This window comes from Chlorocebus sabaeus, chromosome 14 (assembly GCF_047675955.1).
Source record: "Chlorocebus sabaeus isolate Y175 chromosome 14, mChlSab1.0.hap1, whole genome shotgun sequence".
Taxonomy (NCBI): Eukaryota; Metazoa; Chordata; class Mammalia; order Primates; family Cercopithecidae; genus Chlorocebus; species Chlorocebus sabaeus.
Window position 1 is genome coordinate 9,888,208 of NC_132917.1, and position 71,225 is coordinate 9,959,432.

General features: G+C 45.8%; 1 protein-coding gene across 3 annotated transcripts; it reads left to right on the top strand.

Moving 5' to 3' along the window:
• The first annotated feature begins 334 nt into the window (after nt 1-334).
• Nucleotides 335-51,376, top strand: GRHL1 (grainyhead like transcription factor 1). Of its 3 annotated transcripts, none has more exons than XM_038006563.2 (16): nt 336-522; nt 3,587-3,773; nt 7,515-7,585; nt 9,773-10,163; nt 11,199-11,275; nt 12,638-12,794; nt 12,988-13,099; nt 14,046-14,140; nt 36,016-36,174; nt 40,496-40,583; nt 41,802-41,941; nt 42,999-43,036; nt 45,630-45,721; nt 46,067-46,152; nt 48,076-48,140; nt 49,694-51,376. In XM_038006563.2, the coding sequence occupies exons 1-16, from the start codon at nt 503-505 to the stop codon at nt 49,806-49,808; spliced, it is 1,893 nt and encodes a 630-aa protein (XP_037862491.1). In that variant the 5' UTR covers nt 336-502; the 3' UTR covers nt 49,809-51,376. The 3 variants fall into 3 exon arrangements, 2 of the variants coding, with proteins under 2 accessions (XP_037862491.1, XP_037862493.1); XM_038006565.2 differs by having other exon boundaries at nt 40,496-40,547; XR_012095198.1 differs by lacking the exons at nt 46,067-46,152; nt 48,076-48,140; nt 49,694-51,376 and having other exon boundaries at nt 335-522; nt 41,802-43,036; nt 45,630-45,706.
• Nucleotides 51,377-71,225: the final 19,849 nt, after the last annotated feature.

Sequence of the window (71,225 nt, forward strand, 5' to 3'; positions counted from 1 at the left end):
TGTCGCGGAGGGGATGGCCGGGGACGCCGGGGGCGGCGGCCCGGCGCGAGCGGGAGCGCTCTCGGTGCGCGCGGAGGTCGGCGGGTGCGCGCCACAGCCGCCGCGCTCCCTCTCCAGTCAGGGCAGGCGCGTAAGACCGCGAGCCGGGCGCGCAGTCCCGGGCGCAACCTCGGGGAACGCGCGGCCCTTGCCCCCAGCCCGCGCTGCTCGACCCCGTCAGCCCCGCCCCAGCGCCCCCTCGCTGACCAGTCAGGAGGCGCGGCCGGCCTCCCAGCCCCGAGGCCCCACCCCCAGCCGGCGCATCGCCAGCCAATGAGCGGCCGAGCCCGGCGCCCAGTGCGCGCAGCCCGCGCGGAGCCGGCTCAGAGCGAGAAAAGCGAACCCAACCCGTCGGGGCCGCCGCTCCGGACCCGCAGCCACCGCCGCCTCCTCCCCCCGGATCGGGTGTACTGTCCCAACCCGAAAGTCCAGTTCTGCGGCCCGGCAGCGGCGAGCGGGCGCGATGACACAGGAGTACGACAAGTGAGTGAGGCGCGGGAGTCCGGCCGCCGCGGGGGGGCCGCGCTGAGGGGCCGCACCTGCAGCGAGCGAGCCGGGCGCAGACCCGAGGCCTCGCGGGCGGGCGGGCGCCAGGCACGGGCCGGGGGCCGGGGGCCGGGGGCCGCTGTCCACTCCACGCCGCCACGGCCTCTGCCCCTTAGCCCTGCCCGGCTCTTTGTTCGGTCGGAGCCTCGGGAGGAGAGACCCCGTCCTCGGGGAAACTCGACACCGGAGGGGCCACCCTCCTCCCCTCCTCCCCGGCCAGGTGGGGCCCACTCGGGCGCGCACCTTGGGCTCGGGGTCCCCGGCGCGGTCAGGTGCGGCGCGAGGTCGGGGCGCCGCCAACGCCCCCGGGCCTCCCCGCCCCAGTCTCCTGCCCGGTCGGCCTCGGGAGCCCGGTGGGGAGCTCGCCGCGTCGGGACAGGTGGACTTCTCCAGGTAATCTGTGGTCTCAGGCTCGTCACTCGGCGACCTGCTGGAACTTCCAAAACAGAAATGTAGGGGAAGGTTGAAGTGCCCCGATGCCCGGGCGTTTACTTTTCACTGGCTGGCGGTATGAGTGGGAAAACGGCTGTGGGAGTTATTTTGCCACTTGCATCATTGATGGTAATTACAGATTACCGTGTTTTTAGTGCTCGAGAGAATCAGGAGGATGAAACTTTGAAATCCGGGTGTTAAACGAGAAAGTACTGTACAAGCTAATATGCCTTTTAGAGTTTGTGATTTAAACGCATATTTCGACAAATATGAGGTGGTAATGTAATAAAGCATGGGGGATTAACTGGGCGAGGGATATTTCTGTATTTGCAGCTTTTCTGAAAATATAAAATTGTTCTAAAATTTTTTAAAAACTTACTAAAGAAAAAAAAAAAAAGGGAAATCGCACCAAGTCAGTCAGTATATTTCAGATCAGTAAGTTTAAGGCAGATAGGTTCCCCTGCCAGTTTCTTAGTTATTTGTGAAGGATCGGTTTTTGTCAGTGTGTTCTTTTTCTGGATGAGATAGATATTTTGTATGCAGTATCTTAAATGGATTACTCTTGTGTTGTAGATTATGCAGTTAAATTATTGCCTGAAACATATTTCAGAAGTCTGAGAGATCGCTGACGCAAGGTTTAAGGCTCACCTGAAAGTAATGATGAGCCTTCAGCGACTGAAGCCTCCTTCCTGACTGTCATGAGGAAGTAGACAAAGGCAACTGGTTTTGTGTTTATTTCTTGACGTATAGTTTAGATAAGGCAAAATTTCCAAAGCTAACATTTTGACCTTAGGCAGGCTTTGGAAATATGAAACAGCTTCAGGGTGATTCCAAACATAAAGCCATTTCTCTATTTTCTATTGCTTGTACAAATTTGGGATGTGGGTGGGAGAAGAAGGAAGTTGAAAACTAGCATTAAGGGAATTGAACAGCCAAGTGCTGTCATAGTCTTCTGGAGGTAGCTATTACGCTATTAATTATAGCTTAGCAATACACCAGTAAATCAGTCCATGGCACCACCCGTTCAGTAGCTGTTGTACTCTGGTACTGATGGCTCAGGGAATGCCACTTGGTATATTTCTTTATTTTCTTAAAAGTTGAGATTTGCGTAAGCAATCTCCGTTTTTAGACAAATGATCTGCTCGCTTTGAACAGCCTTTTATGCTTGTTTTGTGTTAAAATAGTATACCACCTCAAGACTTCCTTACCAAATGTAAGATTTATGCCATGAGTGAGTAAAAACATTGGCTTTCAAATAACACTTCATTTTGACTGAGGACACTTTGTTGGATTTTTCCCCCTTTTTTGAAGATGTTCTCCTTTTTCTAAATCTATCTGTTTTTAAAGGCCTTGGGTGATTCCCAAACCCTAACCTTTGTTGATTACTTGAAAAGATAATCAGTCTTTCTACATTCACTTTTAAAATAGGTAGGTCACCTTTAGGCCATTTACATATTTCATTTGTGTGTTGCAATGAGAGCCAGTCCTTCAATTTGCTTGTTAGAATAGTAATAATTCAGAGGAGTTCCAAATATTTAAAATTTATTTTTCTCCTTGAAAATAAACTGCTTTGTTTTGCTAGAGTCAGTGTTCCATTTTTTCTCTTTATTGACTTATTAAATAGTACCAACTGAACAGTTGTTGAGACTGTTTACATTTCAGGTTTTTGGAATTAGTAATGTTTGCTTTAATCTTTTAAGTTAAATCTTCTATAAAGTTTCACTAAGATCGCCATTGATTTTTTTGGATTTTTCCCACCAAACTACAGTGTTAAAATGAAACAGTTCTTGTGCAGTGTGGAAAACTAGTAAAGACTTTTTAAAAGCCAGATTTTCCCACCTATTTTTTTTTTTAAATCTTTTTGTTCAGTGGCTTCATTTATTGTTGGAGATTCTTAAGTGTTTATCTCTAAGATAAACAGTTAACTCCCATGCCAGAAAATTGTGCCTCTTTATTGATTTACAGTCCCCTTTGGCCACATTCCATGCTCAATCTGCTGGTAATCAGTAGAATATTCTGGCTTTCTCATATACCCCGGAGGATTGCGTGAAGTATCCCTTTTCCTTTCTACTGCTTCTCCCCTCCCCACTGTGTTCAGGTAGGAATTTTTAAGGCATGGCAGCCACAGTAGAAAGAGGGAATAATGTAGCAGTGTGATGAACAGCACACGCTCTTCTCAAGAGGGGACAGTCCTGATTGTTGTTGGAAGAGAACAGATATTCTCTTTTCCTTACTGTGTCCTCCTGTTTGTTTATGGAAAGTATTTGAATAGCGTGGCATTTTCTCAGGGATGGTTTTGTTTTGCTTTTTTGCCAAATTGTGTATCCTGGGTTCCATGTGTAAGTGAACTGCCAGTTCTCTGGCTGCCTAGACACTTTATGTCTTACTGTGGGATCCACTGGTCTGCACTTAGGTGCTTTGTCTTCTGGTCTTGTCTTAATTTGACTTCCTAGGGTCGTTGATGAAACAATAGGCTGTTTTATAGGAATGTCAAGGAATTGGTAGCTTATGATGCCTTGCAGTAGAAAAGTATGTGTTTTTTGTTTTTGTTTTTTTAATTTCTCTGAAGCAAACGGCCAGTGTTGGTTCTTCAGAATGAAGCACTTTATCCACAGCGGCGGTCCTACACTAGTGAGGATGAGGCCTGGAAATCCTTCCTGGAAAACCCTCTCACTGCAGCCACCAAAGCGATGATGAGCATCAATGGAGACGAAGACAGCGCTGCTGCGCTGGGCCTGCTCTATGACTACTACAAGGTGGGTTTACCTGCCTTTAAAACCCTTAACAGCAGTCTCCAATGCACTTGATTCAGCAGCATATAAAACAGTCATTTGCTGGTAGAATGCCATGCAAGTTGCTTCTGTAGTGACTATAAATAGTTTAATGAGTACTTTGACTTACTGTGGTTCAAAGCTAAAAATCTGTGATTGTAGAATCAAAGGGTTGTTTTTAAAACATGCAAAGCAGTCAGCTGCTGTGGCTGTATCCAGAAGGTGAAACCACCATAAAAGAGGATGCTAGATGTGCCTTCTTGGGTTTGAGCATCTCACTGAAGGTGGTTCTTAGTGCCATGGAAAGTGGGCAGGGCTCATTTACCTTTCACCTTTATTCCTGTGTAGTCAAGATGATTTCCTTTCCCGAAATGATACTACAGAGCCTTTGAAACCATATTCTCTAGTCTAGGACTGTATAGTTCCAAGCTCAGGATATGTTTTGTTGCCTGTTTCTAGAGATTTGGACTAGTCTTAATTAAATATAATCTATACTGTGCATGGAATTTTACATGGTTTTCATTATCTGGAAATGACACTACTGATCTGTGTCATCATCCTGATAACACTAGCTGTCACTGTTACGCTAGACATGTTACCAGCCTGTGTGTGACTTCTCACTCAGAGGTCATAGCTAGGATGTGTGCATCTGGGGCCCTAGTCTGGTTCATGGCCGAGGCCACTGTCTTTCTAATGCAGGGTGCATACCGCTTTTCTTCTGGATTCATCTCTCCATTCTTCCTTCTGACCAGGAACACACATTTGGGGGTGGCTGCGTCTTTAGGGTGCTACTTAAAACAGCAGACTACATTGAAGCACAGCTTTGCCATGGGGCCTTTGTCTCATTGTCACTCTGTATGACTAACTTGTGTAATCATTGTGTTGTCATCAGTACCTGTATGAAAACAGGATCTGTTTGGGATTACCAGAAGTTTCTGAATGACAAGCGTCTTCTCATGAATATAGTGTATATTTTTTACAGTTTATTTTTGCTATATTTTTGTTTTAAAAACTTTCAAACCTACATAAAACTTAAGAGGACAATTAATTCCCAAATGCCTTTACCCAGAATCGCCAGTTGCTGGCCATTGGCTACATTCTGGCACTGTATTCTTTCCTTAATATAAGAAATACAGAGGTGAAAGAAGCCTAGGAGATAGTTTTATTATTAAAATTAGGGTGATTAGCCTGAGCAACATGACGAGACCCTGTCTCTACCCAAAAATAAATAAATAAATACATACAGAAATTCGCTGGTTAATACACGCATGCCTGTAGTCTCAGCTACTTAGGAGACTGAGGTGGGAGGGTCACTTAAGCCTGGGAGTTGGAGGCTACAGTGAGCTGAGATCATGCCATATCCCTACACTCCAGCGTGGGTGACAGAGACAGACCCTATCTCAAAAAAAAAAAAAAAAATAGGGTGATTATTTCCTAGTATGAGGCCATGTGTCTAACTAAGTTGGGGCTAGAGATTGAGGTAAGCTCTTTTTTCTTTGAATATGAACAGAAACTTGTGTAATAACTAATGATGCTAGAAGAAACCTTTACCAGGGAAACATAGCCATGAAGAGTTCCTTTGAAGTGGAAATTATTATATATCTGTTCTTATAGCTTGTTTTATTGACTTACTATAAATTAAGTTTCTAAAACATTTATTTTGAAGTTACACATTTTTAACTGCAACTTTTGAGAATGGGAGAAACTTGTTGGTACAAGTTTCGTGCCAGAAAGACCAGTGTAATAACACTAGGTATACTACTCCTGTGTCTCGTAAGCAAGTAAATCCTCACATCTGTCTGTGAAGGGTGACAATTTTAGTGGTACTTATTTGTCAGACTTCTTGTGATAGGTGTAAATTTATTTTCTCTTCTTCTTCTTCTTTTTAATTTTTCATTTAGTAGTAGTAGTATTTTTAGCAGCAGAATCTCACTCTTACCCAGGCTGGAGTGTAGTGGTGCAGTCATAGCTCGCTGCAACCTCAACCTCCTGAGGTTGAATGATTCTCCTGCCTCAGCTTCTTGAGTAACTAGGACTACAGGTCCTGCCTGGCTAATTTTAAAATTTTTTGTAGAGATAGAGTCTCACTATGTTGCCCAGGCTGGTCTCAAATTCCTGGCCTCAGGTAATCTTCCTGCCTTAGCCTCCCAAAGTGTTAGGATTACAGATGTGAGCCACTGTGCCTGGCCTATTTTCTTTTTTAAATAAACTGAATTGTTTGTTTCAGGTCTTTGGTTGTACGCATCAGCCATTATTACATAATAATTTTGATAAAGCTTGAAAAGCATATTGTTAATACATGAAGCAGTGGGGTTTTTTTGTGTTTTTTTTTTTGTTTTTTATTTTTATTTTATTTTATTTTTTTATATGGAGTCTCGCTCTGTCGCCCAGGCTGGAGTACAGTGGCACAATCTCAACTCACTGCAACCTCCGCCTCCTGGGTTCAAGCGATTCTCTTGCCTCAGCCTCCTGCCTACAGGAGGCTGTAGCTGGGACTACAGGCATGCGCCACCATGCCCAGCTAATTTTTTGTATTTTTAGTAGAGACGGGGTTTCACCGTGTTGGCCAGGATGGTCTTGATCTCTTGACCTCGTGTTCTGCCCGCCTCGGCCTCCCAAAGTGCTGGGAAATGTGTGAGCCACCGCGCCCGGCCAGCAGTGTTTTTTCTTTAATGGTGAAAACAAGGATGCAGAAATAGAATTTTCACGCTGAAAGCCATTTTTAAGCACCTTAGCCATTTTGGAGCGTGCAGTGGTGTAAAATCTCAGTTGAGTTATTTCTACAGGACACTCACTAACGTTTGCCTACTTTTCACTTCCCTTGCAAAGAAAAGAACCAAAAAAGGACTAGAACACTGAGTTAGACTTGTCCTTTGGGTGATAGACATATGAATCCCAGCATATCTAAAGACGGATCATATGAAGCCCTCATTTGGATCTTAGAAGAAATGAACGGTTAACATGGCTGTTCCTTCTGCTTTTGCATTTGATCTGAATGGAGAGTAGTAAGAAAGAGCACTGAGAAAGTTGGAAGAGCTCTGTTGTGTTTTCAGTAGCTTCTTCTCTAATGTTGTATAGATAAACCAGTAAAACCAGGGCAGAGGTATTTCTTTTTTTCTTTTTGTTTTTGAGTCAGGAAGGGTCTTGCTCTGTCGCCCAGGCTGGAGTGCAGTGGCGCAATCTCTGCTCTCTGTAACCTCTGCCTCCGGGCTGAAGCGATCTCCTCACCACAGTCTCTCTTGTGTAGCTGAGACTGTAGGCACATGCCACCATGCCCGGCTAACTCTTAATTTTTTTTTGTAGAAGTGAGTTTCACTATATTACCCAGGCTGGTCTCAAACTCCTGGGCTCAAACAGTCCTCCCACCTTGGCCTCCCGAAGTGGCTGGGATTGTAGACATGAGCCACCAGCTTCGGCCAGTGGAGGTATTTCTTTTAAGAGATGAGACCCAAACTCCATGACAGAATAAATGTATCATGCCCTGAGTTTATTTGGCAACTCAATAACAGTTACTTTTTACATATCAACCAGATGGGTGACTAGATTTTAAGCTCATTGAGGGCAGATGCCATCTTTTTCTTCGTGTGTCCCCATAGCCTGGTGTTTGTTAGGCAACCAGTAGATAAATGAATGATTGAATTGACTGAAAAATAAAAGGCTGTATCTTTGGGTAAACTGCACTTCACTGAATAAGAGCTAAATTATTTTCATGTGTGCTAATATCAGGTTCCAAGAGAGAGAAGGTCATCAACAGCAAAGCCAGAGGTGGAGCACCCCGAACCAGATCACAGCAAAAGGTAACATTCAGTGCATAACAGCATAAAGAGTGCAGGGGGAAATGCCACGTTTCTGTAACAGCAAAATGGAAGTTTGTTTAAATGAACAAGAACTAGTGGAAGAGATAGGTAAGCTGGACTCTTACTATCTAAATTCAGATGTCATCACTGATTTGCCTCTGTTGCTCTGAAAAGTTCCTTTTTTCTTTGGGCACAGTAGTTGCCTTTTCTAGGATGATGAAAGCACTAACTTTCTCCTCCTCCAAAGGGATAGTTTTAGTAATAACTTAAGTATTTGCTTATTTGTTTTTGAGGTTTTCTTTAGGAGATGTGGCAGTGGTCCATTAAAAAAATTAAGTACCAATTGACTCTTGAACAGCTGCCTAAGTAAAATTGAATAAAGCAAGTTAAATTGTATTCAGATTCCTGTTGAAATTATTTGTGAAATATTTTAGATTAAAACTTTCAGAAAATTTAATTAACGTTTGTCTTTGTCGCCATGAAAAACTTTAAAAAGACACCTGTTAAATTGCCCTGTGTTTTATTATCAATCAAGGAATAAAACATATTTAAAGGAAGAATGATCATCACCCAGTATCCCATTATCCTGATGATTGCTATATTTTGTTTTGGTGTGCATGCAAATTTTATGTAGCTGTGGTTTTGTTCACAGATAGGATTTGGTGGTATACTTTCTTCTTCTTAGTTTGTTTCATAAACATGTTCTCTGTGTTTTAATCTTCATAATTATCCTTTGGAAGAGGACTTGTGGCTTTTTTACTTTTCATTATGGGCATTTTCAAACATAATAAAAATAGAGAAATAGTGTAAGCCCACATGTATCCTTGACCAGCTTCAACAGTTATCAACACAGTTCCTCGTTTGATGTATTCTTCCCTCTTCTTCAACTTTGAGATTAATTCATGTTTTTATTTTATTTATTTTTGCTGGAACATTCTGAAGCAAACTCTAAATATCCGTATAATTGCCGCTAAACCTAGTTTTCACTATTTTGAAGCCTTAAGGAGCAACTTTCTAGATTTTTTTCCATTTTAGGATAAATTCCTGGGAGTGAATTTATGGTTCAGGGTTCAAACAGTTTTATTGATCTTGAAATGTACAGAATTCCCCATTTGCCTGTTTCTTAAAGCTTCAGCCTGTAAGATTTCTGGGGGCTTTGAAAATCATTCATTTTACCCACTGGAAATCATCTTGTATTGCTCAAATTATTTATCAAACCAAAATTTAATTTTATAAAAAGCAGATGTATCTACTGATATAATGTAACAATAGGTTTTCTTGGGTGAAAGAGAAAGCCAGGCCGGGTGCGGTGGCTCACGCCTATAATCCCAGCACTTTGGGAGGCTGAGGCAGGTGGATCACCTTAGGTCAGGAGTTCGAGACCAGCCTCGCCAACATGGTGAAACCTAGTCTCTACTAAAAATACAAAAATGAGCCGAATGTGGTGGCACGTGCCTGTAATCCCAGCTACTTGCGAGGCTGAGGCAGAAGAACTGCTTGAACCTGGGAGGTGGAGGTTGTAGTGAGCCAAAATCATGCCATTGCACACCAGCCTGGGCCACAAGGGCAAGACTCTGTCTCAAAAAGAAAGAAAAAAAAATAAGGAGAAAGCCAAATATCATAGGTGGTTGGAAAAGTGGTGACCAAGTAATAATGGCTCATACTTCTTGAAGACTGTGTGTCAGGCCTTATTATACACATTTTAGTGTATCATCTCATCTCAACCTGATGAGAATGCACGCCATTATTGTCCCCATTTTACAGATGAGGATTCAGTTACTAAAAGATGAAGTAACTTGCTCAGGTGACACAGAACTTGAACCCAGGCAATTAGACCCTGGCGTCTATGCTGTAACCCCAGTTGATCAGATCACATAGCTTCAGGTTTCTAGTAAAACATAGTAATTTTTTTTTAGGATTATGGAAAGTAAAGCTTGTTAGAGGAGAGCTCTGAGTACTTAGTATTTCAAATGAAATTTTACTTAATATGTTGGATTTTATTTGACCGATAACCAGAAAGCCTTTTCCCCTGTATCTAGTAATGGGTAGTTTTGATGTTTTCTGTTTATTCCCTGTCAAGTGTATTGTTATTGCACAGGACCCAACAGCCCAGTGCCATTAGGAAAATAAAAATTGTCAAAGAACTACATCAACATCGAGTTTGAAAGCAGTTTTCTTTTCTTAAAGAAACAGCATACCAATTGTGACAGAGCAGCCCCTCATTGCTGCTGGAGAAAACAGAGTGCAAGTACTGAAAAACGTGCCGTTTAACATTGTCCTTCCCCATGGCAACCAGCTGGGCATTGATAAGAGAGGCCATCTGACAGCTCCAGATACGACAGTCACTGTCTCCATAGCAACGATGCCTACCCACTCCATCAAGACAGAAACCCAGCCGCATGGCTTTGCTGTGGGAATCCCCCCAGCAGTGTATCATCCTGAGCCCACTGAGCGGGTGGTGGTTTTCGATCGGAATCTCAGTACTGACCAGTTCAGCTCTGGTGCTCAAGCCCCAAATGCTCAAAGGCGAACTCCAGACTCGACCTTCTCAGAGACCTTCAAGGAAGGCGTTCAGGAGGTACAGGAAACAAACATCTTCCTAAGACGTCTGTGTGTTTGTATAAGTATTGGGTTCCACCTTTTCCTTGTTATGTAAGCGTGAAACTCGGCCTGAAATGAATGGATTAGGAATAAAAGATTTTTTTTTTTTTTTTTAAGAGAAAAGGCCGATGGGTATAATTTGGAAGCTAAACCTATAAAACCAGAAGTTGTTATCAAGGGTGCGTGGCTAATCTTACCAGCAGCTGAGTTAACAATTATGATTTCAGCTAAGTGATTTGCTGGAGAAAGAGAAAGAGAACCCCATACATAATCTTCTGTTGACCACAGGTAGATTCTCATAGTCTGTTTTCAGCACTTCTCCCAGCGCCAAACAAGCTCCCTGGAACTGGTCTTAATATAAAATGAGTTATTATGTCTTTGCTTGATGTTTCTTGGTTGGTAATATAGTCAGGGAGAGCACAAATGCATTGTGTGAAGTTTACAGATTAATTCCAAATAGTTCTGGGGGTTCTATGGTGATGAATACCTCACTCAGCTAAAAGTTAGGGACTGAAGGTGTTAGAAACCATACTTAATGACTCGGTGAGGTCAAGAGCATCCATCTCTGCATGTGGAGTTGGGGCAGAATGTTAGCCTTTCCCGAGAAAATGCACCACGTCTCTTCAGCTGTGGTGTGAACTTGATGCTGTGTCTTAACTTGATATAATGATAGGGTGACTCTTTAAAGTCATGACATTTTGGTTGCAGATCCTAGTGTTTGAACAGAGTTGGGATGTGTGTGAAAGACAGAAAAGGGGGTCGTGAGTCAGAAGCACTTAGTGGGGATACCTACACAGCTTGTTGTCATTTACTTGAGTGGCATATAAAAGTGGATATTTTCTCTGTTTTAATTTTTTTAATATTTGTAGCTTCAAAATTTTTATTCAAAAATAAATATGGAAAGGATAGTGGGTTGCTATAAGCCACATACTTTTATGCGGTACCAGAGCTTGGTCTTTAGTAACCATGATAACCAGTTAAATAGTTGTGGCTTATCACATTGATATTTCAGGTTTTCTTCCCCTCGGATCTCAGTCTGCGGATGCCTGGCATGAATTCAGAGGACTATGTTTTTGACAGTGTTTCTGGGTAATAGATGTCTTTTAATTTGATTTTTAATTTGCAGCTTTTATAACTTACTCCTTTCACATTAACTTGATAAATCAAAGGTGGCTTTAGCAGGCTTTCCCCTTATCTTACTACTTTTACTGTGGTATAGTCTTGGGTAGAGGACATCTGCTTCAGTGCTTTTAATTTTGAACTCTTTAAACTATGTTTCAAGTTTCCTTAATTCTTGGTGTTGGTGCTTTTTCTTTCTTTTGGTTTCTTTATGTGATGGTAGTAGAATGGAATCTAATAGGAGAGATGACGGGATTAAATTAGGTCTCTGAGGTCCTTTCTGTTGCCAAAAATATATAATTAGGTGAGAATTTAGGAAGAATATCAAGTGATAAAAAAGTGATAAAAGCCTGTTTTTTTAAATCAGCCTCACTAACGATAAAATAAATGAAGTCAACTTTTTTCTGAGCTGACAACTTTCTTTTGACCTCACAAAATCATATCTCTGGCAATATGAATATTTTCCAAGTTAATTAGGAACTCATATTTTGTTTTATGTGTTTTTTGCATGTGTTATATTTTATGGTTTTAAAAGTGTCTAAGATTTTATGGGAATTGAGACTTCCCTTAAAGATCTGCCTCAAGATGCAGGAGTCCCAAACGGAAATACCTTTAGGGTTTGGGATAGGGGTCAGCTAACTTTTTCTGTAAAGAGTCAGAGAGTAAATATTTCAGGCTTTGTGGGCCATACAACCTCTGTATGTTTTCGCAACTACCCTGGTCTGCTGCTGTGCAAAAGCAGCCATAGGTAATATGTAAACAAATGATGTGGCTATGTGCTAATAAAACTTTAGTTACAAAAATAGGTGTAATCTGCTGAGCCGTGGCCTGGGAAGGTTCTTAAATAACTTTAGGGGCACATATGAGTGGTAGTGTTAGGTAATAGGTAATGTGGAGAATTGGGGAGTGCCTGCTGTTAAAGACATTTAAATTACAAGTAGAAACAACAAAAAAGTGCTATATAGGCCAAAAGGAATTTAGTCAGAGGAACACCAGCTACCTGTCTGAAACCTCTGCTGGAGAAATACCAGATTGGCAGCATGTCTTGTGAGAAGTTCCTTCCAAAGTCCTTTCCACCTATTAGTATCTTTAATATCTCGAGCCCTCAAACTCAGGATGTCCGATTGCTAACATCCATCACATCATAGAATTTTTAATCGGCAACAATTTGTGCTTCCACATCTGAGAGACTTGAGAATTTTCAGCTGCTGAGTACTTTTGTTTCAGATTTTCTTTATCATGAAAAAGATAGCAAACGTTATTTATAATATGATGTATAGCAAACTTCCACAAGAGTAGATTTAGAGACCTGTGACTTTTTTTGTCCTTTAGGAACAACTTTGAATATACCCTAGAAGCTTCAAAATCACTTCGACAGAAGCCGGGAGATAGTACCATGACGTACCTGAACAAAGGCCAGTTCTATCCTATCACCTTAAAGGAGGTGAGCAGCAATGAAGGAATCCATCATCCCATCAGCAAAGTTCGAGTAAGTTCTGATCTTAGTCCTGTTCTCTAGGAAAGCTAGTCAGAGTCTAACATTTCCAGGTCTGAAACAGCTCTGAATGACCGCCTGAAATTGCAGCTTTAAGCCTTCACTGTAAAATATAATATTAAATACGTTTTCCAAGACGATACTCACCCTTCAGTGTCTTTATGTTGTAACGCATTCTCTTTCACAGAGTGTGATCATGGTGGTTTTTGCTGAAGACAAAAGCAGAGAAGATCAGTTAAGGCATTGGAAGTACTGGCACTCCCGGCAGCACACTGCTAAACAAAGATGCATTGACATAGGTAAGCAGCTCGAGAGCCCGCTCTTATTCCCAGAGGTACAGCCATCCAGTTTCTAAATCCAGTTATTTTTGGCAGTGATCAGCTTCCTGCCGAAAGCATTTGAATTTTTATGCCAGCTACTGATCTGTTCCAAACACTGTCCTCGGCCTCCTGGAACCAGTGCACTCACCATTCCTCCCATGCAGTAATGGGACATGTGCCCACATGGTGGCTTTCCACAGGACACTAGGGCCAGAAGCCATGTAGCTGGCTAACCTGAGAATGTCCCCACTTTTCAGTCTGCAATTGCTTTAAGGGGTAATATCTTCTTTAATAGATTCTGATTATTATTTGGACATCATGGAGATAGAGAAAAAAAACAAGTAAAAGAAAATAAGTAAAAAAGATACTGCTGTTGCGCAGTTGCCTAACAGTCTTCCCTAGTCATATGCTAAACTGTGTAACTAACCTATCTGTGAGCTGTAGTGGCAAACCTGTGCAAATTCGTACTTACTGAAGTAGCGTTACACAGACCTCTATCCTTGCCATGTATGTTACTTTCATGTAAAACCATTGTCTGTATCACAGATGGCTGTTAATATTAGTGTTACTTTTTTCCTTTACCTTTTGTAATGCTCTTGTTGCCTTTTCAGGAGAATGAGAACTCAGTTCTAATCTTGGTTCTACAGAGTAGTTTTGTGACCTTGGGACTGTTATTTAAACTTTTTAGACCTAAATTTCCTAATTGTGACATAATGAGATTGAATTAAATATGTCTAAGCTTGCCTCTATTACAAAAACTCTGTGATTCTTTTTCTTCATATTTTGAACTTCTTCTAACCAAACAAAATGTTAAGTTGTCAATAGGTGATAATGTTAAAAAATAGATCTTATTTTGAACTGCTGGGATCCCATGTTGAAACTAAAACTCATGAGTTTTCATTTTCTCTTCCCCTGCTTCCTATAGCTGACTATAAAGAAAGCTTCAACACTATCAGTAACATCGAGGAGATTGCGTATAACGCCATTTCCTTCACGTGGGACATCAATGATGAAGCAAAGGTGGGTGGTGAGGTCTGGGCGCCTTACGTCTAGCCATTTGAGAATGGGAGGAGTTTAATGATTTGACAACTGATTTTTTTTTTCCACAGTTTTATGTGTTTTCATTCTCAGGTGTTATGAAACTATCCTCTCCCCTTTCTATTCTCCCCTCCTCCAAAACAGATCATTTTTGTTGCCATCCTTTGCGTGGAGTCCAGTGTGTGAAACATTGCGATTAAGCTGCAGTCTGCCACTCCTGCCTGTTCAGCCTTGAGTCTGACTCCCCATTCGCTTTGCCTCATTTCCTCATTTGCACAGTGGAGGTGCTTTCTGTCTCCTCCCTCTATTCAAGGAAGTGTAAGGAGTAGTGAAACAATGCCCATCAAACTGTTGGAGTGTCTTTGAGAAAGGCTCTTAAATATAAGTGGTTATTAGTAGTACTCTGTTTCGTATGATCACTTTGTAAATATGATTCCGTGTTAAGATTCTTCTGTCTTGTGCTTTTCCCATTGAAGAATTGCCCCCAATTCAGATGGAGTAACTCTAATTGGCTAGATGGGGTTACTCTAATTGGCGAGAGTTACTCCATCTGGGTGACTCTAGTGAGACTTTTTTGTGCCCTTTAAGAAAAATGCATCATATTCTTAAGTCCCTTCTGCCTTTCCTCTGCCTTCTTCCCTGTGAGTGTGATCCTTCTCTTCACTCAATTATTAGAGTTCCTGTACTTCTTTCTTTCTTTGGATTACTTTAAAAACTGGGAACTCAAGAAACTGAATAGAGGCCAAAAGTGGTGGTTCACACCTGTAATCCCAGCACTTTGGGAGGCTGCGGCAGGTGGATCACTGAAGCCAAGAGTTTGGTGAAACTGGCCAACATGGTGAAACCCTGTCTCTTCTAAAACTACAAAAAGTTGCCAGGCATGGTGGCACACGCCTCTAATCCCAGCTACTCTAGAGATTGAGGCAGGAGAATCTTGAACCCGGGAGGCAGGGGTCACAGTGAGCTGAGATCACTCCACTGCTCTCCAGCCTAGGCAATAGAGTGAGACCCTGTCCCCCCCAAAAAAAAAAAGAGAAAAAAAAAAAAAAAAACTCAATAGAAACGTAGGTCATTTTTCAGACAGTTGTTAACAGAAGGCTGATCTTTAGTTTTCGTTACAATATTAGGTATAGCATTCTCTCAGAGACCTGGTAGAAAGAAGTTATGTTCATCTTCTTGTCCTTTTTAAATCTCTGTTTTTTACTTTTATGTTTTCAATAAGAATTTTAGTAACTTTAAGAATAAGATACTGTATTAGGCGCTGACTATTAGGGTTTCATTTTATCCTGCCCAAGAATGCTTTCGAAAATCACGTGACTGGGTCTTGAGAGTCACGTTAAGCTTGTATTATAATTGCTTTTCTTTCTTATCATTGTCATGTCCAAGACAAACATGTGCCTTTTAGACTGCAGACTCTAGGCAGTTGGGCCCACCAGGCAGTAAGGAAGCTTAGGTAATTGTAGCTTTAGATGGGTTTTCCTGCCAGCCACCTCAGTCACATACAATTGTCAGGTGGCTGCATAGTCCAGAGTTTGTTGCTTGGCTAAGCAATAAATAGATAAACTTTCCATTTTATATAATTGTTGTTACGGTTGTTTTGAAATTAAATATCATAATAGGTCTCAGCCCACTGGCTACTAAGAACAGCCTATAAAAAGTGTTGGCCTTGTGCCCCAGGATGCTTTTATTCTTAAAGCAAACTGGAGTGTTACTTGCTATTTGCCATTGGGGCCTCACTGAGAAATTGTGGAGGAGGTGATAAAGAGCCCATAAGTCCTGAGTTCCCTTTTCCAACTTATCTATGACCTTGGGTTAGTCCCTCAGCTCACTAGCTCAGTGCTTTCCCCTGGATCCCCCAGGAGAGTCACAAGGTTAGAGTGGCCAACTCTTCTTTATTGGGTGTTGTCAGGATTAATAAGCGCTTGTCAGAGGTGTGGAGATCTTGGCCGAAAAGCCCAGTGCATGGGCAGGGTGCTTTGTTTGTTTGATGTGTCACTCTTTGGGGTGGGAGTAATGAAAGCCAAGATGACGGGTAGGGATAATGGCTTGTTTTATTCTGAAGGCCTGCAGCATATTTGTATTAGAAATATTGTTGGAGGAGTGGCTTAAGTAGCCTTAATAGCATTGCTAATTGATGTAGGTAAACTCAGTTTCATTTCCCCTTTCAGACCCCCAGCACTGACGTGATTTGAAGCCTTTGCCTGCCGCCAGAAGGGTGTTGTGCCATTTCTTAATGAGGCTACCGGCTTTTGAAGCTAGTATCAGGCAGCAACTTCAAGCGCGTGTTCTAATTAAGTATCGAGGTTTTTTGCTTTCCCTGGCCGACTTGGTGTTTTCTGTTTTTATTCTTAAAGTAATTAATGCCTCAGGGCAGCAAGAGTGAACAAGTATACATGCAGAATCCTGTATAGTTGGTTTTTTTTGTTGTTGTTTTTACTATTTTCTGAAAATATCTACTTTCTTGTTCTCATTTAGGATACATTTGTTGATTTTTTTTAATTTTAAGATTTATACTTGGCACATAATAATTATACATATTTATGTGGTATTTGTTAATGTGACTTCCAGTTCTTTCTTCCTCACAAACATAAGGGTTTATTGGAGCTATGTAGCATTTCCTCCCCTCCCCTTTTAGTGATCTCTAATGTACTCTTTTGGCCATGCCAGGATGAGTAAAACTGAAAATCTGGCCCAGTGTCAACATCTGAATCTTACCTGTAGCTTCTGCTTCTCCATTTGGAAATGATGATAGTTTGAGGACGTTTTGGGTTGAATCGTGAATGCTTTGGTTTACATTCCACTTTGGGAAAAATGCTGACGAAGCCAGGACCCATCTCCACTGGCCCTGTGTGCACTCTGTTCATCACCATAAACACATGTCTACCATTGTCATGGAAACTTTTGGAAGTTTTGGAACTTGTGAAAATCTGTTCCTTTTCCAAGTGGTGGAAGAGAAGGAAGTTGCTTTTTGAGAAGCAGAAATGTCTCAGAAACAGGCCCTTAGTGGGATCTGTCTGTCGTGTAGGTGTATCTCATTCCTTCCATGGTCCTCCCACAAAATTAGATTTGTTTGGGCAGTTAAGAGTCAGAGGTCTCTGGACAGGTTAAAGGCCATCAGGCATTCACATTTCATTGTGAAATAATCAGTTTTCTTCCTGATGCACAGCTGAGATTAGCTGCTCGAGGTAATTTTTGCAGGGAGAAAAAGCAATTGCCTTTGAAGCATTAAAAGATGGAGCTCTGGTAAGATGCTGAAGTTTGGGACTTGTAGGACAAGGTGAGGGCACTGGTCTCCTGCAGAAGAGAGGCCTGTGAGCTGAGGGCAGGAGTGCATATACAGCGAAGTGGGAGAAAGATATACACAAACTCAGCTGGATCAACATTTTCTCTGGAGCCAGCGGTGCACCTTTGCAGGAATTCAGAACTGAGCCCAGCACTTATCCCAGAGCCTGCCGTGGACAAGGCGTGGGCTGGATCTAGGCTCCTGCCACTAGTTCCGCCAGCCAGGTAGATAGTGGCATAAGTTTGTGGGGACAGCCTGAGATCTTATATATGACATCATGTTTTCTTAGGAAAAATGTTTTTATGCCACTTTAAAAATGAACTTTGGGAATGCAGTTTATAAATTGGGGCTGTTTGTTCTGCAACAATTTCAGTATTTTCTAAACCAAGCGAGTTTAGAATAGGCTGAACTGAATGGGCTGTGCATCTTGGCCTAGAGTGTAATTTCTTGCCTGAGTTGTAAATCTTAAGAGTCTACAACAGCATTGAGATTTGCTGAATGATAAGAAGCAAGGGCCTCTCGAAGCCTGAAGATCTAAAATAAACAGAGGAAAAAGAAGTTAGGGAAAGAGCGTTAACTTCTTTGAGTGCCTGTTATATGCTGGGTGCTGTGCTAAGCTGCCTCACCTATGTTCATAGTTAGTGGGGCATGGCTGCCTGCCCAGCACCCATAAAAAGCACTCAGTACTTCATGCAATTATGTGCTTGGTGCTTGGTCATCCAAATGAGGTCTTCTGAGGAAGCTAAACTCTAGACCTTGAAATGAATAGAAAACGTTATTGACAGGGAAGATTACTTAAAAATGTAGGTATTATTATTAATAGAGCAACTTTATGGACTCACTAATATAAATGAGAGCACCTTTGCTAGTAAGAAATAATTTATGTTGGATTATATTATAACGTTTAAGTTGGATGAGTAACATTTAAGCACGGAAGATAAATTGTAAACTAAAAAGCTGCTGTATTGGAATCCAGTGAAAACGGGGCCAGCCAGCTCTGAGGGAGACTTGTGAGCCAGCAGGCACTAAAGAAGGGGATGTCTGGGGGTGGTGCAGGGACACCTTTGGTAGAGTCAGCTACCCAGCGTGGCAGATGGGAAAACAGCTGCGGTCAAAGGAAACTGCAGGATTTCTTTGATCATCTGTGCGTAGGTATGATCTTCATGAATAGTAAGCACACTTTTAAAGGATGTAATGAATCCTGGGAATACAAAATAAGAGGTTTTTCCAGTGGTAACACCTAAATCCTTACACTGTAAAGTGAATTATGTTGTAGTTTTCATTCACACATTTAATTTTAAAAGTACTAACAGCAAGAACTTTCTGCCAGACGTGCGCCAAGCTCCCGCTGGAGTAAGTGGCGTCAGAGAAGTAGATAGATGTAGAGGCTGACTTGGTTTTACTGTGTTGTGCGTTCCATGGTAAAACACCTGAAGATTTGGGCATTTCTCCTGAAGTGCTGTGTTTGGAACCTGGTTGCTTTGGAAAGTCTTTATCAAACCTTTGGAAGGAAGCTCTTTGTCCCGGTTTGTGAGCAGGTTGCTCGCAGACAGATGGAACTGCGTCTTTTTCTTGATGGCGTGATCTTATCTCTGGGTGTGCCAGAGCCAATTTCAACATACTTTTGTCTCTTCCCAGTTCAGTCCCTGTCTATTTTTTCCCTTCAGCGTGGTGTCTCAGCCTGTGGAGAAGGGGAAGGGGCAGTCAGAGACAGGACAAAATCAGAGAGCCTTGTTTCCTGGGCGAAGAAAACCCTGTCAAATCAGAGGACACTGTGCTTTTGCTTTTAATTATGATCTATCAACTCTAAGAAGGAACTCTGAGGCCTTTGGAAGGGTTGTCCTTCAGAGCCAAATGGTTTATGTCATGGAAAGACTCATGTTACAAAGGAAAGAGGATTAAAGTAGAATTTGGAGGCCAGCTAAGTACCAAGAAGCTTTTCTGTGAGGGAGCCTGTGTTTGGATGGGAAATCAGTATCTCTCTCTTTTGTCTCCTTGTCTCGGCAAAAGCCGATAGAGTTCTTGGAGAGGGATTATTGAGGCTTGTAGAGTCCATTCTGTAAAAGAGGGGTGTAACCATCCTGGTAACCTGAACGAAAGTCTTTCTGCCTGTGGGATGCAGGTTTATGAGTTTAGTAAGTTTGTTGTTTTGTCTAAGCATAATATTTGGAATTCATTGTGAGAGTAATTTTTAGTTTGTTTGGACTGAACATATTGCTTGCATTTAGAAGGATTCCATTCTAGTGAAGCACCCATCAAGTGTGCCATTAAAATAAGGTGTTGCCACGTTTGGTTCCATTAGGCAGGGACAGGTTTGGTTTGTTTCACAACTTTAAATTTCCAGTGTGATGGGAGGAAGGAGGGGGGAGAGAAGTGAGTCAAACATCCTACTTGCAATTGCAATTAAATGAAGACAGGAGATTTAAAACTAAAGGTGTACTCCCTGGCCTAAATAGAAAAAGATGTCAGGAAGCACTGTTACTTTTAAAATGAAGGAGAAGAGGCTTTTAGTGTCTAAGCAGATGACGAAGCTAGCTAGACTGAGCTGGATTATTCATGCATTTCTATCCTTAAACCCCAAGGAAAACCCAAGGTATAGCCGTGGAGGCTTCTGAATTGAGATTTGTTTGATCCCAGGGGTTTTCTCTTATGCAGTTTAACAATACATATCTATTAAAATAAAAAACGAAATGTTTTGTACCAGAGTCGGATAGTCACATTTCTTTATAGGGAATGAATAGTCTTTAGAGTTGTAGCTTGATCAGTATTGGAAATAACAAGAAAACTTCCTCAATTGGAAATTTGTAGAGAATGCCTTTAATTAGCTGATATAGAATAAAGTCTTTATTTAGCAATTGGACATTTTTCTTTGACGAAGCTACTGTTTTTGGGCTGATTGTGAGGATGATTTCTCCTAGAAACCTCTCATTTTTTTTAAAGCTAAGTCTGTTGGACTTTGGCTTGAAGACATGTTCCATGCAGATGTAAAATAAAGTCCACCGAACCACGGTAGAACTTGGAATCCACAGGTAACGAAGCGTACATTTGTCATCGCGCAGGCCGGGGGCTAAGGGCCAAGCGGAAGCTGTCTCTGGACCAGGGAGGGACTTGGCAGCTGAAGAAAGCTGTAGTTTGGTAGTGAAACTTGCGTCTTGTGAAACAGATTTCAAGCACCCATGTCTGTATAGCCTGCATCTGGGCTGCCACCTGAATTCCTTTTTCTTTTTTTTATTTTTGGTCAAATTTTCCCCCTTCCTCCACCCTGCCACTGTCAAGAAACAATTGACTCCTCTATAAAACTTTCTTTTTTGATAGCTTGTCACCTTAACCCTCCTTCTCCTAGGTCCTTCCCGGAAATTCTATCTGTGGTAGCTTTCTCAAGCTGTCTTTTCAACCAGTTTTGCTACTTGGAAACTAAAGCAGAGAGCTTGACTGTGACCTGACATCATTAGTAGTAACTGAACTTACCCAGCACAGCAGCATGGGGCCTTGGAGTTCAGATTTCTTTTATGTGGAGCTCTTCTACACACAAGACCCTCAATCCTTTAGTAAATACAGGGCACTCCCTACATTAACTTAGGGATTTTGTTTTTAGCTTTTCCGTGTAAATGAAAGAGAACTTCTGATTGGAAGGCAGCCTGCCTGCCAGCTCTTCCTTTCTGGCATTGCCTGCCCTGTTCCGTGCCTGGTGAGGATGGAATGTGGCCTGTGTGCCTTGTGTCACACCTGCATCCAGTTCTGCATATTTCAGAGCAAACATTGTACTTACCTGGGACAACAGGTGCCAAATCACTGTATATGCCAAGTGTCCTTAGGTTCACCAGGTCCTGCTTACGGGACCATGACACAGGGGAGAAGAGTGTACAGGTACCTCCACAGTGGTGGTGTTTTGTTTTGTTTTTGGTTTTGTTTTTCCTGTCTCTCTTTTTATCTCTGTGACTTTTTCCCTGGCTCCCTACACTCCACAGAAACCAAGCCCACATGTGGGCGGTGTGGGAAGCTGGTGCTGAGGCAACAGCCAGGCTGCTGACTCGTTCTTGTTTTTCTTCAGGGAAACGCCCCACATACATGTGGGAAGATTTCAAGTTAGTGCCTCTTTATTCCCACATCCCTGTCCTCCCTGCCCGCCTCCTGCCAATTCTTTTTCTTTTTCCTTGATAGTGATTGGATAGTCTGAGAAATAACACAAATGCTGGCTGCCACTGGAAGTCTTTTATTTCTTGGGGGTAGCATTCTGCCCTGGGATAGGCTGGTCTCCTCCCACCATCAGAGCAGGCGTGGTGGGGTTCTCTGAGTGGGACTGGGTTCTGCTTCTGAGTTTGTGACTCAGTCCCCAATATCTTCTTGGGCCTCATGAATTAATGGAGCCCGCACAGATGGAGGACTAGCAGGGACCACAAGGCCCAGACAGAAGGAAGGTCATCAGTGTTTGTTTGTTTATTTTGGGTTGGGGAAGGAATGCTATGATGATTATGTGTCTGCCATATCATACTTAGTAAAATGTTCCTGAACAATCCGACTTTGATTTGTTAAACTATTTCCCACTCTCCTGGCTTCAGTTGAATTTTATAACTATATATAAATGTCTTAGAAAATGGTGATTTCATTCTCTTTTAGTGCTGTTGGATTTGGGGTTAGAATAAACTACATTATGGACCTCACATTTTAATTTTGGTTGTTAGGTTTCTATGAACTGTCTTAGAGCAATCTTTTTCACTGATTTAGAGAATTAAAGTAGAAATTTCCCTAGAGTTTCTACATTCAATTTAGTAGGTAGGTTACTTTCTGAAATGATATTATGTCGGCATATGACTAAATTGAATTTAAATACTAGGATGGGTTAAAATGATAAAGACTCCCAGAGGCAACTGGGCCTGTGTCCACGACCGCTGCTGCTATCTCATGGAGCCACGTCACCAGCTAGACTCATGACTTATGTGAAGTCAAATAGGAAGTTTGGAACAGCCTAGCTCTGTGGTTCGAAATGCAGGACCTTTAATTTCATACCTCGTGACCAAAAAGCAACCTGCTCAGAACCATTTGGGGTTCGCCCTTTTCTCTACGTTCGTCTACTTCACCAAACAATTTTTCCACAAGGTACTTCTCTGGCTTTCTATTTGTCACTGTCGCAGTGTGGTTTTGAGAAAAGAGCCTTGAGGTTGGAGTCAGGAGACTTGGGTCCTGGCCTTGGCTTTGTCACCTGTTTAACTGTGTGTCTTTTGCCATCTATATCTTCAAAGCCTGAGGCTCAGTCACAGCTTGACACCGTCTCTTTTGAGTTTAAAGATACTGATAGCCAGAGACTGTGCGCTGTGTGATATTCTTGTGAAAGGTGAATGTTTTTAGGGTAGGCAGTGAGGATAAGTGCATTTTGGGAATGTAAAACTTTTTTTGGTGACCAACTTTCTGAAGCATCTTCTACAATTAAATCAACCTACATTACTTTTTTCTTTTCTGCCTTCTAACAGATATTTTCTTGATATATTTACCAGGCAGTTAGAACTCACTTGAAACTTTTAGTTGGGCGTGATGATACACACATGACAGCACGCCATACTGACGTGGGCCAGCAGGCACTCTCAGCTCTGCAGGCTGGTGCTTCCAGAAGCCTGCTGGGGATCATCCTCTGATTCACAAAAGCAAAACACTTCCTCAGAGTTTTTTTTTCTCTCTCTCTCTCTCTCATTATTGACCAATTAGACTGTTTTCTGACATCCAGGAAATTCTATACAAGGTGATCACTCTGTGGCACCTGTGGAAGAACTGACTTAGAAAATCATTTTGCAGGGAGTCAGCTTCCCGAACTGTACATTCATTCATTGAGCGAATTGTTTGTTGCACTTGTCTATGTAAGCACTGCGAAAGAATAAGAAAATGACTGAAGCATAAAACCTGTCCTCAGAGGAGATTACACTCTGTATTCTGGTCTATGTTGTAAGTAAAGGTAAAAACATGCTCTTAAGATTTCCAGGGAAATGGACTTTTAGCTGAGGGACTCCCCAAAGTCTTTGCTGGGGCTGCAGAATATTTTTGCAAAAGATGTTTGATTAGATCTTACTTATTTTTCCTTATCTTTCCCCTCATAGAGTTGCTGTTGTGAATGTAAGTGGAAAAGGGGCAGCTGGAACAGCTTAGTCTGAGGAGGTGCTTTCACCTTTTAAGGCCTGTGTAGTGCAGAGGCGACAGCTGCAGACTTGTCTTCTGCAGCTCTAGTCACAGAGGAGTCTGAAGTCACAGACATAACCACATCTGTAAATGCAACATGAAGGGATAAACCTGTATTTATCAAATAAAAATTGTTAGGTACCTGCAGCTTTTGTAACAGAAAGATAGTCACTGGAGATAGGAATTGAAAACTGAAAGTGAATACACACAGTAGAAAACCAGGTCATAGCCTGTGAGGTGGGTTTACCTCTACCCTGGCACTTACCTTGTATGTCTCAGTGTGTCTCAAGCAGTCTCTAAATACTATAATCTTTTCCAAAATAATTCAGGGGATATAAATAGTCAGTTAGTATTCAGCAAATATTTACTGTTCAGTATGTGTAAAAAACTGCTTGGCATTTTGGATTCTACCCAGATGACCTAGGAGTTAAGTCAGCTTAAAAGAAAGATATAAACACAGGCCGGGTGTGGTGGCTCATGCCTGTAATCCCAGCACTTTGGGAGGCCGAGACGGGTGGATCACCTGAGGTCAGGAGTTTGAGACTAGCCCACCAATGTGGTGAAACCCCGTCTCTAGTAAATACAAAAAAAAAAATTAGCCAGGTGTGGTGGTGCGTGCCTGTAATCTCAGCTACTTGGGAGGCTGAGGCAGGAAAATCGCTTGAACCCAGGGTTGGAGGTTGCAGTGAGCCAAGATTGCATTATTGCATTCCAGCCTGGGCAACAAGAATGAAAACTCTGTCTCAAAACAAAACAAAACAAAACAAAAAACAAAAAATATGTAAACACAAATAACTTGTGGATTTGGACAACAAGTTACCTAACCTCTAAGCCTTCGTTTCCTCATCTGTAAAATGGGGCCAAAATAGTACCAGTTTCATAGGTGTTTTTCAGGGTCAAAGAATGGTATAAATGTAGCCCAAATACCATAGCAGCATGTAGTTTTATTTGGCTGGAGTTTAGGAAAGTGGGTCATTCGTTCAGGAAACATATATTTCTTATTGGCCAGACACTGCCAAGATGCTCTTGGAATGGAAAGGCGAGTAATCCGTGACCCAAAACTCAGAACTCAGTAGGAGGATTCCACTCTAGTAAGTGTAGGGATGCAGGTGAGACAAAGGAAGGGAACCTTACTTGGAAGTTTTGTCACGCTTCTCAGGTGACCCCAGTGGGGTGGGGGGTTCCCAAAGGATAGTGGGAACCAGGCTGGCATGCAGAGCCCAGAATGAGCTGTGACCTTTGATGTCTTCTGAGCCAGGAGCGAGGGGGACTGCATAGGAAGGCCCTGGGGTGCCCTCACAAGGAGCTTGTCTCCAATCCGTGGGGTCTGTGGGCCAAGGGTCTTGGGGCTGGAGGTTCTTTGAGGCTGTGTAATGTTGTGTTTTCAAGTCAGTGATGAGACTTTTTAGTCAGAAGCATATCCTGCATGCCAGCAGAGCCAAATACTGCCAGGAGATACCAGTGCCGGGGTGTGTACTTAGGTTTGGGGTTGAAGCCAGATAAAGGCCACATGAGGTCTTGGGGTGCTGGGTGATCAGACATTTTGCAGTCGTTTGAATACAGTGGCATTTCTCAGACTCAGATCTGGGTGTATTTTTAAGGGTGAAACAACTTTCGCCTTTTAAAGAGGATATGTATAGTATTCACATTCGGGAAATACTGTTACAGGTGGTACAAAGTATGGCTGGAAAGGTGGATTGGAGTCACATAAATAGCTTGAATGCTAAGGAATGTAGTCTTTCACATAGACTGTGGTAAGCTACTGAAAATGTTTAGGAATACATGATTAAGATTCTGAAGTGACACTAATATTTGGCAATTGCCTAATATTAAGCAATCTGTCTCTTTCATTTAATGCCTGATTTGTAGCCATTTTATTGTTCAGAGGGTCCTCTACTAGAGGTTGGAAGAAAATGTTTGATTTCTGTAACTTTATATTAGCTCTTTTTATTGTTTGTGTTTATTTGGTGGGGGTACTGTTGTGTATTTAAAGTTTTATGAGGATTTGAAACTTGTTGAAATAAGATTTGGAGACAGTATGTAGATTTTTGTATGCTCATCATTTTTCTGTCTCTCATTACTAGTATTTAATACAGTACCACTTAATAATGGATAATAATTGGAAGAAATACAAAATATGTGCTAAACACTGGAAGAATTTTTTTTTTTTTTTTTTTCTTTGAGACGGAGTCTCGCTCTGTCACTCAGGCTGGCGTGCAGTGGCATGATCTCGACTCACTGCAACCTCCGCCTCCCGGGTTCAAGCAATTCTTATGCCTCAGCCTCCCGAGTAGCTGGGATTACAGGCTTGCGCCACCTCACTCAGCTAATGTTTTTATATTTTTGGTAGAAACAAGGTTTCACCATGTTGGCCAGGCTGGTCTCAAATTCCTGGCCTCAAGTGATCCGCCCCCCTCGGCCTCCCAAAGTGCTGGGATTAACAGGCATAAGCCACCACGCCCAGCTGGAAGAAATGTTTAAAATGAACAACATCCCTGCCTTCAAGGGACCTAGGGAGCTTACTGACTGCAGTGTTACAGGGACAGGAGTTAAACAGAGGTGAATGTTAAGATTCTTGCTCTGTCCTCTCTGTCCTTGATCGAGGTGATGACCTTTACTGAGGTGATGAGAGTATACAGAAGCGGCCGTTTCCCTGAAGAATCTCAGTCTGATGTATTAGTCCATTTTCATGCTGCTGATAAAGACATACCCAAGACTGGGTAATTTATAAAGAAAAAGAGGTTTAATGGACTCACAGTTCCATGTGCCTGGGGAGGCTTCACAGTCGTGGTGGAAGCTGAAAGCCACGTCCTACATGGCAGCAGGCAAGAGAGAATGAGAGCCAAGTAAAAGGGGAAACCGCTTATCAAACCGTTAGCTCTCATGGGACTTATTCACTACCACGAGAACAGTATGCGGGAAATCGCCCCCATGATTCAGTTATCTCCCACAGGGTCCCTCCCACAACACGTGGGAGTTATGGGAGCTACAATTCAAGAGGAGATTTGGGTGGGGACACAGCCAGACCGTATCATCTGGCCTCACAGGAAGTTTGAGGGAAGGAAAAAGCTACTTAGTCCAACTTGGTAAGTGGTAAAATGGAGCTGTACACAGAGCGCAATGGACACAGCTGAGAGCATGAGGGATTCCCCTTTGGGCAGATGAGGGGATGGTGATGAGAAAGGGTATATCCATTGGTGCTGAGTTTTTATCCATAAGGGAAATGTATGTCAGTAGACAATGGAGGAAACGGTATTTTAAAATTCAAGGGCAGAGAAAATGAAGATCCCCAAAGTTTGGAAGTGCCTGTAAAGGAGGTGTGAACGAGAATGGGCATTTGGATCTGGATTTTGGAAGGCCTTGAGAATTTGGATTTCTGCCACCGAACTGCAGAGAACCATTGAAGATTATTAGTAGTTTTTCCTAGCTAGGCACTTTCATTTTTCCAAGCACTGAGATGATGCTGCCTGGGATGAGCACCTGTGACATCTCACTTGGTCTTATGAACAGAGCACTTACTCTGTTTTAGTTTGAAAATCAGGTCTTTAAAAAGGAAACCGGCTGGGCATGGTGGCTTATGCCTGTAGTCCCAGCACTTTGGGAGGCTAAGGCAGGTGGGTCACCTGAGGTCAGGAGTTCGAGACCAGCCTGGCCAACATGGTGAAACCCCATCTCTACTAAAAATACAAAGATTAGCCAGGCATGGTGGCAAGCACCTGTAATCCCAGCTACTTGGAGGCTGAGGCAGGAGGTTCACTTGAACCCGGGAGTTGGAGGTTGCAGTGAGCCGAGATTGTGCCATTGCACTCCAGCCTAGGCAACAAGAGCGAAACTCCCTCTCAAGAAAAAAAGAAAAAAAAGCCAGATGTGGTGGTGCGTGCCTGTAATCCCAGCTACTTGGGAGGCTGAGGCATGAGAATCACTTGAATCTGGGTGGCAGAGGTTGTAGTGAGCCGAGATGGCGCCTCTGCATTCCAGCCTGGGCGACAGGGCAAGACTCTCTCTCAAAAAAAAAAAAGAAAGAAAAAGAAAAAAAGAAAACCTTGTTAAAAAGAAAACTTTATCCAAACTATCATAAAGTTGCTTCATATTAGTCTAAATGGATCTAAATGTTCACTTTTTTTTTTTTCACTCTAACGACAGGGTCTCACTCTGTTGCCCAGGCTGGAGTGCAGTGGCATGACACAGCTCACTGTAGCCTCTACCTCCTAGGCTCAAGCCATACTCCCGCCTCAGCCTCCCATGTAGCTGGGACTGCAGGGGCACAGCACCACACCCAGTTAATTTATTTTATTTTATTTTATTTTTTTAGAGACAGGTTCTCGCCATGTTGCCCAGGCTGGTCTCAAACTCCTGGACTCAAGCAATCCTCCCACCTACAGGCGTGAGCCACCGCCTGGCCAGTGCTCAAATTTTGAAATTGTTTTATTCTACTCATTTGAGCAAACTGTATTATGAAAGTCTTATAGAAATTATTTTCAGCATTATAGCAGCAATGTTACAAAACCATGTAAAATTTTACCTAAATTTCTTAGTAGAAAAAAATTAAGACTAATATTTGGATGTTGGATTATTTTCTTATAGGTGAATGATAATATAGAATGAGTATTACTGTCATTGTGGTAATTTTTAAAGAGGAGCAGCCTTTTTGCTAGTTCATGAAAAAAGCCCTGATATGTATTAAACATTTTCGTCTCTTAGCTCCTAACTTCACCACTTAATGTTTTTGTAACTTTTAACTGATGAACTCCAAGTGCTTTGTTCATGCCTTCTTTTCTATGAATTAGGAGAGTTAGAAATATTTCTATAATTTCTCTCCACAAATTAAATTCACTTGTTAAAGTTCACATTCCTGACTACTCTCTTTAGACTACACAGTGAGCAAGCTTTATTGGAATTGTGTCTTGGTTTGTGGTGTTGATGATAAAGCTCAAAAGGAGTGGGTGAGTTGGGGATTTTATAAAACTGATTCTCAGTTACTTTCCCTATACCTGCTGTGAAATGAACCTCTGATGGTGACCTCTGTTTTGAGCACAGTGGGATTTTTTTGTTTTGTTTTGTTTTGTTTTGTCTTTTTCCTCCTTGTTTTCTCTTTGAGGACTAACTTGGCGGAAGCAGCCAAGTGTGAACAGTGCTTATGTGGCTGCCGCAGTGCTTCCTGGAGGAATCATTATAAATTCAAGATCTGATTTCTTGCTGGTTTCTGTGCTTGAGAGCATTTAGAATAAAAGTCTGTATCAGTTAATCCTTTGATCATTTAAATCATTTTATTTTGTTTTCCTCTCATTTTCAAACTGAGGTTTGAAAACAAAAATAATTAAATATTTTGAAACATTCCAAGTGCATAAATTATTGGTCAGGAATGAGGAACTGTCCTTAGAAAAATGGGCTAGACATTTTAAAAGGAATCTTGTAGAGCACCTTGGACTGTTCAGCAGTTTATGTTTGTGGTTAGTTTTTTCTCTTCCGATAATTTGGGTGGGAATATTAGTTGCTCATCTTTTGAGATTAGTGTTCTAATTATTTGAATACAAATGTTTTCTCTCAAAATAAGTGGGAAGGAAGTATGAAAACAGAAAAGGTCATCTTTTGAGTTCTTAAAGTTTTATGTCAGAGATCTTCACATCTTTCTAGAGAAGGAAGGTTGTAAATCTTCAGCCTACTCCAATTCTGAAGTGGGGCTTTTTAAGCATGTGTGTGTGTATACATGCACTCCCATATGTTTTATAGAGGAGGAGTTGGATGTGTCCTCGTTCATCTTACTTTTTACCTCTTTCCCATCCTCTGTAAAGATAGTGGAGTGTTTTTTGTAATCACATTGATACTATTTGTCTGCAGGATAGGAACGGTCTGAGCCTGGTTTTACCTGGATTTGGGTGCATAGCCCTGTGGTCCTGCTCACTCGGGGCTCCCCATTAGGTAGAATCCATGCGAAGTGTTAAAACTGAGGAACAAAGTGTGCCCATCTTGTTGCTCCCACTGGACCCAAGGGAGAGCTCTGGCTTGTGTTTCTACGCTCGCCTTATGTGTATGGCAGCAGGTTTTTAACATTAAACAAAACTGTTTAGTTGCAGACTAAAGAAGGCCGCCTCCTGACCATGAAGCTCCCCAGAAGCTGCACTTCTCCCTCAGAACTTGCCTGGTCCCCTCCATGAGCGTGGGCTGTGCTGATAGGGACAGTGTGTTTACACAGGGGAGCGATGCATGGGCACAGCACACACTGGATGTCTTGCCAGGAAATCACTTATGCGGAAAGTGGAAATACTCAATTACAAACAGGGAAATACACCTCCTCCCTATTTACTCCATCATGATGATGTAAGGATAAATTAATGTCCAAGCAACTTAGAAGATGGTTTAGATCAGTGGTCAGCAGATGACACCTCTGAGGCTGGGCCAGCTAGCTGCCTGTTTATATAAATCAAGTTTTATCAAAACACCACCACACTCATATCCGTGGCTTTTACACTATTACTGCAGAGTTGACTCGTTCCATGTGGCCCACGGATGTGAAAATACTATCGGGCCCTTTACAGAAAAATAGTTGCTTCTGGTTTAGATAAGGGGATGAAATAATATTTTATATATCTACTTTGTACTTATTCTTAGGCATACTTATTCAATACCCAGTATGTATTTTCCTCCTTTTATTAAAAGCATATGTTAAGCATATGTTATGATCCAGGCATGAGACATAGACATGATTATTAAGACAGGGTCATCTCAAGGAGGTTGCCGTTTAGTGAGGAAGGCAACACATCATGCTTTGTCCTGTGGTTCAGAGTTACAACCTCAGCCTTCAGCTGAACACACAAGTTCACCACAAATGCCAATCCCTATGAAATCAAACATAACATGAGTAATAAAAATAAGCAGGAGAGTTTAATATGTGTGTAATTGGTTTTTTTTTTTTTTCCTGGTTAATATCTTAAGAACTTCTGAGTATCTGAGGATTTGCATGATCTTATTGAATAGCAGGGTTGAACAAAATGGCTTTAATCTAGATCTTTCTGTATGTGTGTGTCACTTTTGCCTATATATCTAGATCTAGGTATTCTTTAAGTTAAATTACATGAATATTCTTATTTGATAGGGCTATGCCTCTGTAAAAATTTTGTTTAATGTTAAAAACCTGCTGGCATACATATAAATACATAAAAAAAATCTTCACTCTTTAAGGAAAGGAAGCCATGTATTGGAACTTGCTTTAATAACCTCAGAGTTTTAGAGCCAAGGGAGACCTTTTGTGGATCCTAGTGTGTAAGCAGCAATCACTTTACTGCAGTGGTTTCTATCTTGGCCAGTCACTCAAATTACTCGAATTTGGTGCAGAGCACCAAAAAAAAAAAAAAAAAAAAAAAAAAAACAGTCCCAGCATCTCGAACCCACCCCAGGACAATGAAATCAGAATCTCTGGGGTGTGGCCAGGACATCCGACATCCCTATGTTTTTAAGTCCTGCCAGGCACAACTAATTCAGTCAGAGTTGTGAGGCGCTGTTGTACAGACAGGATTCTGAAACTTTAGTGTGAATTAAATTTGGAATTAGCTGGAGAGCTTGTTAACCTCCCCTTCCACTCTCCCTGAGTTTTTGGATTCAGTGAGTCTGGGGTGGGCACCAGGATCTTCATTTCCAACAAGTTCCCTCATGCTGATGCTCCTGGCATCACACTTTGAGAGCCATTGCTGTATGAGATTCTTAAGTTTTACATAAGTAGTTATTGTGATGACTTTAACTGGCAACTTATGTGGTATTTTTAAACTAATATGACTTATAAAAAGTTGATAGATAAATGTATTACACGAAACTATTGTCACCAGTAAAAACAGTATGGATATAGGATTCATCCTTTGTCAATGTAAGTATATAATGATGGAAGTCCAGAGGTAGTCATCTAGAGATCCACGAACTCACCCTGCCCTTTGACAGGTAAGGACCCTTGCACTGGGTTGCAGCGCTAGTTAGGGGCCAGCTCAGATGCTTTTATGTTTAGACCTAAGCTGCTTCTGTTGGGAACGTGGCTCCGCTTGTAGACTTTGGTTGAGGGTTAAACCCAGCACCCATGTCCCCTCTGCACCAGCATGTCCCCTTGATCGTCTGTGTTCTTACCTTGGATCCTTTCTTAAGAGCAGGGGCATCGCGAGCGCCGGCCCCATCTTCTCTCTGGCATCTTCAGCCCACTGTTCCTGTCTGTCATGTTCGTGGCCTGCAGTGCTTACATTTCACAGCTTTGTCACCTTCTCCTGGGATGTTTGTGTATTTATCTAGGCAAGGTAGCATTTTTTTAAAATGCTGAATTAGGACCATTGTAAACTTTCTTTAATACATTTAGAAAACTGCCAAGTTTGGAAATAACTGATTTTTTAAAATAAGAGAGAAATGTATATCAGTGAGAGACCACAGATCATCACAAATGCACACCAGCATGGGCAAAGCTGTGCCAAAGCTCCGTGTTTGCCCTGATCCTGGGATTTGGCCCCTGCTCATTTCTTTTTTGAATAGAAACTTGAAACTGAGAAGCAAGGGGAGTTAGGTTTTGGGTTGGATTACTGTGAAATCCTCTTGTAAAGGGAATATCACTTTGGGTCGAAGACTTCCTGGAATCGTGAGGGTAAAGTTGAACTTTCGCAGGCAGCTAGCTGTTTTTGAACTAGGAATTGAGCCACAAGGCCTAGAATGACAGAAAAAATTCAGATTTTCCATTTGGTTGTAAATTGAAAAATATATGGTGGTTTGGTTACTTTGCTTAGTTGTTTGCATGGACTTTTTTAAAAACCTGAATGCATTCCACAGACTCTCCATACCTCTAATTTGTGGATTTAGGGATTGTACTTGAAGTGTTTTAAAAAAAAAACGTGGCCAGGAGCAGTTACTCACACCTGTAATCTCAGCACTTGGGGAGGCCGAGGCGGGCGGATCATGAGGTCAGGAGTTCGAGACCAGCCTGGCCAATATAGTGAAACCCCATCTCTACTAAAAATACAAAATTAGCCAGGTGTGGTGGTACAAGCCTGTAATCCCAGCTACTCGGGAGGCTGAGGCAGGAGAATCACTTGAACCCGGGAGGCAGAGGTTGCGGTGAGCCGAGATAGCTCCACTGCACTCCAGCCTGGGCAAAAAGAGCGAAACTGAATCTCAAAAATAAATAAATAAATAAATAAATAAATAAATAAATAAATAAAATAAAAGATATAAAGTCAAAGCACATATTTTCTCTAATGTATGTGCCACTTTTGCCTATATATCTAGATCTAGGTATTCTTTAAGTTAAAGCAATTTACTTATTTACTGGAAATACGTTTAAGTGGAAAGAAAAATTATAGCAGGCAGGATAAGGTACTGTGCTCGGTGTTAGAAGGGACAAAGCGTAGAATTACGGACCCGGCCTGCTAAATACTTACAGTCTAGTCAGGGAGATAAACCATGCACATATCAAAAGGCAAACCATCCCAGGTAGGAGATCAGAGCCAGCTATTTGGGGAAGATGTTGGTTTGGGAGTCGTAGTGGGGTGTGAAGGGGAAAGCCCTCCAATGAACCCCAGTGCATCGTTTTCTACCTTGGGACAACTTTAAACACCATTGTGGGCTTCATCTGTGCAAGAAGGACGATGGTCCCTTTCCCTATGTGGTGATTTGGTGAGACGGTGCTTGACATGCCCAGCACAGGTCCTGATGCCAGGTGCGCAGTGTATGGTCCCTCTGCTGTGTGGCCAGCCCGTGCTGCCATCTGCATGCTTGTGTGGGGTGGGACTTGGGCCGGCCTTGTAGATGGAGACAGACCGGGGGACCTGTGGAGGCAGGCCTGCCAATTGTGAGCAGGAAGCCTGGAGCGGGAAGCGGACGAGGACTGAGGTGAGGCGGGAATGGATGTGCAGATTGTGTTCAAGGATGGTGAGGAGACCAGCTGGGGTGGAGGGCTTGTGAAGGGACAAGATCAGAGATGACTTTTAAATCTGTTAACTTGGACAAGTCCTTCATCTTTTTAGGATGTATTAGTCTTTTCCTGCTGAGAAACAGTGTGTAGAGTGAGGGTAAAATCCCAACCTCAGTTTTGCATTTTGCATGCCTTCTAGAGAGCCATCTTTGTCACCATGATCCTGACTTTCCTCTTCTCTCTCCCTTCCTTCTCTTTCATCTTAAAGTTCTTATAGCTGGGCCGGGCGTGGTGACTCACGCCTGTAATCGCAGCACTTTGGGAGGCCAAGGCGGGCCGATCACTTGAAGTCAGGAGTTTGAGACCAGCCTGGCCAAAATGGTGAAACCCCCCCCTCTACTAAAAATACAAAAATTAGCCAGGCGTAGTGGTGGGTGCCTGTAATCCCAGCTACTCAGAGGCTGAGGCAGGAGAAGGACTTGAACCCAGGAGGCGGAGGTTGCAGGATTGTGGTGAGCCGAGATTGCACCATTCCACTCCAGCCTGGGCAACAAGAGCAAAACTCCATCTCAAAAAAAAAAAAGTTATTATAGCTGTCCCCCACCCCCATTATAACTTAAATTTCTCCCCATCTGCCCTGGTTCAGCCAGTGACACCCAGTGCTGCTCGTGGTGGACCCATTCTTGGTTGTTGACCCAGGGGCTGGAAAGAATCTACCCCTGTCAGCTCTTGGGTCTGAAATGGGCCAGTCTTAGTTTTAAAAACTGTAACTCCAATAATGTCCACTATGTGGTACACATGCATCAGAAATAAATTCTAAAACTAGTTGGAAGGGAGCTCAAAAACATTTAAAAAATCCAGAAATGATAAAAATAGCTGGGAAATGGCATATGTTTATTTGCTGTGCACTGGGTTCCTCTTAGGTAGCAGCTTCCAGTGTCATATTCATAATGTGACTCAGTTTATTTTAACTTTTGAGAAAGTGTGCTGGGAGATAACTGATTTGGAGCCCAGGAGAGGAGAGAAGGGTATGACATCTTCTGCCTTCCATTTCGATGGTGGGGGATGCCCCTGGATGGGTTCTCGCCGGCTTAATGCATCGCTCAGGCACACGCTAGCAGCTGGAGTGAGTGTACCTGGTACTAACCTACTGCACTTGGAAGTCATCTTTAAATATTGTTCTTGTGGGCTGGGTGTGGTAGCTCCTGCCTGTAATCCCAGCACTTTGGGAGGCCAAGATGGTAGGATCGCTTGAGCTCAGGAGTTCAAGACCAGCCTGGGCAACATAATGGAACCCTGTCTCTACAAAAAAAATACAAAAATTACCTGGGCGTGGTGGCACACACCTGTGATCCCAGCTACTTGGGAGGTTGAGGTGGGAACATGGCTTGAGCCCAGAAGGCAGAGATTGCAGTGAGGTGAGATCACACCACCACACTCCAGCCCGAGCAACACAGACAGACTGTCTTTAAAAAAAAAAAAAAAAAAAAAAAATTGCTCCCGTGGGAAGTGGTGGCTTGGGCACTGATAGGAAAGCAGACTTTTGAAACTGTGAGTTGAGAAGCTCAAAGTCTGGTCTAGACAGTTTCTCTGAAGTAATTTCATGATTGAATAGTAGAACTGTTGCTTAAGGAGTTGGATTCTTCTTTTCTCTCATGGAAATAGACCCACCAGCATAACATCTTCCCAGGTTATTCTAGGAAGTTTTGACCGCATCTGTGTGGAACGTCTTGAACGAGGAACACATTCCTGAGTGTTTAGTGATTGTTAAGTTCTCAGCCTATTAACAAACTTCACCACTTTTGTTTTAGGTTTAATCTGAGCATGTAAAGAATCCAGTTATGTTTAAATAAAAGACACTTGCACTGATATTTCCGTACCTAGAAAGGAGTGTGGAAATAATTGTAAATTGTAAATTATTCCTTGAAGAGTGGGCCCAATGTGATTTGATAACCAAAAGATTAATAAGAACAAACGGGAAAGAAATGAGGACTGTTTAGTCTGGATGGGCAGAGATTGAGAGAGAACTTCATTAGAATCTTATAAAAATTGTGGATTAGAGGAACACCGATTTCATAAGTTCTAAAATATGAGGACATAGAGTACTACAGGTTATCCTAAGAGGTGGCGTCAACGTAAACATAGGTGGATTCCCAGGAAGTTTTTACTAAGTTACAGAACAGCTGCAGAGGGAACTATACTATTGGTAACTTTGGGAAATGGCATCGGGAAAGCTAATCAGCCTCTTCCCCTGTCCTAGCTGATATTAAATAGGGATTCTGGAAGGGAACATGAGCAGAGGTTCAGAGCTGCCGACTCTTCCTCCTCTTTAAGGTCTGCTATTTCTATGACCAAAAGCAGTTTTAAAATAAAACCCTGATCACCTCTTTTTAAAAACCTTTTTTTAAAAAATGAGAAACTGAACTTCTCATTTAAAATAGACGTGAGTAATTTCAGTGATGTTAATATTTTCATGAGCTATGCTAGGTTTGACTTGGTGCCTGTTGCTTATGGAACCTTCTCTTCCCTTTGCAGGTTTTCATCTCTGTGAACTGCTTAAGCACAGACTTCTCTTCCCAGAAGGGAGTGAAGGGATTGCCTCTTAACATTCAAATTGATACCTATAGTTACAACAACCGCAGCAACAAGCCTGTGCACCGGGCCTACTGCCAGATCAAGGTCTTCTGTGACAAGGTGAGGTCAGCAGGGGTGCTTGGAACAAGTGTTTGAGACACACTCATGGAAAAAGACCAGGGTCTCTTTAATATTTAATGTCAAAATGAGAATATAGCTGCTAATATAGAATAACTTTTAAAATTATTTTATTTATTTATTTATTTTATTTTTGAGACAGAGTCTCGCTCTTGTTGCCCAGGCTGGAGTGCAGTGGTGCAGTCTCAGCTCACTGCAACCTCTGCCTCCTGGGTTCAAGCAATTCTCCTGCCTCAACCTCCCCAGTAGTTGGGATTACAGGTGCACACCACTATGCCTGGCTAGTTTTTTGTATTTTTAGTAGAGATGGGGTTCCGCCATGTTGCCCAGGCTGGTCTCCAACTCCTGAGCTCAAGTAACTGCCCACCTCGGCCTCCCAGAGTGCTAGGATTACAGGTGTGAGCCACCGTACCCAGCCTTTATCAGAGATGAGGTCTCACTCTGTCATCCAGGCTGGAATTCAGTGGTGCTTACTGTAGCCTCAACCTCCTGGGCTCAAGTGATCCCCCGAACTCAGTCTCCTAAGTGGCTGGGACTATAGGCACGTCCCATCACACCCAGCTAATTTTTTAATTTTTTTGTGGAGAAGAGTTCCCGCCATGTTGCCCAGGCTGGTCTTGAACTCCTGGCCTCAAGTGATCCTCCCACCTTGGCTTCTGAAAGTGTAAAACAGCTTTTTTTTTCTTTTTCTTTTTCTTTTTTTTTTTTGAGACAGAGTCTGGCTCTGTTGCCCATGCTGGAATACAGTGGTGTAATCTCGGCTCACTGCAGCCTCTGCCTCCCGGGTTCAAACGATTCTTGTGCCTCAGTCTCTCCAGTAGCTGGGATTACAGATGTGCACCCACCACACCTAGCTAATTTTTGTATTTTTAATAGAGACAGAGTTTCGCCAGGTTGGCCAGGCTGGTCTTGAACTCCTGGCCTCATGTGATCCGCCCACCTTGGCTTCCCAGAGTGCTGGGATTACAGGTGTGAGCCACTGTGCCTGGCCTAAAATAGCTTAATTATTGTTTTGGCCTTGCAAAGACACATTACATAGAGATTTTTAAAATTACTTTTAAACTGAAAGATTAGAAGGATTGATAAGTACATTTTGTTGGGCATGTCTGATAAGTAAAGGAGTTGCGCACAGGCCCCTCTGAGCCCAGCTGCTGGAGGTGTAGGCAGTCAACTCTGCACAGAAGCTCTTCTTCAGCTGTGTCTGATTGGATGAATCACAAAGCGCTGTGCCTTCACAGTGCAAGGCCCAGAGGGATCTCTGCATGACCTGTTTGCCCTGGTGTGGCTCCTTTTTATCTGGAGAAGAGAGGCTTACTTTTGCCCAGTGCAGAGCCAGGGGCTGAGCTGGATTCGATGCAGGGAGAGTCTGGAAGGTGCGTCGAGTCTTCAGGGGAAAGTTTGTGCTGGCTCGGAACTGGGGAACAACTACAGATGAGTGGACGGTCCATTGAACTAAGACAGCAAGATCTTGACTTTTTCCTACTCAAAAATGTTGGACCTATTTTCAGCGGGGGAGGGGGGCAGTTCTTTTCATCCTATTGAGGGAGCTGGTCTTTTATTGAGATTTTTAGAAGGGGCTAGGTAACTGGAAATACGTTTGCTGTCAGAATCCTGGTCTTTCACCCTGGCTTTTGCATCAGGTATACAAAGCACGGTGGCTGAGCACAGTGAATGAGTCTGAGGCCTTTTTCGGGTTTTTTGGATCATGTTTATTCTTTGTGTGGCATTTCGGTGATTTTCACCTTCCTAGGTGCTCGACATTTTTGTATTATTGTGAATCTCCTTGAATTTTGTCCTGAAATCTGGTTAAGTTGCTTGGAAACCATTTGATCTTTCAGATCTTATGTCTATGATTTGATAGGCGGATCTGGAGCTGTGCTCAATGTAAGGCTAATCATTCTGTGCTCCTGAGCAGGATTTTCCTGAATATTCTACCAAGTGTCCTGCTCATTACAAGTTTTTCCAGTCATATTGTTTCCTTGTAATAATCCTCATTACAAGGATTTCCAGTCCACCCCATATGGTGGGAACAGGTACCGTTTCTGGCTCTGTGTGAGTTTCGGGAACTGTTTCTCTAATCTTTTCAGATGTCGGTTCCCAATCCTGACCCCCAGCCTTGGGCAACTTCCTGGTACCTCTGTACCTGTTGGTGCCTGGCCACCCTAAAGATCTCGGAGCCTTTTCCTCTTTGGTACTTTGTCCTGCTGCCTTGATCTCTGTGGACTTCCAGCTCTGTCTCCTCAACCCTGGGCACCTGGACTGAGAATACATGGGCTCCCCCTCCCATGCCACAGCCTGGGAACTCTGAAGGCAGCAGCCAGCATGGTTTTAGGACTTGCTACGTGTTCCTGTTCTCCCTGTTCTTTAGTCGCCTACTGGTCAGGGCCTCGTGTTCTTGTTTTATGCATTTTGTCTGGTTTTTGTTGTTGTTTCAGGGTGGAGGGTAAACGTGATCTGTGTTACTCCATGTTATGTAGAAGCAGAAATGCCTTGTTCTTTCTAGATACACAGGTAAATAAGGAGGGACAGTCCTGTTTTGTAATATGGGACTGCACCCTCCACCTTTTGGAGGAGGGTGGTGTTTATCATCAGAATGAAGTTACGGTTAGACTGTTAGAACGGACAGGGAGACCCAGACCAACTTCATACGATAATGACTAGGAGATTGGGGTATTTACCTGTTTTTCTGTGTCAAGGAAGGACAGTTATGTCAATGTTACATAGCAATTTTTATAAGCAGGTTGTATATTTACTATGATAATATGCTACCACTTTCTAGAAAAGGCAGAAGGTGGTTTTCTGTTTTTAAAGAGTTTCATGGTATAATAATGCTACGATCAGTGGGATTTTTATTGCCTCTCTTTGCTATCCGCAAATTTATTTAACAGAAAAATAAGCTACCAGTTCATCCTTAACTGGATAACTATGTAAAGAAATCTGTACCATCCAGAAATTCCAGTAAGTCAAGCAAAATGATTAAATGTAATGTTTTTAAATATGCTTAATTGCTTGCCTTTAGGTCGTGTTTATTACTAATACGGTTCTTTTGAAAATTGTCGTGGGTTCAGCTGCGTGGTACTGTCAGTCTTTGCGCAGTTGGTATACAGAGTACATGAGTGTCCTTTTTCTGGGACTCTGAGTACACTTTTTCTCTTTTTTCTTTGAGGGAGTCTCACTCTGTCACCCAGACTGGAATACAGTGGTGCGATCCCAGCTCACTGCAATCTCTGCCTCCCGGGTTCAAGTGATTCTCGTGCCTCAGCCTCCTGAGTAGCTGGGGTTACAGGCATGCACCACCACGCCCAGCTGATGTTTTTGTATTTTTAGTGGAGACAGGGTTTTACCATGTTGGCCAGGCTGGTCTTGAACTCCTGGCCTCAAGTGAGCTACCCACCGCGGCCTCCCAAAGTGCTGGGATTACAAGCGTGAGCCCCCGTGCCCGGCCCACTTTTTCTCTTTTAAGTGATTATGCAGATTTCTAGTTCCATCTTCACTTTGTGAATTCTGCTTGGTCAGATCTGCCACATGGTTGATGCCAGGCCCTTGGACTGAATTACAGCTTTCAGTGATATCACCTTGGCCATATAGGAGAGTATACTCAACAGTAGGGCCAACCTAGATTTTTTCTTTAATTTCCTTTTCCTACTGGACAAAGGGAAGATACCCTTGTGTCTTTGCAGGCGTGTGGTATACTCAGATTTTCTCAGCTTTCGTTTAACACGACCACATCCGTTATAAGGAGGAATTTTGCTTTTTTTTTTTTTTTTTTTGAGACTAGTTTCAGTTTGTCACCCAGGCTGGAGTGCAGTGGTGTGATCTCAGCTCACTGCAACCTCCACCTCTCAGGGGTTCAAGTGATTCTCCTGCCTCAGCCTCCCAAGTAGCTGGGACTACAGGTGCCCACTACCACGCTTGGCTAATTTTTGTATTTTTAGTAGAGGTGGAGTTTCACCATGTTGGCCAGGCTGGTCTCAAACTCCAGACCTCAAATGATCCACCCACCTCAGCCTCCCAAAGTGCTGGGATTACAGGCGTGAGCAGCCGCTCCTGGCCGGAATTTTGCTTTATTTGTTTTTCAAATAAATGTTGTTCCCTGTGATTTCATGGAATTAAAAATAATTTTTAAGACTAATCTTTTTAGAAGAAACTACTATGGTAAGCCTCATGAACGTAGTAAGTAATGGAGTTCCTGTCCAGAGAAGGGAGAAGGGCTTTTTCTGAACTGCATTGGTCAGGATAAGAGTTAAATATTTTAAAGAAGATCAGAAAACAGAATCATATCTTGTCTTCTCTTGACCTACAGGGAGCTGAGCGGAAAATCAGGGATGAAGAACGAAAGCAAAGCAAAAGAAAAGGCAAGTGTCCTGACCCCAGCTCCCAGTTGAATGCCTGTAAGTAGAAATGTTCCCGGCAAGCTTCAGACCTTTTCCGTTCAGAGTGGTGGCTGGAGTTTGCACACAGAAGACAGTGGGTGTTCTTCCTGTTCTGCAGTGTGGCACTGCCTCTTCCTCAGATCAGCAGCAGATGCCGCTCAGCGGGGGGTTTTCCTGGGGACCACAGGGTAGATCCCCAGGTTTTCCCGACCTCAGCCTTTTTGGCTGTCAGTTTTCGTTCAGACTCCTGCTTCCAGTCTTGAAAAATGACAACACGTTCTGCATGAATCACTGTTAAAATTGGGACTTGTCTAGATTTTTTAAAGTTATAATAATGGTCTTGAGAATTCAAGATGCCTTGACTGCAAGTAGAATCATATTTTGTATCTTAAGTATAGTATTTTAATATTTGCAGAATCTATAGGGCTTCTGTTTGGACATTTCACCAGGAAAGCTTTGTTTTCTTGTTTTCTTTTTTTTTAATTGTGACCAGTATTCACATTCACAAAACCTTGTACCTACAATGAAGAAGGGGCTGCTCGTGCCTGTAGGGTTCCGTCCATAGTACGTGGGCTTCTGGCACGCTCTTTTGAATGGTTTGTCTGGCTCAGCAGACATTTGCCCTGCAACACCTTAGTCAGGATTCTCCCACTGGTATCAAAGTGCAAACTCCCAGTGACACTTCAGAGAGCAGCTGACGAACTAGGAGACCTCATTACTGAGTACTTCAGGGCCAGATTACTGGAGAAGATGGAGTCTATAACTTACTAAATTAAAAATTGGATGGGCATGCTTACACTTCACCTTATTGTCGAGTTTCTTGGTATGTTCTGAAGTCAGTGGGTCCGTGAGTGTTGGAATGTAAATTATTTTATGAGGACAGCTGAGGTGAAATTTCTCCCAAATTATGTTTATATCATTATAAATTTTAGCCTTTCCAATGAAAACTAAATACGCTCTGCCTCTGTCACAAATCTTCTGTGGATATGTGTCTATGTGTGTTTGAAGATACCTTTTCCCTTTTGATTTGATAAAACATTCAGTTGATTTTAGTGGAAATACACACAGCAAATTCCTTTACATAAACTGGGATTCTTAGGCAGCGTGCCCTGTTGTATCTTACAGAGTGCTACACTTGGAGTGTCTTACACAGAGGCGAGGGCTCTGTGGCCTCATCCAGTCTGTATGTAATCCTTTGACCTTGGCTTCCTCTTTGTTAATTTTTTTTTTTTTCAGTTTCTGATGTTAAAGTACCACTGCTTCCCTCTCACAAGCGACTGGATATCACGGTTTTCAAACCCTTCATTGATCTCGATACTCAGCCTGTCCTCTTCATTCCTGATGTGCACTTTGCCAACTTGCAGCGGGGCACTCATGTAGGTAACCAGGATCCCAGGGGAGGCTACCAGGAAGGAAGGCATGGCAAAAGAAAATTCTTTGGCATTATTCATGGGAAATAGAAGCCAAAATTGAGTGAGGTTTGACCAGTTAGTCAGCTCTTTGGAATATTCTGCTGGGGTGACATGATGCCCGTGCAATAAAAATGGTAAGCATCGTTGATTGGAAGGTGCAGTGCAGCCTATCAGCTTTATTCTGTTTGTATTCATTCATTCGTTCATTCTTCATACCTACATATCCTAACTCATTTAAAAGATTCTAGAATAGTCACATAATTTGGAGTTTGAACCTGTGATCTTTTTTGATTTAACTTGGGGGAATACCTAGGTTAAGGAGCTCCCATAACATAAGAACATCCGAAGGCTTTTCTTACGGTTCCAGTTACTGAACCATCCTTGCCACGTATAGTTACCAATGGCCATGTCTTGGCAGCTAAAGCTAAATTTTAAAAAATAGTCATTCCCTGTTTTGTGGCAAAGGCTTACAAGAGATAGGAGCTTCAGTAGAATGAAGCATGGTTTTATGCTGAGTGCAAATAAATATCAAAAAGACAGTCTTTCACGCACTTTGTGGACAGATTTATAAGGACTAAAGATTTATCAGAGTTCTTGGAGCCGTGGCCAGTACGTTTAGTTTCTAGTGGGAAGCTGGAGGTGAGCAGGGGTTAGCATACTGTTTTTGTGAAGGGCCAGGCAGTAAAGGTTTTCGGCTTTTGGGACCCCGCGGTCTCCACTGTGCTGCTCAGCTCTGCCGCACTAGCGTACGTGTGGCCATAAGCAGCATGTGAATAAATGAGCATGGCTTTGTTTCAGTAAAGACTCTATTTACATAAACTGGCTTTAGACCAGATTTGGCGCAACCACTGAGTTAGAGGAGTTCAAGACGTCTGTAAGAATCTGGTTATTGAAAAATAAGGCTTAAGGATTTTATGTTAGATTGATCAAATTCAAAATTATTTCCATTTTAGGAATAATTCATTTATGGTCAAACATTTTGAGCATACATTTGAAAAGCAATCTATTTCTTTGGTCTTAGGTCCTTCCCATTGCCTCCGAAGAATTGGAGGGTGAAGGGTAAGATTTATGTTTTGTTTTGTTTTAATAATGGAAAAAATATCAAACTTGTAGAAAAACCGCAAGTAGAGTACAAAGAACTCATTTTTCCCTGAGCCATTGAGGATAAGTTACCAACCTGATGGCCCATCACTCCTGAATATCGTGGGGTATATACCCTAATATCCTAGCAACAAGGACATCCTCCTGTGTCACAGTTACTCACATTGCTACATTCGCACCAATAATGTCCTTTATAGCAAAAAAGGATCCAGTTCAGGATCACATGTTGTAGTGAGTTGTCATGTTTATTAATCTTCTACAGTCTAGAACTAAACACTCCTTAACTTTTCTGACTAAATATTTCTGAAGATTACAACCAGCTGTTTTGTAGACTCTTCTCAGTTTGCCTGTGTGTGCTGCTTTCTCATGGTTAGATTCCAGGCCTGGCAGGGATGTCACAGAGGCGAGGCTGGGTTCTCCATGAGTCCTAGCAGATGGCGCTTGATGTCAGTTTATCTGTTACTAATGGTGTTCTTTGGTCACTTGATTAAGGTGGTATCTGCCAGCTTCTCCACTGCAGAGTGGCTCCTTTGATAATAAGTGTTGCCTGGGGAGGTGCATTGTAGCTTTGTAAATATCTCATTCCCCATCAAACTTTATTTACTCGTTCATTTATGGTTATCAGTATGAACTCATAGTTTCCTGTTTTATTCAATAAGTTGTGATTCATTAGTCATTTACTTTGATGCGCAGGTTGTCCCAGAATTGGGCTCTGCCTTCCTGTGCCGGGCAGCCCCCTACTCAGACACTCTGCCTAGTGGAGGGGGCTGACACTATCCCTTTTTGGGCCATCAGAACCTTCTTGATGGCTCTGGGACTTTTTCAACAAGGCAAAGATTCTTTTTGTTTTTATTTCATTTTACTTTTAGAGACAGGGTCTTGCTCTGAGGCCCATGTAGGATTGCAGGGGTGCAATCACAGCTCACTGCAGCCTTGAGCTCCTGCCTCAGCCTCCCGAGTAGGCGGGACTACATGCACCTGCCACCACACCCATCTAATTATTATTGTTGTTGTTTTTGTTATTATTATTATTGTAGAAATCCTGGTCTCAGGCAATCCTCCTGCCTCAGCCTCCCTCTTTCTGTTATCTACCCTCAGAAAGGTGCATCCTGATGGAAAGAACCAAGGTTTCCATGGGAAGTTCATTCCTCAGCATCCTTCTTCCCTCATGTTCCATCCATTCCCAGGGCTTAAACCGTCATACTGGGGACATTCATGCCCCACACATTACCCACCGTGCCTCTCTCTGAAGGCGAGTCCTGCACTGCCCCTTGGATTCTTAGTGTTTCAGGCTTGAGTCCTGCAGGCACCTTCACTAGATGGCTGCTGTGTGCTAGGAACGGAGATGGCAGAGGCTCAGAGGCTCAGCCCCAGCTCCCGAAGTGGCCATTCCGCTCCAAATCCAGCACTCCCTCCCTTCACTTTCAGTTATTTACCTCTTCTCTTGCTCGCCATGACAGCACCTGCTGGACCCTCCATGCCAGGTGCCCCTGGTAGACAGGCGCTCGATCTGAGCTTTTCTCTCCTCAGACTCTCCTTGGTCTGTTCTCCCCTTCTGGCTTCCATGACACCACCATATTTTAAATGCGTGGAGTCCTGTGCTCGGATCGCACCAGCCTCTCCTTCCCCTGCTTTTTCTGCTTGAAGGTCCTGGAGTCCCCTCCAGTCTTGACCACGCTTTGGGGACCACACTCTGTCTCACAGAACTTTCAAATATTCCCTCTTCCCTGCCATGTAAAATTTAATTCCTTAGAACTGAACAATCAGGACATTCACGGTAGAGTCGGCTTCCCAAAATTTCTAGATATAACTTCTTGTGGGCCATTCTGTTTGAGCCAGGCTGGCCCTACGTTTTCCTGCTCACACTTCCTAAGTGTTTTGAAACATCATCTCCTTTGTCACTGCCTGTACAAGGTTATCTCAGATCCTACCTCCACCATAGTGTTTCCTGAAAAAAAGCACCCAATAGCCAGGCATGGTGGCTCACGCCTATAATTCCAGCACTTTGGGAGGCCAAGGTAGGAAGATCGCTTGAGCCCAGGAATTTGAGAACATCCTGGGCAACATAGGGAGAGCCCATCTCTACAAAAATAAAACAATTAGTTGGGCGTGGTGGTGTGCGCCACCTGGGAGGCTGAGGTGGAAGGATTGCCTGGGCCTGGGCGGTTGAGGCTGCAGTGAGCCATGATCCATGATTGCACCACTGCACTCCAGCCTGAGCAACAGAATGAGGCCCTGTCTCAAAAAAAAAAAGAAAGAAAGAAAAAGAAAAAAACCAAAGTGCCTCATCTTCGAGAAGGCAACTTTATCTAATGAGAGTGCAGATAGCTGCAGGGAAGCTGAGTGTGGTCCCATGTCTGCCTGTAAATATCCATGAGCCCTGGAGTCAGGATTTTCCTGCAGCCCGATTTTTCATCCACAAATAAGGAAGCTGGACCAGATAAAGAATGAAAGTCACTTTAAATCTAGTTCCATGATAGGCTCTAAAACACCTTTTGTTGATGCAGCTGGTTAAGTTGAATCGCTAACGGCATATTTTGGATCACTGCAGCTCTGTCTTGAAAAGGGGGCCGTACGGCACAGAAGATGACTTTGCTGTCCCTCCCTCTACCAAGCTGGCCCGGATAGAAGAACCAAAGAGAGGTGTGTTGGTTTCCATGTCTTAGTGGGAGTTTTAAATCAGAAATGGGTTCGGAATCTATCAAAAGCATAAATGATTCAAGCACATTTTTTCCAGTTTCACTTGCTTGGGAATTCTTCCATCAGACCGACATCTAGCTTGAGCTAGGACTTACAGCAAAGTGCAGAGAAGCTGAAACCCATGTTCCTTAAAACAGAATTGAGACTGGCTAATGCTTGCCATCCTTGATGTGAATGTGGTTTTTATTTTGGCTGGTACCATGGTCTGTTTCCCTCTTTTGCTCATGTGAACTGTATCCTTTTTTCTCTCTCTTTTCCCTTTGTCATTCGTGGTTGGGGATTGATTAGTGCTGCTCTACGTTCGAAAAGAGTCAGAAGAAGTCTTTGATGCCCTGATGCTCAAAACCCCATCTTTGAAGGGCTTGATGGAAGCTGTAAGTAGGATCAACTCTGTAATCCCCTGTACAAAATGAAAGGACACATACATAGGATTTCACTGAAACACTTTATCAGATGATCCAAATCCTTTGTCACACCTTCTGGAATCCTTGACACCTTTCTTGAGTCATCGTGCATCCCACATTTTATCCTCACCCAGGGATCTTAACTCACATAGTCACTCAGTCATACCTGTTCCACTGAAGTGAATGCATGTGTGATGGCCTATGAAATCGTTTAATTTTTATATACGTGGTTAAAGGGAGATTGCCATTTAGCAAGCCACTTAGAAGCTAACAAAAATGATTTTTAATCAGGTGCAATCTTAGAAACTTCATACATAATAAAAACAGTGGCTCCTCAGTCTGCCTTTGAAACTCCCAATCCTAGGAAATTACTGAACTTGTATCAATACCTCACCACAGCCTATTGCAGAGAAAGTAGATGTGTAACCAGTGATGGCCATATGTCCATCTTACAAGGATCTTAGCATGAGGCTGGAATAAACTGACCCCATGCTCCCTGTGGGGATATCAGTAAGAGAGGAAACGTGGAAGGCTGCTATGTTAATTTCCTGTTCCGGCTGTGCCCTGGAAAAACGCATGTTAGCAGCACTGAGTGCAGATATTTACCAGCCTGTCTCCTATAGACCGTAGAGATCTTTAAGCTCAAAGTGTGTCCATAATTGGGCTAAAAGCATCTCCCCTAGCTCCCTCTGATGACTGTAGTATGTTGAACTCATTTAACACATCTTGATAAAGGGCTCACTTCGTGCCAGGCACTGTGGCGGGCACTGGAGTTACGAGCGTCAGTGACAGTGCTGAATGGAGTTTGTGTTCTAGTTAGGAAGACAGAGACACCAAAATAAGCAAAGAAGTTGAGGTCATTTTTCAGGTACTGATAAGTGCAATGAAGACGATAAAGCGGGGAGATGGGCCGTGGGTTTGGGGAGCTGCTGTGCGGTCTCTCAGCCAGGCGGCCCAAGTCCACGGTTGTCATTCAGTGCATTCCTGCCTGCCCACAGCCCAGGCAGTGCCGTTCCCACTGTCGCTTCCTGCCTCCTGGGATGTCCCCTGGGTTTCTCTTTTCTTGCCTTTTGATGACCCTTCATCATATCTTAAGAATCATGCAAACTGGCCAGGTGCGGTGGCTGTAATCCCAGCTACTCAGGAGGCTGAGGCAGGAGAATCGCTTGAACCAGGGAGGTGGAGGTTGCAGTGAGCTGAGATCCCACTACTGCACTCCAGCCTGGCATAGCAAGACTCTGACTCAAAAAAAACAAAAAAAAGAATTGTGCCTACTCTGATTACAGGGAGAGAGGAGAGTGAAGAGGATGCAGAGTTACTGGACCAGCATAACTGTTCATGGCTCACAAGGAACTCATGACAGGTCTTACATATCAGAACACAAAGTATTATCCTCTGGTACAGAAAAGAAAAAGGTTTGTGTGGTGAGAACTCGGAGCTAGGGTCTGGTCTGAAACACATGTGTTTGGAAGGTTGGCGGGATCTACAAGTTCGCCACCTGAAGCTCCGTTTCTCAGCGCCACCTTGAGCTTTGCTCTGTGGCTTGAGGTTAAGCTGGTGATGCCAACCTGAGGATGGTCTGGATGACAAGTGTAATGTTTGATCTAGAGTGAATCAGCTGTTTGCCCATTCTCTTTTAAAATATTAACAATCGCCTCTATGCCCTGAAAGGAAGACAGCCGGAGTTTACACGGAGAAGCTCATTACAGCGAGGGGCAGCCGGGCTGAAGAGAGGTGGAGGCCCCCAGCATGCGAGCTGGGGCTTTTCCATGTCTTTGTGTCTGCGTTTTGGAAAAACAAAGTCGAGTGACTATGCACATATGTATATATTTGTTGTTTGGTTTCTAAAGCCTTGATACAGGGTTTTGTAATTATTTTTCTTTCCTCTTTTAGATCTCAGACAAATACGATGTTCCCCATGACAAGATTGGGAAAATATTCAAGAAGTGTAAAAAGGGGTAAGCAGCCACTGTGTCCCGTCTGAAGGGCTGAGCGAGGAAAGTGCCGATGCCCCCCGCAGTGCCAGTGACACGCACCCCCCAGTGCTGTTGACACCCCCAGCACCAGTGTAACACCGTGCACGCTAGTGACACACCCCCTGTGCCAGTGTGACATGTGTGCCTTGTGTCCAGTCCAGAAGCAGCCGAAGAAACCTGGGTGCTAGAATGTGGCTTTTCTAAATTGTATATGAAATTACTTAGATAAAATTGATCTGCCTTGAGGAGATCTTTGCGTATTGTTTCTCCAAGTCACCTTCTTTGCCCTCCACATGCCTGGCAGCAGTGCCATGGCTCCACACTCCAGGGCGTGTGGCCAGCGCCACTGAGGATGGCCAGGGCAGCACCTCCGTGCGTCAAGCCCGTTGGAGCCACGCACTGGGTTGGGCACGTCCCACGGTGCTGTGCTGGGTCTTCACGTCGTCTTTCCCAGCTGGTCTTAGGGCTTGTTCATAGTTTATAGACAGTCGGCTGAGGCTCAGAGCTCGAGAGGCTTGTCGGAGCCACGGTTGGTATCTGCTCCCTCTGCAGCCCATGCCCTGCTCTACCTTCCTGCCTAGGATCCTATTTCCAAGTTATATCATATTGCTGCTTTGTCCAGAAATTAGTATTTTTAGTTCTTTTTTGTCTGTCTATGATGTTCGGCATGGATAAGCAGTGGCTAGCATAAGAATTTTTTGGCTTAGTTTTAAAACAAATTCTAATGGGAAATTTCTAGATGGTTCTAGTGGAAAGAGTTGGACTTAATAGTAGTTAATTTATTTTTGTTTGTTTTCTTGTTTTTTTTGTTCTTTATTTTTTGTTTGATAATAGTAGTTCATTTAAACTTGGAGGCTAACTTGCTGGAGTGTGCAATTTGTCAGGGGGCTGTGGCTTCACATCGTGTAAGTTAGTGTTATTGATGTGCTTTTGCTTTATTCGTTTAGAGATGGTTTCACTCTGTCGCCCAGGCTGGAGTCCAGTGGTGCAATCGTAGCTCACTGTACCCTTGAACTCCTGGGCTCAGGCAGTCCTTTCACCTCAGCTTCCCAAGTAGCAGGGACTACAGGCGTATACCACCATGTCCAGCTAGTTTTTAAATTTTTTCTGTAGAAATGGGATCTTGCTATATTATCCAGGCTGGTCTCAAACTCTTGGGCTCAAGTGATTCTCCTGCCTCAGTGTCCCAGAGTGCTGGGATCACAGGTATGAGCCAAGTACCATTTAGCAAGTAACTACTATTAAATACATGCTGGAGATAGTAATCATAAATAAGCTAGTATATTTCATTTTCCAAATGCTGTGATAGAAATATATCACCTGATTTCCTCCTAACTCAATTCTCTCAACAATCCTGTAAGATGGGTACTGCTATTATCCCCATTTTATAGATGAGGAAGTTGAGGCTTAAGGAGATTTAAATAATTTGCCTCACATACCGCAACTAGTAAGTGGGAGAGCTAACAGTTAAATCTAGGTCTGACTTCAGAACCGAGTGGGAGTGAAGTTGGCTTGTCTTGTCCCTCCCCATCCAGGATCCTGGTGAACATGGACGACAACATTGTGAAGCATTACTCCAATGAGGACACCTTCCAGCTGCAGATTGAAGAAGCTGGGGGGTCGTACAAGCTCACCCTGACTGAGATCTAAAGGCCCGCAGGCCACAGCTCCCCCAGAGTTCAGTGCAGGTGTTTCTAGATCTTATGGTTTGGCAAGTGCAGGTAACCCCAGTCAGCCATGTTGCCAGCACAGCTCTGTGTCAAGGGAAGGGGTTCCTTGCAGGTTGGAGGCGGGGCTGCATCTGGCTTGGTGGTAGCATTTAATCTATTGCATTGGCGTTTTTCAGATGAAAGAGAAATCCATATACCATTATATTTGAATGTCCTGATATATACAGGATTTAAAGTGAAAACTTTATTCCAAGAGTTAACAGAGTCTCTGGGAAGCTTTAGGACATCTGCTACGTTATTTATCAAAATATTGGGATATCTGTCTTGTGCCTACAATGTCGTGGGCCTGCTCGCTAGTGGAAGTCAGAAAAGGCGATAGGCTTGGCTTTAAGATTTCATGCCCTTGCCTGAATTCAGTACAACTCCACTGCCTCAGGTTAGTGGGAGCGCACCTGAAGAGTACAGGGGTGAGCCCTCTCTCCCTTAACCTCTCACTCCCCACCAGATGTTTACTAAGCAGGGCATGTTACTGAAATCTTCCTTTACAACTTTCTTGGACATATCAACTGCCTTTCTCATGAAGAATGTTAATGGGTTACAGTATGGATTCAGTTGAGATAAAGCTGCATTGTATATAAGTGCAATATATTTTTGAAGGTCTGTAAATGTGTACATACATGTCTTATATAAATATATAATATATAACTATGGTGTCTGTGTACATATAGTGAAGATATGCAGTAAGAGCTACCTTAAAGACTTGCCCTAGACAAAGGTTAAGTTATTTTTGATGACGTATACCAAGCAGATAGAATACTGTGCTTAGTGAAACCCACTAAAAACCTTTTTCTCTGTTTTTCCAAACACAGTCATTCTGTAGCATAGCAAAACCTTCTCAAATGACAGAGATTCTGTTTGCTATTGAGAATGTTGTTAATTGGATTTCTGCACTGTTTAACAAATGAAGTAAAAGAAAAACACTACTGCAATCACGTCTTTTGTTATGCTAGTATCAGTCAGATGCACTTAGAGTGAAGAAACACTGTAATTACAGCACACAGATTGCAAGTATTGTGTACCAAGTGATACAACTCGAAATGGGGTTCTCATCTTCCTGTTTTGAGAAATGATTGTTTTTTCACACATCAGAGCCTTCGTGCTTTGATTATCTTGTATGTTAACAATTCTAGAAAACATTCATGAATTTATAAAAATACGTTACTGTGGCAGGGGAACATTTTGTACACATTTAAATATATAAAAATACTAAAATATGGAATTTTATAACAAAGTCACGGGTATCTTTAGGTTCAGGGAACTAGACTAGGTCATTCGTGTAAATGGACTGGTAGTAACAGTCTTAGGTTAAAGTATCCTAATGACGTATGGGAACTAAATTGCTGGTTTTCTAAGATAAGGTATGGGATATGGGTCATATAACTATTTTATATTTTTTATGAAATTGATTTTGTCTTGTGTGTTATTTTTAATTGTATCATTGAAGATGTATTTTAAACCAAAGGGATTAAATTTTATATGTCTATTTCGTAATATGTCATTTCCTGTTTTTCAGTTTGACTTTGCTTTGCTCAGTAAAACATGAGAGCTGAAAAGCATCTCATCGCTAGCACTTTCTCCTTATTTCTTAATGTGTGTGCTCAGGTCGTTTCCTTCGTGTTAACTTTTCCTTACTGATGCCTGAAATGATCCACATAATTGTTAAGTCAGGATCCCTGAATGATTTTCCAATTCTTACCAAAATTTAACCACTAAGGCTGAATGCTTTCATACCTAAAATCTTGGTATTCTTAGTTTTTAAAAGCCTAACAGAAAATATTTAGTTAAAAAATTTACCAATATTTAAATCATCAGAATCTCTAAAACAGGCGTCCTGAACGTATTCCAGGGTAATCCAGGGCCTGCATATGGTAGACACTAGAATGTATTTTAAATGGATACACAGATTAATGAAGTAAGCTCCCTGGTAGAGCTCCTGGGACATCAGCACTTTTCACAGTAACCCTCGGGCCAAAGTGAAGACTCTCCTGCAGCCTGGGTTCCCGTTCACTCAGTGGTTCTGGAGTTCAGCTCCACACAGGAGCCTGGGGACCCGGCCGGCGCATCCTCTCCATGGGAGCCCTGCCTCGCTCCATGGGTTTCCTTCACCCACTGCCTTCCCAGGACTTACCTTTGCCTCAAAACTCGCCTTTTCCCGGGCCTCCCCAGGGACATTACCCCTGGTTCCTCAGCCAGCACCCTCTCCCTGCTCTCACGGCTCCCAATACTGACAGACACCTGCTGGCTCTCTCCACGGCCTCTGGTTTCCTGGAGAGCAGGTTCTGGTGTCTTCGTCAGCTTTGGATCTGTGGCACCCAACCCAATGCTGGTTACGTAGTCGATGCTCAGTGAATGATTCTGTCATGATAAAGTGACTAGTTTATCATTAGGAACTGCCTTCAAGTAACACAATCACTTGCAAAGCATCAGGGAGCGTTTTTAGACATTACAAGCCCAGAAATCAGTCAGGGCTGGACTTGGACCAGTAGGCCACAGAGGAGGACCAGTAAGTGGAATTGTCTGGGGCTCAGGCGTGTGCCACTGTGCCTGGATTTCTGGCCTGGATCTTTGCAGTAACCCAACCGGACTCATTGTTTCCACCCCGGGCCCCTTTGTTTTATTCCCAATCTGGGAGCCTTGATGATTCTTCTAAAATAGAAATTAGGACTCTGCTCAGAACCCTGCAGCAGCTCTCTGCCTCACTCATAATGTAGACAGGATCTGTCCTCCAGCCACTGACCTCAAATTCCACCATAGCTGAAGGTCCTGCAGAGTTAGGCCTGCTGAGGTTATGCTTTGTTGAGAGCAAATGTGGGTATTCAGGTAATAAATGCCTTTGACTCTTAGTTTCTGTTGCTCAAAGCCACGTTGGAGATGTTTGCCCAATCTTGGTCATGTTTCCAGGAAGAAAGACTCGTTTTATGAGCCTCATGGGATATTGGTGGTATTAATAACAAGATGAGTTGAAGTCTGAGTGTCAAGATTGCCATTCTTAGCAAATGCTTCTTTCTCCCTATTAAAATTCATCAGAAGCAGTTCACTTGCGGCTGGCAGGGCCAACGATACACCTTCAGTGTCCCCCTCGGCTCTCCTGGATTCCTTAGCCCAGCATTCACTGTGTGAGGGGGTCTGGTCTGCAGCAACTGTGGTCACCTTTCCAGCCCACAGGGCGTCAGTCAGCCCGTCCCATTGCTGAGAGTGCAGGAAAGACCTGGAGAGCAGGGGGTAGCATCTTCCCCAGACAGCGTTAGGAGGTTACAGGAATGTCAAAGGGCAGAAAACAATCCCTGCAAAAATGCAGGGGCTGCCTCAGTAACATTCCAGGGGCCCAGCAATCTGGAGCATGTAACAGACCCCTCCAGGGTGAAGGACAAATGCTCGGCGACAATCTAGTCACAGCCCCTCATCAGTTTCCGGGCTTGAGCTAGTTTACAGAGCCAGCACCTCTTGAATAAGGGGAGCCCAAGAGCCCTCAAGGAAGGACCTTAGTACATTACCAAAAATTGATAATGTCAATCTCTCTCCCAGCTTTCCCCAAAGGGAACCACCCTGGCCAGAGAAACTGTACTGGGGAAAATGAAACAGACCTTTTGTTGACTCTTGGACACTGGCTTTATCTAAACTGATACTGGTTCCAGGAGACTCAGAGCGGCACTGGCCTTCTAGTCAGAGTGAGGGCTTATGGAGGTCAGGTGATCAATGTGAGTTTTCACTCAGGTCCATCTCAAAGTGAGGCTGGCGGGGCCCTGACCCCCAGTTCCAGATGTGTAATTGGAGCAGACATACTCAGCAGCTGGCAGGACCCCCACACTGGTTCCAGAACCTGTGAAGTGAGGACTATTATGGCTGGAAAGACCAAATGGAAGCCACTAGAACCGCCTCTACCCAGGAAAATAGAAAATCAAAAGCAATATTGCATCCCTGGAGGGACTGCAGAGATCAGTGCCACCATCGAGGACTTGAAAGATGCAGAGATGTTTAATGGGTGTGGCACACCAACGTGGCACATGTATACATATGTAACAAACCTGCACGTTGTGCACATGCACCCTAGAACTTAAAGTATAATAAAAAAAATTTTAAAACTGTAGAAAACAACAACAATAATAATAATAAAAGAAAGATGCAGAGCTGGTGATTCGCAACACATCCTCACTTGGTTCTATTTGGCCTGTGCAGAAGACAAATCGATCTTGAAGAATGACAGTGGATTATCATAAGCTTAACTCAGTGGTGGCTGCAGCTGCAGCAGCTGTACCTGGTGTGGTTTTATTGCTTAAGTAAATTACCACATTTCCCAGTACCTGGTACTGTACGCAGCTATTGATCTGGCAAATGCCTTTTTCTTCATACTTGTCCCCCAGGCTCACGAGAAGCAGTTTGCTTTCGGCTGACAAGGCCAGCAACCCCCCTACTCTGCTAGGGGCACATCGGCTCTCCAGCCCCACGTCGCACTTTAGCGCACAGGGATCTTGATCTCTCCCTCCCACAAGATGTCACACGGGTCTAATACATTGATGACATCATGCTGACTGGACCTGGTAAGCATGAAGTAGCAACCCCTCTTGACTTACTGGAAACATATTTGCATGTCAGAGGGTGGGAAATAAATCCAACTAAAATTCAGGGGCCGTTTCCTCAGTGAAATGTCTAGGAGCTCGGTGGTGTGGGGTATGTCAAGCTAATGCTTCTCAAGGAGAAGTTGCATCTGGCCCTTCCTACAACCAAGAAAGAGGCACGATATCTAGTGGGCATCTTTGGATTTTGGAGGCAATGCATTCTTCATTTGGGTGTGTGACTCCAGCCTGTTTACCAAGTGACCCCAAAAGCTGCTTGTTTGGAGTGGAGCCCATAGCTAAGGCAGGCTCTGCAGCAGGGCCAGGCTGCTGTGCAAGCTGCTCTGCCACTTGGACTATATGACCCAGCAGATCAATGGGACTCAAAGTGTCAGCGGCAGATAGGGACGCTATCTGGTGGCCACCATTGGTGAACCCCAGTGCAAGCCTTTAGGATTTTGGAGCAAGGCCCTGCTGTCATCTGCAGATGGTTACTCTCCTTTCAAGAGACAACTCTCGGCCTGCTACTGGGCCTTAGTAAAAAACTAAACGCTTGACCAGGGGCCACCAAGCTACTATGCGACTCAAGCTGCCCATCGTGACCTGGGTGTGTGATCTGACCCTCCAGGCCATAAAGTTGGGTGTACACAGTAACACTGTCATGAAATGGAAGTGGTGACTACAGGACCAGGCCCCAGCAGGCCCTGAAGGCACAAGCAAGTTACGTGAAGAAGTGGCCCAGATGCTCCTGGTCCTCACCCCTGCTGCCCTGCCTTCTGTCTCCCAGCCTGCACCTATGGCCTCGTGGGGAGTGCCCTGCATTCAGTTGACAGAGGAAGAGAAGACTCTGGCTGCTTTGCAGATGGTTCTGCATCATATACGGACACCACCTGAGGGTGGACAGTGGCAGCACCCCAGCCCCTCTCTGGGACATCCTCCCAGTGGGCAGAACTCCAAGCAGTGCAACTGGCCATTCACTTTGTGTGGAAGGAGAAATGGCCAGATGTGGGTTATACACCCATTCATGGCAATGGTTTGCCTACATAGTCAGGAACTTGGAAGGAGCATGATTAGAAAATTGATGACAAAGAAATTTGGGGAACAGGTAAAACCTCTCCAAATGAGCAAAAATGTGGGTGGAGATATTTTTCTCCCATGTAAATACTCAACAAAGAGTGACCTCAGAAGAGGAGGACTTTAATCAGCAGGTGGAGAAGATGACCTGTTCTGTGGATGGGCTCATGAACAAAGCAGCCGTGGCGGCAGGGATGGAGGCTGTGCATGGGCTCAGCAACAGGGACCTCCACTCACCAAGCCCAATCTGGCTACAGCCACTGCTGAGTGCCCCATCTTCCAGCAACAGAGGCCAACAATGAGCCCTGATAGGGCATCGTTCCCCAGGGTGATCAGCCAGCTACCTTGGGGCAGGTTGATTACATTGGACCATTTCTATCATGGAAGGGGCTGCGTTTTGTCCTTCCTGGAGACACTTACTCTGAATATGGATTTGCCTTCCCTAAACACAGTGCCTCTGCCAAAACTGCCATCTGTGCACTTACAGAATGCCTCATTCTCACCTTCATGCTACTCCACAAAGCATTGCTTCTGACTAAGGAGCTCACTTCATAGCCAGAGAGGTTTGGCAGCGGGCCCATGCTCATGGGACTTGCTGGCCTTACCATGTTCCCCATCATCCTGAAGCAGCTGGCTTGATAGGACAGTGGAATGGCCTTCTGAAGCCACAGTTACAGCACCAGCTAGGTGACAATACCTGCAGGGCTGGGGCAAGGTTCTCCGGAAGGTTGTGCCTGCTCCAAATCCACATCCAATGGATGATGCTGTTTGTCCCATAGCCAGGATTCGTGCATCCAGGAATCAAGGGTTGGGAATGGGAGTGGCACCCTCACCATTACCCCTAGTGACCTGCTAGCAAAATATTTGCTTCTCGTTCCCACAACTTCATGCTTTGCTGGCCTAGTGATCTTAATTCTTGAGGGAGAAATGCTTTTACCAGGACACACAACACCGATTCCATGAAACTGTAAGTTAAGACTGCCACCGGGTACTTTGGGGTCCTCATTCCTCTGAGTCAACAGGCAAAGCAAGAGAGCTATGGGTGATAGAGCCAGACTACAAGGGGAAATTGGACATTCCTGCACAAAGGAGGTGAGAAAGAGGATGTCTGGAATGCTGGCAATCTCTGAGGGCGCCTCTTCATATTCCCGTGCTCTGTGATTACTGTGGATGGGAAATTGCAACAACCGAATCCAGGCAGGATCACCAAAGGCCCAGACCCTTCACAGGAATAAAGGTGGGGTCATCCCACCAGGTATAGAGAGTTGCAGCCAGCTGAGGGGCTTCCTGAAGGCGAAGGCAGTGCAGGATGGAGAGTGGCAGAAGGCAGGAATAAAGCCCAGCTCCGACCCCACACAGAAATGGGACCGCCATTGTCATGAGTGTTTCCTCCTTAGTTCTGAATACATTTGTGGTATACATACTGTACTCAAATAGCTTTGTTTCCATTCTTCTCTGATCCCCTTAGCATGTAACATACACGTGTTGGCTTTCTGTTAGTGGTTAAGTATGGTTAATTTCACATCATAATATTTAGAGTACGGGATACCAGGAGAAGACTGAACATCCAAGGGCTCTATGATGACCTTGTTATTGCCTTCATTTGGAGATTAAGTGAGGTTTAAGGACATGCAAATGGGTGCTAAGTTGACAAGGGGTGGGCGAGGGGCTGAGGGATGCCCAGGTCGCTAGTGAAACCTCATTTCTGAGCATCTGTGAGGAGATGTTTCCAGAAGAAACTGGCATCTGAATGAGTAGACTGAGGAGGAGTCACCTCCCCCCATGTGGGCGGATGGCCCTCAATCCTTTGAGGACCTGAATAGCACAAAGAGACCGAGGAAGGGTGAATTCACTTTCTTCTTGAGCCGGAAAACTCTTCTTCTCCTGCCTTAGACACCGGTGCTGTTGGTTCTCAGGCCTTCTGAATGGGACCAGGACTTGCCCCACCCTCCCCTCCCTGCCCACCTCCATCCCCAAGTTCTCAGTCTCAGACTCAGAGTGAATGAGCTCCCCTGGTTCTACAGTTTGCAGATGGGAGGTCATGGTAAACCAACTTCTATCATCTCTCTCTCTCTTTCAGATAGATGGCTGATAGACAGACAGACAGATAGATAGATAGATAGATAGATAGATAGATAGATAGATAGATAGATAGATAGATGAGGGATAGATAGATGAGATGATAGATTGATAGATGATAGATAAGGAATAGATAGATGAGATAGATGATAGATGATTGATAGATGAGGGATAGATGAGATAGATGATAGATGATAGATAAGGGATAGATGAGATAGATGATAGATAGATAGAGGGATAGATAGATGAGATAGATGATAGATTGATAGATGATTGATAGATGAGGGATAGATGAGATAGATGAGATAGATGATAGATGATAGATGATAGGTAAGGGATAGATGAGATAGATAGATAGATAGATAGATAGATAGATAGATAGATAGATAGAGGGATAGATAGATGAGATAGATGATAGATTGATAGATAGATGATAGATAGATAGAGGATTAGTGAGGGGAGGTGGGCCCCACATTTATGGAGGCTGAGAAGTCCCACGACAGGCCGACTGCAGGCTGGAGCCCTGGGATGCTGACAGCTTGGCCCTGTCCAAGTGCGAAAGTCAAAGAACCAGGGAAGCCGATGGTGTAACTTTCAGTCCAAGGCCAAAGGCGTGAGAGCCCGGGCACCACAGGCATAGGTCCAAAGGAGAAGGATCCTGGAGTTCTCCAAGGACAGGAAGGGTGTGCCTCAGCTCCTGCAGAGTGGCCCCCCCGCAGAGTGGATGCCGCCTGCCCACGCTGAGGGCAGCTCTTCCCCACCCAGCCCGCTCAGACTCACACACCAGTCTCTGGAAACACCCTCACAGACACACCCGAAAACAAGGCTTTACCGAGTTTCCAGGTATTCCGTAATACAGCAAGTTGACACCTAAAATTAATATCACTGCAGGCAAGGTCAAAGAATGCTCATTTGGGGGGTGGACAGACTGCTTTCCCCACTCTGTATCCCTGGGTAGTGTCTAGGGGGGGGTCCTGCTCCCAGGGTGGGTGCTGGGAGTGGTCTGTTTGCCCAGAGCTTGGTCTCAGTCATGGGGTAAGGAGGGTACCTGGGCAGAAGCCCTGCCTCCCACAGCCTCCCAGGGCCTGTGGCAGCCTCTCTCTGCAGCTGCTCCCCAACCCTAGCTGGCTAGGTTTCCCCCTGGCCTCCCCCTCCCTTGTCTTTGTCCCGTCGGGCCTGTGTGGGTCGGTGGACTCCCTCCCCTGTCACTGCAGACAGAGCACAAGGAGAGCATGGCAGCCAGCAGGGTGACCCAGTTGCCAGGCACCCATATGAAGCACTTGGCTCTGTTCACAGGGCTGGTCTTGATAAGAGTAAGCAAACATCCTGCAGGCCGTGCAGGCTGGGGGTGAGGCTGCCAGGGTGCCCCTGGGACCAATAGCCCCTCTGGAAGCAGCCCCTGAGGGAGAGACCAAAGGAGAAGAGAACCCCGCCCTCAGGCCGCTCTGGCACCTTGAGGCAGACAGGGCAGAGCTGACCAGGCAGGATCGTCATCCCCAGGGCTGTGGGCAGTGACTCGTCACAGCAGCAGACAGAGCAGCAATCTCTTGACTGTCCCCAGAGCCCTGCCGGTGAACAAAGGCTGTGCCCTTTCCAGTTTCCGTCCCACACCCGAAGCACATCTCCTTTTTTTTTTTTTTTTTCCTTGACAAGGTCTCACTCTGTCACCCAGGCTGGAATACAGTGGCGTGGTCATAGCTCACTGCAGCCTCGAACTCCTGGGCTCAGGAGATCTCCCGCCTCAGCCTCCCAAGTAGCTAGGACTATAGGGGCAAGCCTAGCTTATTATCATTATTATTATTATTATTATTATTATCATTATTATTATTTTGGAGAGACAGGGTCTCACTATGTTGCTCAGGCTGATCTCGAACTCCTAGCCTCAGGCAATCCTCCTGCCTCGGCCTTCTGAGCGGCTGGGATTACAAATGTGAGCCACTGTGCCGGGGTCTTTGTCATTCTTGTTCTTTTGGATCCAGCCTCAAAGCAGGGTGTGCCCAGCTTAACAGTGCCTGAGGACTGCCCCCTCTGCCTGCAGCCACCACCTCCTCGGAGGCCAGGCTGGCTGCGGCTTTCATTCCAGCTCCCCTGGACTTGAGGGGGCTCCCAGTGCCTCCCCAGCCCGATTTCTAATCTGGTAGCTGTTTGCAGGCAACTTTTGGAGGGCGGGGTGGCTCTGGCCTGCAGACGGCACCTCAGAGGTGCTATGCAGTGAGATCATCGTCCTCATATTTTCTTTTCATTCTTTAGACATGCTTTCCTTTAGTTTATTTAGCATATTTTAAACAACAGATTTAATGTCTCTGTCTAATAAATCCAGTCTCTGGGATATTTCAGAAAGTTTCTGTTGATTTCTCCCCTGTACATGGGCCGTACTTTTTTGTTTATTTGCATGTCTGGTAAGTTTTTGTTAATAACTGGACATTTTAGGTAACATAACGTGGCTACTGTGGAAATCAGATTCTCCCTTTCCCCGGGTTTTGTGGCTGCAGTTTTGTTTGATTTGTGACTTCTCTGGACTAATTCTGGAGTCTACTTTCTGTGTTGTGTGGACCCTGCAACCTCCACTCAGCAGTGCGGTGGGTGGCTAATGATTGGACAGAGATGGCCTTCGACACCAAAGCTTCCCAGTCCTTGCCAAGAGCTCTGTGGGGTGCTGGGGTACCTTCAACACTGAGCCAGGCCAGCGGCATCTCTGCCTTAGCCTGCACTTCCTGCTGGGCTGCTCAGAGCCTCAAGATCACGCAGGGATGAGATCTCAGCTGCTCCAGGTCCTTCCTGAGCATGTCCACAGCCCAGGAATGTGCACGGCCTCCCGGGTGCCTGGGAGTGTGCACGGCCTCCTAGGAGCCGGGAACACGTTGGAGCCTCTGAACGCACCTCTGCACCTTTCACTGCCCGGTTTTTCCTCCTAAGCCTTTTGGTGAGCCCAGTGTCTACTCCAGCTGCCATGTGCCTCCTCAGCCATGAAATTAGGCAATTTCTTCCAAATCGTTTTTGACAAATCCCCTTGGGAAAAAGGCTTTTCTTACTGGGGGAGCTCCCGGGCAGGTCAAATGAGGGCAGCCTTGCAAGCAGGGTTTTCCAGGGAACCACCAGACGGCAAAATAATGACAGTTCTCCAGATTAAGCCTTCGAAGGAGCTCCAGCCCCGATGTGCCACTTCCGGGGCTTCCAGGCTGCTGGTTGTTGCTGTGATTGTGGCCTTTGGGTTTCGAGGCTCCCGCAGGAGCTGAAGAATACAATGGATGCCACTCAGTGAGAGGAACAAACCACTGACCACACAGAAACATGAATCGCAAAATAACTGCGGAACTCAAGAAGCCAGACAAAAAGAACACGTTCCACGTGGCCCAATCATCTACAACTCCAGAAAACGCAAACTGATCTATGGCCACAGAAAGAAGGGAGGCTGCCTGGGCTGGGGGTGGGGCGGGAGAGTGGGGAGTAAAATGGGGCTCGAAGAACTCTGTGAGGGTGATGGAGATGCTCGGTATCTGATGTGAGGACAGTTTCAGGAGTGCAGACGTGAAAACTTACCAAATGGTACACTTTGAGTAGGTGCAGTTCATTGTATATGAATTATATCTCAACGAAGCTGGGTTTTTTTCGTGAAAAGATGACCTGGATCTCTGTCTACCTGAAAACAGCTGTCTCCTTCTCCCGGCTTCCCTCAACTCCAGTCTGCCTGCATCCAGAGTTGGCAGGACCACGTCTCTGTGTCAGATGGCAACTCCCTCCCCGTGGGTCCCTGTGGACACGGCTCTGCCCTTGCCCACCTCTGCCTGCACAGCTCCCTGGTGAGAGTGCCCCCTCACCCTTGCCCTGGTGAACACCTACGGACTGCCAGCCAAGCCCATGCCCACAGCCCCTCCTGCTCTCCCTGTCCAGGGCTTGCCTCTGGTTGTTTTGGAATCCTCTGTGTATGCAACTGCTTCTGTCCACAGCAGGCGGTTTTGGAAGGGCACTAGGACGCGGTGGCAGGAGCCGGGCTTCCGAATCTGCTGTTGAAACAAACTCAGCAGCAATCTGGAAACAACCTAGAAGTTCAGCACCCTGGGCCTGGCGGAGCGCCCGGCACCTGAGCTGGGTGGGGGCTGTGCAGTCCTGGCCGTGGCCTGGAGGGGACAGGCCTAGCTGAGGGACAAGCACGGTCCGCTGCTCTCCTTCCTGCCTCTGCCTCTGCCTCTCTCCTCCAAGAGTCCCTGCCCATGGGTGAGGAGGGCCGGATGGTTAGCAGGGGCCCCATGGGGGGACCCCACAGCCACCAGACCCCTGTCCAGCCAACTCCTCCCCTCCAGCCATCACACCCTGGCATGGCCCCAGAATGCCCCCCTGTTGGGACAGCAAGGGCTGGGACCTGGAGGAGCCTTTCCAAGCAGGAAGAGGGAGGTGCTGCCATGGGGCCTCCTCTTTCCACGGCCCACAGCCCTCCCTCCCCACGCTGGCCTGCACCTGCCCTGGAGACCAGAAGCCAGCCAGGACTGTCCGCAGGTCTGTGTAGCCGGCCCTGGTGGCTGGCGGCCAGGCCGGGACTGGCCTGTGGGTGTCTGGCCCAGCTGGCCACTGGCCACCTTTCTCCCACTGGCCTTGGCCACAGCCCCACAGCTGGCGTGATGCTGCGACCTTTCCCCCACTTCCAGCTCTGGCTTCCAGATGATTCCAGGCCCCTGAAGTTTCCACGAGTCACATGCCGCTGGCAGGCTCCCACCCCGTTCCCTCTCCTTGCTCTGGGTTTAAAGGGCCACTCTGGAGAGCAGGCACGGAGCCTTGTGCCTCTGAGCAGGGCCAGGTGTGGGACCAGAGTCTCTGTTGCGCCCAAGGCCCGCAGGCCTCAGAAGCCCCCGCCCCACACCGCACCGGTGCTCCCAGCTTTCCCTGAATGTCATTCGTCATGAGGGCTGAGGTTCAGTGACCCACTTACTCTGGCGGCCGACAGGATGGTGTCCGTGGGCCACACCCCTCCCAAAAGAGACTCTGACCTCTGCCCCTGATTAGTGCCCACAACCACCACCCCAGCCACTTCTCTGCTCCCTGCAGCGTGGCACAGGCTCCCAGGTACCCCCTCCTGCACACCTGTCCCCAACACAAGAGTGACAGGTGGGCCCCTCATATCTGCCCTGAGGAAGCCTGAGGCCCAGGTGATCTTCCCAGAGACCCGCAGCAGGGGCACAGGGCTGTCCGCCTTCAGAGCAGGGGCCGGTCCCACCACACCACATGGGCCAGATGGAGAAACTGAGGCCCAGAGAGGGAAGGCTTCCTGAAAGCAGTGCCAGATACATGAGGCCTTGGTGACCCGCAGCCCCTCACTCTGCCTTGATCAATACCTGCGGACCCAGGGGCACAGAGCCGAGGGTGGGAGGTGTAGGGGGAGCTGATGACTCGCACACCTCTCACACCTGCCTGAGGGTGTGGGGCAGGAATGTGGGGAGATCATCTTGGCCCTCCCCTGGCCTTAGGGGAGGGAAGCAGGGTCCTGGGCAGAAACTACTGCCTGCCATGGAAGCCTCTAGACACCACCCGCCTCTGCCTGGCTTCTGCATTCTGAGACCTTCCCTGTCTCCAGCCTGATGCTTTGTAGACCTTGGGCACGGGGTTCCCCCAATTGCATGTTGATTGCAGGGCAAACGGCACCAAAGTCGGTTCTCGGCTTCTACCCACTCTCCCCTCCCTTCTGGCAATTCTTGTTCTTCAGGTCTGGGACAGGACTCAGTAAGCAAACTTGGGAAGTGGCATCCACCAGGCCACCCCAAAGAGCCTCCCGTCTGCACCAGGTCCCTTGGGTCTGTGCCCTTCCCAGGCTGAGGCTCCTCGGCCTCCCAGCAAGCAGTGGTTCACCTGCCCCTGCCCAGCTCCTGGAATGGGCTCGCACTACTTTCCCGTCCCCCAGGGAGATCCCCCATGGGCACACAGGTTGCAAGAGGTCACTGCAGTCCCTAAGAGGAACCTTCTCATCTAAAACTTGCAAGGACCACCACACCTGTGTGAGGAGACCCCAGAGCTCAAGGGCCTGGGACAGGTAAGAAAGGGAATCTAACTGTATTTCTAGAGGTATTCCAAGCCCGCAGAAACAGGCAGGGAGGTGGCCCGTCTGCCTGCTGCACTTAGGCTGTGACAGGTGATTCGCTGCACCCCTTCTGAGCTTCCATTTCTGCAGTTTGAAAACGGGAGCAATGATGAAACTGAGTCATGGGCTAGCGTGGAGACGGAGATGGCGCACAGAGCTCGTGGAGCACGTGGTGGGTGCTCCCAGCAGCTGAACGAGGGTTGCTATGGCAGCGCTTCTGAGCGCAAAGCACCGGCCTCAGGCTTCTATCCAGAAATACCATTGGCTGCACACGGGGACTCATGCCTGAAATCCCAGCTCTTTGGGAGGCCAAGATGGGAGGATCACTTGAGGCCAGGAGTTCGAGACCAGCCTGGGCAACACGGTGAGACATCTCTACTAAAGATTTTTTAAAAATTAGCTGGGCATGGTGGTGTGTGTCTGTAGTCTCAGCTACTCGGGAGGCTGAGGTGGGAGGATCGCTTGAGCCAGGGAATTTGAGTTTGCAGTGAGCCGTGATTGCATCACTGCACTCCACAGCCTTGGCGACAGAGCGAGACCCTGTCTCAAAAATAAAAGAGTGGGCATGCGTGTGTGTACGCGCGTGTGTGCACCCACGTTGCTGTTGTGAGTGTGTGTGGCTGCTCTCTCAGGGGCAGGGGGACACTCTGATGAGAATAATCACCCTGGTGCCCAAGTCTTGGCTTCTAAGTGTCGTTTTTCACTAAAAGAAACCAAACCTCCTTGGAAAAATGGCTGACTCCAGGGACAGGCCTGGGAAAGGGGCAGGTGGGCCTGGAGTATCTTGTTGAGCCAGAGCAAGGACTTGCTGGAAGAATGATGGGACATGTCAAAAGGCGACAAGAGCCAGAGCGGAGGGGCTCTGTCTTAGTCTGTGCGCACCTCCATGACAAAATCCCATAACTTGCTGGCCTCTCCATAATAGGAACGTATCTCGCGCAGTCTGGAGGCTGGGGAGTCTGAGGTCCGGGCCCGCATGGCTGACTCTGCTGTGGGCTGTCTTCAGAGTTGCCAACGGCTGATTTCTCACGGTGTCCTCCTGTGATGGAAATAAAGGAACTAGCTTTCTGGCCTCTTGCACCCCCATGACCTAATCACCTCCCGAAGGCCCAGCCTCCTAATGCCATCACCCTGGGCTGAAGGCTCAGCCTCCTAATGCCATCACCCTGGGGAATGAGGATTTTGACGCCGGAATGTGGGGAGGGTACAGATGTTCAGACCATGAGGGCTCCCACCAGCCAAATCTAGGAGAGTTTTGAGCATCTAAGTAAATAAATAATTATAACACATCTGAACAAAACAGAATATCACCCCTCCACACGGATATAAACTAATACATAAATAAATTGAAATGTTAACTAGAAATAGATATTTACATAATTTCAATGTTTAGTAATTTACAAAATAAAAAAGAGTAACTTTACGTGGAGATGCCTGGCAGACGACACTTCATCAAAAGACCACAGTGAACGCTGTTGGTAACAGGAGAAATTAATCCTGTTAGGCACCGTGAGCTGCAGTGAGAAGAACACAGCCTGGCTTGGGACATTTCCTGCCAAAGATGCAAACTCTGAACCCAATCATAGGGAAACATCGCACAAACCCAAATGCAGACCCGCCGAGGGCATTTTCCCTCGCGGGACACCACAGAGAACCCTCTGGCCTGAGAGCGTCCTAAAGCACAGTCCGCTGCTCTCTGTTCCTGGGGCACAGCCCCTCTGCCTCACCTTGCCGGTGCAGACAGGGCCGGGCGGCTGCACAGGCGGTCAGTGCGCAGGGTCTCTCTTATGGATGTCGTGCCCGAAGGGCTGCATGAGAAAGAGGGGAGGAGTTGGACCCCGAGGAGTAGAGGGGAACTGAGGAAAGACAAGGAGAGAGATCGGGCTTCGTGTAGTCAAGGAACCCAACTGAAAGTGGCCCGTCACTGGGGGAGCCCCAGCAAAGCAGCCCCACAGCACCCCTGCTGTTGTGTGCTGATGGGGGCTGCCCTGGGAGGGGCAGAGTCTCATGTGGCAGCCAAGGACTTATGCGGACAAGGAGGGGCAATGAAAGGTGCATGCATGTGTGTGTGCCCCTGTGCACACAGCATGTGTGTATAATGTGTGTATACACACAGCATGTGTGTATAATTGCATGCATGCATGTGTGTGTGTGTGTGTTGGGGGGTGGGTTCCCTTGGCTGGTGCCGGTAGCTTAACTGCTAACTTTGCAAAGGGAGGCCATGTGGAAGGGTGGGCCCAGGGCTTCTCAAGAATCCCTGTCTCATGGGACATTTTTAGCTGTTCTGTTTTTTCCCGAGGGCAATTTGCCATCAGGTGGGGCCTGTCAGCCTGGAGAAAGAGGGATACCTTCCCAAGGAAAAGAGGAAGAGGAAGGAGCTCACCTTCCTGGGCTGTCACCTGGTTCTGGGCCTTGCACTGGGTGCTGGGGATTCAGCTAATTCACACTGATGTCAGTCAGCGCTCTTGGTTGCAAGCAACAGAAACTCTCCAGCTAATGTGGGCAGAAAGTCAACTCTAAAAATCTATAGGAAGCCTGGAAACACAGACAGGAACACGGCTGAGGTCTCGGCCCAGGAACTGTCCAGGACATAGCTGGAAACACAGACAGGAACACGGCTGAGGTCTCGGCCCAGGAACTGTCCAGGACACAGCTGGAAACACAGACAGGAACACGGCTGAGGTCTCGGCCCAGGAACTGTCCAGGACACAGCTGGAAACACAGACAGGAACACGGCTGAGGTCTCGGCCCAGGAACTGTCCAGGATACAGCCCGCTGTACTGCGAGAGGCAAAACTGCAGGACAAGGGTTTCCTGGAGACAGGAAGGGAGGGGTGAAGGCACCCATGAGTGACACAAGTCCCTAGGCTACCCCGGGTCTCTCTGAACAGGGAAGGTGGCAGTAGAGCACCTGGAATGGCAGGAACCGGGCAGGGAATCCCAAGGTAGTCTTGGGGACCTTCACAGAAGTGGTGACATGGTGGCAAAGGCTGGGCCAGAGCTGGGAGGAGAGTGTGGAGAAGGGCACTCTGGGGCTGGGGCAGGTGGGGTGGGAGCCTGGCCTGCCTCAGAGTGGCACAGCTGTGATGTGAGGGCTCCGGGCGGGCTGCAGAACTCGGGAGAGGAATGCAACGAAACTGTTTGCCTCTTCCCTCTTCGAGGGTCTCCTGTCACAGGAAAGGGGGTGGGCACCTGTGCAGCTCCTCAGGCTGGAGTCTCCTTCTCCGACCTCTCTCAGCTGATGCAGGCCCGTCCCCGTCATTCCCTGGAACACCCGCATCATCTCCAGCGAGAAACAGCAGGGCCAGGGCCCACATCCAGGCCTGGGACTATGCACTCCTCACTGCTGCTGGATGTGTTTGGAATTGGTCCAGAGGGGAGGGGGAGCAGAGAGGGGTTTGAGCAGGAGCGTTCCAGAGCCGCTGGGCTGTGGAGAGCTGATTTGGCTACAGCTGGACAACGGGCAGGAGACAGTGAGGCAGGCGGCAGAACTCTGGGCACAGACGAAATGAAGGCGGGGACACAGAGCAAGCGCGGGCTTGGCAAGAGTGTGGAAAGAGGAGAAACTGGTCCAGCTTGGTGACTGATTGGATGTGGAGGGTGAAGGGGAAGTGGCTTGACCAGAATAAGCCTTCTTGTCTAAGGGAAGGCACTGTGGTTTTCAGGCCCCCTGAGCCTATGGCTCCTCTGGCCTGGCCTGGCCCCCGTGGAGACATCTCCTCCCCACAGCAGGGCCCTGGGCAGCAGGCGCAGAGCCATGGGGTTTTCTGGAAAGGCCTGATTTCCTGGAAGGCCCAGACAACAAACACACAGCATATCTCTGCACTTGTGACTGTGCCAGGGCCTTGACTTGGGGAGATGAGGCCATGTGCACAGCGATCACATGCAGAGGGCTCACCTCGGCTTCCCGGAAGCTGGTAGGAGATGGGGGGAGACAGGGAAGAAGTCTGAGGGCACAAATGCCCAGGAGATACAGTGCCCTCCTCACGGGGCTGCATCTGAGACAGGGGTCCCAGCTAGAGGCCAGAGTACCCCAGGCTGTGAAGCTCTGCCAAGTACTTGGGAATCTATGTGCATGCGGGGCACCGTCTCAAACTGCATGAGTCAAGTGGGCAGGCGTGCGTATGAGCATGCGTATGGGCGAGTCAGGTGGGCAGGCGTATGTATGGGCGTGCGTTTGGGAGAGTCAGGTGGACAGGTGTGCATATGGGCAAGTCAGGTGGACAGGATTTTGTATGGTTGGGTCAGGTGGGCAGGCATGCGTATGGGCAGGTCAGGTGGGCAGGCGTGGGTGTGGGCAGGCATGTGTTTGGGTGGGTCAGGTGGACAGGCGTGCACGTGGGCGGGTCAGGTGGACAGGCGTGCATATGGGCGAGTCAGGTGGACAGGCGTGTGTATAGGCAGGTCAGGTGGACAGGCGTGTGTATAGTCGGGTCAGGCGGACAGGCGTGCGCATGGGCGGGTCAGGCGGACAGGCGTGCACGTGGGCGGGTCAGGCGGACAGGCGTGCGTGTGGGTGGGTCAGGTGGACAGGCGTGCACGTGGGTGGGGCAGGTGGACAGGCGTGCGTATAGGCGGGTCAGGTGGACAGGCGTGCGCGTGGGCGGGTCAGGTGGACAGGCGTGCACGTGCGTAGATCAGGTGGACAAGCGTGCGTATAGGCGGGTCAGGTGGACAGGCGTGCGTATAGGCGGGTCAGGTGGACAGGCGTGCGTATGGGCGGGTCAGGCGGACAGGCGTGCACGTGGGCGGGTCAGGTGGACAGGCGTGCATATGGGCGAGTCAGGTGGACAGGCGTGAGTATAGGCGGGTCAGGTGGACAGGCGTGCACGTGGGCAGGTCAGGTGGACAGGCGTGCGTATGGGCGGGTCAGGCGGACAGGCGTGCACGTGGGCGGGTCAGGTGGACAGGCGTGCACGTGGGCAGGTCAGGCGGACAGGCGCGCGCAGGGGTGGGTCAGGCGGACAGGCGTGCGTGCGGGCGGGTCAGGCGGACAGGCGTGCACGTGGGCAGGTCAGGTGGACAGGATTGCGTGTGGGCAGGTCAGGCGGACAGGTGTGCGTATGGGTGTGCCTATGGGAGAGTCAGGTGGGCAAGCGTGTGTATGGGTGTGCCTATGGGAGAGTCAGGTGGGCAAGTGTGTGTATGGGTGTGCCTATGGGAGAGTCAGGTGGACAGGCTCGCATACGGGCGGGTCAGGTGGGCAGGCGCACGTATGGGCGGGTCATGTGGACAGGCGTGTGTACGGACAGGTCAGGTGGGCAGGCTTGTGTATGGCCGGGTCAGGTGGACAGGCGTGCGTATGCATGAGTCAGGTGGGCAGGCGTGCATATGGGCAGGTCAGGTGGACAGGCGTGCGTATGCATGAGTCAGGTGGGCAGGCGTGCATATGGGCGGGTCAGGTGGGCAGGCGTGCATATGGGCAGGTCAGGTGGGCAGGCGTGTATATGGGTGCATGTGTGTGCACAGGTGCTACTTTATTTCTTTCTGTATTCAACACGTGTTCATGGAAGTGCTCCAGGCCCAAGGCGAAGGAATAGGATGTAGTAGGGGCAGGCTCTCTGCCCCACACGGAGTCCTTGGGCTCTGGACAGACACACAGATAAGTGGTTACGTGGATGCCTGGGAGCCACGAGCACACACAGACCCACCTGGGCCCAGGATAAGGGCCAGGGAAGACTTCCTGGGAATCCAAGTGGAAGCTGCAGGGTGAGTAGGAGGAGGGAGGGTGGGTGTCAATGTTTTAGGAGTCAGGGGTGCACAGAGTCCAAAGCAGGTACTCTGAGCATGGGATGGATACTCTGGGGATCGCTCAAGCCGCCTGAGCATAGAGCTTATGGAGATGAGCATAGAGCTTATGGGAGGAGTAAAACCAACTTTAAATTCCCACAGCTCTGCTGGGACTGCTGGGTCCAACCATAAGACGGTGACAGATAGCAGACTTAGCTTTCCACCATAAACAACTAGAAAACTAGACAAATTATATGAAGCAACTGTTTTTAAGCATAGGTGCCATGGCAGGGCTGTGACCGTAGAGGACACACATGAGGGAGTTCCAGCTTCACCCTGGCTCTCTGCCCAGAGGTCGTTGGGGCGTTTTCTGATCACAGCACAGGGAAGTAGAGCTCAGAGAGCGGTGACGGCATGGGCCAGAGCAGGCAGAGACTGGAGTTTAGGGCCACCGAGGGGGCTGGAACTTGTGGGGTTCCAGAGAGGAGAGGGTTGAGCAGGGAAGGAACTTTCAGACATTTGCAGAGGAGCTCTCTTGAGTGTTTGAGTGAATACTAAACTGCAGTGCACAGGATGAGACTGCAAAGTCTGGCAGATGAGAGCTGCTGGGAGCTGGGAGCTGAAGGGGGTGCCGGAGGATACATGGGCACACAGACCTTGGAGTTCTGGGCAGCCAGAGTGAAGAGACCACACCAAACATGCCAGGCATTCAGCTGAGACCTCAGAAAAACTACCCTTTTTTAAAAAGTTAGATTTATTCAGGTATCATTTACATACAGTGAAATTCTCCATTTTTAGGTGTACAACTGTACGACACAGGCATACAGTCATGTAATCACCACCACAATCAAGATAGAAAACATTTCTACTGCCCAGATGTTCCCTGTGCCCTTTGGTCATCCTTTCCTCCCTCCACTCCAGGCCCCGGTAACCACTGCCCTGATTTCCGTCCTTTTGAAAAGCACATGCCTTAGGGGTCCTACGCTAACCCTGGGGGAAGGGCTGGTCTAGAGTTGTCCTAACAAACCCACAAACAAGCCTTGAGAGGACAAAACATCTACCAACAATTTAGTTGCCAAAACAAAATTCACTAATCTTTGAAAGAAAACAACAAAATCTAGATTCCCAACAATGTCATATCATAATGTCCAGCATCCAATAAAAAATTATTAGACATGTAATAAAGCAAGAAAATTTGAGGCATAACTGGAGAAAAACTAGTCCATAAGAAGTCCTGTTGAAGTGGGGCATGGTGGCTCACCCCTGTAATCCCAGCTCTTTGGGAGGCCGAGGTGGGTGGATCACCTGATGTCAGGAGTTCGAGAACAGCCTGGCCAACATGGTAAAACCCTATCTCTACTAAAAACACAAAAATTACCCGGGCATGGTGGTGTGTGCCTATAATCCCAGCTACTCGGGAGGCTGAGGCACGAGAATCGCTTGAACCGGGGAGGCGGAGGTTGCAGTGAGCTGAGATTGCACCACTGCACTCCAGCCTGGGAGACAGAGTGACACTCCTTCTCAAAAAAAGAAGCCCTGTTGAATTCATGGGGCAAAGACAAGGTGTCTTTTGTCATTGAGTATTTTCCACTGATAGATGGTAGAGCTACCATGAAAAAATATTAATGTTAAAAGGAGTCTTCAAAAGCAAAAGAGAAGTATGGGTGTAGGAGCCAGCCAGAACCCAAGTGCACATCTAGATGGCCAATAGGTGCACAGTGTGGGCAGGCCTGGAGTTAAACACTAGGACCAGACATGTGCACAGTCATATCACTAAGGGGTTCAGCCTGGGTGAAGACACAGACATATGAGCACAGCACAGAGGGTAGATGCCA

Coding starts and splice junctions, on each gene's coding strand:
- GRHL1 (XM_038006563.2), top strand. CDS start 503: ATGACACAGGAGTACGACAA. Junction 7,586..9,772: donor GAACCAGATCACAGCAAAAG/GTAACATTCAGT, acceptor CTTTTCTTAAAG/AAACAGCATACCAATTGTGA. Junction 13,100..14,045: donor ACAAAGATGCATTGACATAG/GTAAGCAGCTCG, acceptor TGCTTCCTATAG/CTGACTATAAAGAAAGCTTC.